At 41.5% G+C, this 72,089-nt stretch overlaps 1 protein-coding gene and 3 long non-coding RNA genes across 4 annotated transcripts; 3 read left to right on the top strand and 1 right to left on the bottom strand.

The window, feature by feature from the left end:
- Nucleotides 1–3,210: 3,210 nt before the first annotated feature.
- LOC145655082 (TOG array regulator of axonemal microtubules protein 1-like) lies at nucleotides 3,211–12,588 on the bottom strand (the record flags this gene model as incomplete). The annotated part of the gene is made up of 13 exons (XM_081708868.1): nucleotides 11,495–12,588; nucleotides 10,929–10,973; nucleotides 8,913–9,036; nucleotides 8,286–8,453; nucleotides 7,834–8,004; nucleotides 7,526–7,738; nucleotides 5,950–6,067; nucleotides 5,626–5,731; nucleotides 5,089–5,324; nucleotides 4,548–4,706; nucleotides 4,095–4,221; nucleotides 3,512–3,624; nucleotides 3,211–3,319 (listed from the first exon to the last, which is right to left on the bottom strand). Coding segments are annotated over exons 1-13 (2,724 nt in total), but the record flags the coding sequence as incomplete, so codon positions are not given.
- Nucleotides 12,589–22,149: 9,561 nt separating this feature from the next.
- LOC145655084 (uncharacterized) lies at nucleotides 22,150–24,624 on the top strand. The gene is made up of 3 exons (XR_014121265.1): nucleotides 22,150–23,923; nucleotides 24,277–24,353; nucleotides 24,501–24,624. It is a non-coding gene; the product is annotated as an uncharacterized LOC145655084 (long non-coding RNA).
- A 561-nt stretch (nucleotides 24,625–25,185) lies between these two features.
- On the top strand, nucleotides 25,186–25,909 carry LOC145655085 (uncharacterized). Its single transcript, XR_014121266.1, has 3 exons — nucleotides 25,186–25,321; nucleotides 25,428–25,503; nucleotides 25,863–25,909. It is a non-coding gene; the product is annotated as an uncharacterized LOC145655085 (long non-coding RNA).
- A 16,377-nt stretch (nucleotides 25,910–42,286) lies between these two features.
- On the top strand, nucleotides 42,287–46,391 carry LOC145655083 (uncharacterized). Its single transcript, XR_014121264.1, has 3 exons — nucleotides 42,287–42,468; nucleotides 45,555–45,811; nucleotides 46,046–46,391. It is a non-coding gene; the product is annotated as an uncharacterized LOC145655083 (long non-coding RNA).
- The last annotated feature ends 25,698 nt before the right edge of the window (nucleotides 46,392–72,089 follow it).

Genomic DNA, 72,089 nt, shown 5'->3' with positions numbered 1-72,089 from the left:
GTGGCAAATCTTGGCCTAAATGTGTCTGCTAAACATTAAGGCTATATATCCAAAATCTGGGCAAGCAGCCAGATCTCTCTACATCTCTCTCTTGCGATCTCTCTCTCATACAAAACACATGTACACATGCATTCTATCACTGGCTGTTTCATAAACCCCCAGACAGTTTCTATCCTCTTACAGGTCAATTCGGAAGCATCTCCAGCAGAATATCAAGAAAGAGGTTGAATGAGACTCCAGGTACACTCTGTCACTTCCAGCGCAATCACATATTTTTTATGACTTTGGAATGTGTGTTGCGGTCATTTTTAGACATCTTTTATTGTGCAAAAATGGAAGGGTTGGCACAATGAAATTGGAGTTCCATGTAAATGGTTGTGTGTATTATTGTGAAAATTAAGTAAATGTAACAAGAACAAGACAGACCAAAACTCAGCTCAACATTAAAATCCAATGATATTGTTTATTATAGAACAGTTAGTTCTTTGATTAGACGATAGAGATTTCATGAGTGCTGATATAGAGTATAATGGTACTCTGCTTTACAAGTGCATTTTATTAACCCTTAATTACAATTGTTATCTATCTTAGATTGTAACATTTGCTGTTATCTCATCAGAGTCACGTCATCAAATGATTTGTCAAAAGACTCATATTTTTCTGTTTGCACAATAAATGGGAACATGCAGATAAATGTACATTATAAAAGTAGCCGGCCTGTGGTAACATAAACCTCCACAAAGTAGCAACCTATGGGAAAATGTTTGTGTTGTTTGGTGACAGTTCAGTACCAGTCCATTTGCGGAGCTATTTGTGTTGACAGAACCAAATAAATTAGTAAATAAACAAACAAATCATAACATATTGTAGATTATTAGTGTTAACTAATAAATGGCACTTGTGGAACTGTTGTATAAAAGCAATATCACATGTGATATTGTTTGATTTAATCTCTGGCAGAACTGGCAGAACAATAAAGGCTAAGTAAAACAATCCACACCCACCTCTTGTAACTTCTAACAAAACTCAGCCTCTTCCCAGTGAGTGACTAAAATGACAATGCAGGGATTTCCAGGATTACAAGGCTTATCAGGGGAGCAAATCAAATACTATAGGCACAACTATATAACATAATCTACCACAGGCACCACCCCTCATCGTATGGATACTGTATAGCAGAATATGGATATGATTATAAGTGTTAATAGAAGTGCCATATGGTAGACTCAGAAGATCCTAATTATTCATCACACTCTCCAGTATATATTTCACTTTTCCCAGTCCTTTTACACAGGGATTCAACTTGACTTATAATTGTGCGTTGCACATGCTTTTCATACATGTGCCCAAAAAGGTAACACCTTGTGTTTCTGTTTGTCAGGGCTCCTTTATCACATAAAACCAGGTTGCGCTGGGTTATCTTATTTCAGCCAATGGGCTGCGTGCTGCTAAGGCTTTTTCATGAGATTAAAGGCACTAATGCTTCAGATTGCAGTCATAATTCACAGAGGCCCTTGCGGTTGTGAGTTACAGCTCAACAGAAGTCACTGTGCCACTTTTGCCAGTTACTGAGCCCTTTTGGAAGTGTATGCTGGAGGTTTCTTGCTTCTTGGGGAGGTTACTGTTTCTTTGTTCTGAGCATGATGTCAAGACAACATTATCTTATCCATTGTACAACTTTCAAGTTCTAAAATGTCAGATTGACCCCTTTTTTGTTTCAGTTCATGACAGATATCAGCTGTAAGCATTTATAAACATAGGCAATTTCCTGAGATAGTGAAAAATAAAAATAGAAAAATAGATAGACTGTTTGTAAATGAGAATGTCCTAAAATCTAATCTGAGCTCCCCAGAGTATGAGCAATAATTCTTTTCAAATAGCATTTTGTTTCAGTTCATTCCTTTTAAGAATGAAAGTCTGTGCATTCAGGTAGTGGAAATCAGGGGTAAAATCAGTGGCAGTTTGATCTGCAGTGATAGAGGTGCCTCAATGATCTACAGTGATCATCTTCACACATTTTCAAACAGAAGAATGTGTAGCTGCAGTAGTCTTGACAGTTTGCCAGTTACACTCTGATGTGAATTGACAATGTTTAGGGACAGCTGCCATCATCCACATTTTTAGAATGAATTCTCTTGTTTAGCAAGGGAATTTTGTTGAAGAAATTTTGTACCACAATGATGTGATTATTTTTTATTGAAAGGAACACAGAAATAAATGTCACACTGGAGTAGTGTGTATAAAGCAAAATAATTTATCAGTCATTGCACAGCTTATACTGTGGGTGTCAATACATATAAGGACCTAAAGGTTAAGGCTGAATCTAAGGATATTGTGCTGGGTGGCGTGTCAAAGAAAAGGGTTACACAAGGGAGTATGCCATACTAACAATGACCAATTTTCTATATGATCTAACAGGAATATATATATAAGAAGTGAAAATAAGAATCAGTAACTACAACAGATAGCACCCTTTTACAAAATATTTTTCATATCACAGAAAGGAACTACTAGATTGTATCTCATAAAATTAATACATTTTGGATATATAAATTAAATTTGTTGTATAATCATGTTGTGATTATCCTGTTCCATGTATTTAATTTTTTTAATTAATTCCAGTATTTAATTTTTTACCATACTGATGTCATGACCAAAATAGACTTCTATATCATTAATTTTTTAAACAATAAACCATAAAACATCACATGAAGCGTGTTATTCTTGAAAACATTTACATTTTTTTATTCCAGTTAAAGAAAAAATACTTGGTCAGTTCAGTGCATGGCCCAGCTGACAGCCAAATGTATACACAACATCTTAGCAAAGTCTGCACAGGCTCAACTCCATTATCCTTGTTGATAATATGGCTACAACCATATTTACTTGCTAAACTCCACCTGTCCTCCAGCACTAATGCACCTCAAATGACAGCAGCTTGTGGGCATCATAACTCTAAGCATAACTCATAACACATCAAACAGAATTGGCAAAGCACTTCTCAGCATCTCTGCAGACAGCAAGTGTTGAATATATCAGATTGGCTTCCTAGAGTGCTGCTGAGGTCATTCTGTTCTGATTCTGAGTTCAGCTTCATGCCATAAGTCAGTGACCCCTTGTGTGCTCACAGTCTGTTTAAATAGCACCTTGGCAATAAGTGTCACAGAACGCTCATCTCCCGCGAGTCATGTGGTTTGGCCCGCCACGTACAGTTGGGAGGATCCCACACCTGGACCTTGTCCTGTCTGTGTATTTAAGCTGTTTGATGTACTTGGTCTTGTCTGCAATGCTGTGGACCTGTGCTTTGCTGGCATCTTTGCTGAACACACACAACAAGAGAGAAAATGTAAGGATTGGTTTATTGTAATAAAAAGAAATTTAATGTGGTTACAATAAATTTAAAACAACAACAACAACAATAACAACAACATAATCACCATCAAAAAGTAGAAAGATTAAAGCAGTTTCAATAGGAACTCATGTTTTTTGCTTTGATTGTTTAAAAATTCACCTGCTGACAATCTGAGGTTGACGGTTTATAGAGGAGGCATACCTCATTCCACCGCAAGGGATATAGCGCCTGCCTCGAGCTGAAGGGGTATCCTGAGGCTTCTCACCCGGGACCTAAATCCACATCAGCATCACTGGGTGATGACTCTCCAGATAATGAAGACCAAATGTTCTTTCATACTTTGTTTCTAACTACTGGGTCTGGGACTGCACTGTGCAATATCTATACCTTACTGTAAATACAATATTTGAACTATTATAATGGGAGATCACAAACTATTTACTAGGAGACAACTGTATTGCCTCATCTTTTTGTACACTGACATCTTTAATATATGATTTTGGCTTAATATATTTGCTGTATATACATACTGCTGTGTACAATGTGTGGTGCCTTGCACTGCTCTGTACTTTAGTATTTGTTTAAAACATTTGTCTACCTTGTCAGCTCTGAGGTGGGTTTCACTAATACTGTGAATAAGTTTAGTGAATAAGCTTTGTTTAGTCAGTAAGCTTACAGCATAGTGGCTGAATGGAATTAAAAATCCTAATCATATATACAAATATATGTGCTGAATTGTCACCTTGGATTTCAGAGTGAGGACAGTGGCCCTGATGGTGGGCAGGTCTTTGGTAGGGATGTACTTTTCCACCATCTTATCAAAGTCGTGATGAGACGAAAGGAACAGTAGCATGCGGCGACCAAAGTACCTGAGACAAATAACAGCCCCGTTCCCATGAGAGAACCATGAGGGAGGAACTTAAGGGTGACTCACAGCACACCAACAAATTGTACCAGTCTACTACATTTACTACAATTAAGCAGAGTCCAATATTTATTAGTATATTTATTTTACCAGGACACAATTCCAGTTGCCAAGACACTCTGTGTCTAAAAAACTTCTATTACTCTACAATTTAGCTGCATTTGCTGACTTCAGAGTGTCATAGTTGGGAGACTAAAAGAATAAACCAAAAGATTACTATCTGGGCATGTGAAAAGCTTTGATAGTTTTCCATCTGATCCTGGTACCAACCTGGTTTCTTGGGAAGAGTCTTGCGCCAATTTGGAGACTGCAGGTAGAATTCGATTAGTCACACCTTTTGTCCCAGACAATAAGCGGTCAGCGCCAATCTTTTCTATCAAAGTAGCCAAATGCTGAGAAGTGCACTTTCTTACTGCAGCATTCAAATGACTTTTGAGGAGAACACAAACGAGAAAAGAGAAGGAAATATTTAAAGGCACTCAAAAAAGTATGACATAATAACAAATATGTAGTAATCTAGTCAATGTATACAGTGCAATGTTTAACTCTTTCATCTTTAAAGTAACTTAATACACTTATCTATGAACTAAAGGCATAATCAAATTATCCTATTCTATTTGATGGCTTTAAAAAAAATCTTTAAGAGGATAAATCAACAAAAATACTGTCCAATGCCAAAAAACATTTCGAAACACCAAAGGATAAGTGAAAATAATAGCAAACAGCAGCCAAAGCGCTCTCATTTGTTGGCCTCTTGACTGCTGCAGCTAGATGAAAGCTATAGCTGAAAGCTAACTGCAAGTTAACTGACCCGAGTCCTCCAGCGAGAAGAGCGTTCATGCTTCGGGTGGGGGTGCAGTTCTGCACCATGCAGTCCAGGGCTGTGTCCACATCCTGCCTAATAAAAGCATTGGACTCTCCTGCTTTGTGGAGGAGGACCTTGGCTGTAGCTTCCACCTCCTGGTCCATACTTTTCTGCAGGCCAGAGTACAACTCTCCCAAGGTCACCACCGCCACGCGTGACACTCCAGAGCGTAGGTTCTGAACCTGGGGGAAGGAAGACATTCCAGCTTGTGTTATGCCAAGAAATGGCTTCATCACTCATTATTACAGTTAAATATGGCATCTAAAATGCCCTTAGATGAAAATTATTTTTATAATAATTTCAAGCATTATACTAACTTTACTGAAAGATCTGTGTAGTTTTTGGCAGCAATGTCTCAATAACATAGGCTGATGGTGTATGACAAAAAATTTAATGGTATTATAGGTTAATTTTAGGAATCAGACAGATTCACAGGAAGTTACAAGGAGTCAGACGCAATAGTGAGCAGATATAGTCACTTACCTCTTGATTAAGAACAAGGCAGACATCATGAAGCCTACTACTAAGCACATCAGAGTGATACCGTGCTAAACTACGCATGAGTATCAGGCCATCAATCTTCTTCTCCCTGTATGAAAATATTGGACAAACACAAACTGTAAAAGTAGGTTATCATAACTGAAAAAAGATTATGAAAGAGGGGACAAAAGGAAAAAAGTGATAGTGATAAAATCACTTTACTAATTTCTAAGCATATGTATCATATATGCAGAAAATCATAAATTACTAAACTGTTTTACTTGACCCTAGCCAAATGCGTCATAATTTTACAGGTATGAGATTTACCAGTCATCAGAGCTAAGCAGTCTGAAGCTCTGAGTGACAGCAAGGTCCGGTTTAGAGAACGGCCGCAAAGCCAGCTGCTCATGGGGATTCTTCCTGGGGGTTCCTGGTGTGAGTTCATCTAAAGAGGAATACCGCACCACAAACAAACTGACTACTTATTTTAGGGCTACCAGTTCAACTTTGTTTCAAATCAACTTGACTGCAAAACATAACATTATTCAAGATGGCCAACTACATTTAATGGCCTTGCACAGTATTTTTTCTCCTTACTCAAAATGTTGTATTAGCTGGAAGTATGTGATTATCTTCATACTTCTGCTTCAGTTCAGTAGTTATTGGGCATTGTAGAGTGCATAAAACAACCTCTAATTGTTTTATTTTTTCTATACCGCCTAACTTCTATTTAGGACTTACACTTTATGTGGTGTTATCTTTGATGTCACAGATAACACTAATTGACTATAGGGAATCATAAGCTATGTAATATTGCATATACATGAACTGTGAAATCAACTGACCCTACTACACTTCAATCACTGCACATAGCTCTTTTCAAGGAACAGAGATGACATGTACATACAAATGCTCAGTTTTTGTATACAAACGGGAAAAGGGTTACTCTACATTTTATTCCAGAAAACAAGACCAAATCAAGGTTGCTCAAATTTCTTTCTGGGGTCTAAGTGACACCCAATACAAGAGTTTGTAGCAAGCATTTTACTGTGAAATAATTTGCAAACTGAGCTCAATACAGCTCTAGATTTGCCTGCCGACTATAACTGAAACACAACACCTTTCCCCACACTTACTGGAGGTAATATTGATAAGTTAGTAAGTCTTTGATATTAATTAACAGCCATTGTTTTCATTCGACACTTTATTCAATACCGTAGCAAGTAATGGAAAATATAACAAAACGTTAGTACATGCAAACGTTTGCTAATTTTGTGCAATTTGGGTCAACAAATGTATTTTTTATAACGTTATGATACACCAACACTATTTGAAATTGCCACCAGTCTCTGCCTGTCCCATGTTTAGCTCTCTCCGTGCGTAGTCAAAGCCTGTTAGCTAGACCTGATTAACCAGCCGAATATACGCTAGTTAGCTAACGTTCCTTAATAGCTTTAATGTAAACATGATCAATATGTAATAAATGCACAGATGATATTGCTATAAATGTATTCTTAAAATACGAACTGTGGTGTCCTCTAATTGATTAGTCTATTTAAACACAGCAAGGATTCTGCTGTTGACCAAAATCCCTAATAGCTTTTCACACAGAGGCTGTCAATGAATCCTCTGAGGTCCACGCCCAAACAGCAGAATGGTAAAAGGACAACACTCTTTTTAATGTCGTTTTATGGTTTAAAAAAATGATAGTAGGAAGGTGACTGGAATATTTAACATTCTTTGGAATATATATGGTTGGTTTTTTTTTTGTTTTTTTGCATTTTTAAACAAACAACTGTGCAGGGCCTTTAAAACACAATTGTGTGATACAGCGTTTAGAGCAAATCTATTTACTCAAGAGCAGTGACCATGCATGAAGCGCAGAATAACAGGTGACACTCACCAGAGCATTTTGAAAGGGGTGGACATGCTCTGTTCAGACTGGGGGCTTGTTGGCGTCGTGGCAGCATGCGTCTGGAAGGAGCCGTGGGAGGGCTGGGATGAATGAAACTTTTGACCAGGCTTCTGGGTGCGTGTGTGCTGTTGGGGCTCGAGGGCAAATCATCCAGGAGTTCAGCCTTCGTGGATGCTAGAACACTACCGTTGCGCTGCAAATCTGATGGGAAGGAGATTAACAGGCTATGGTGACTACAGAGCTTCCATGAGTCTCAGTAAGCACGAGGAGGAGCATTCATTGAGGTCAACCGTTACCTTTCAGAGATGCCGTGTCGTCTGAGCCCACGTCAAATGCCATGTGTCTAAAGTTCTGCTTCAATCGTTGCATGTTCTGCCACTCCCCCTGTATAGGCGGAACTTCTTGCTGCTCCAGACGATGTTGATGCATCTTAACCCTTGCAAACCTAAACGGCTTTACCCTCTCCAACAAATACACATACATGAATAACCACATAGCATCTCTATTCAAGACTGTCAATCAGAACCTGGAGGACCGGACTGAAATTATGCAACGTAGGAGTCAATTTGCATTAAAATCTTATCAAATCGTTATTTTATCAAAATTTTACTGTCAAACTGGCAACAAAGTCATTCCATATCAACAGCACATTCAAAAACCACTGCTGAAGTTAGGAAAGATTAAAGTAAAGGGAATCAATAAATATTAGCAGATTGTTCAATAAAACAAAATGAACATTGTCTCACCGCTGCTTTTTCTGGCTCAGTGCTTTCTTCCGAATCCATATGGCCAGCTGAAACAGCATGGCCATACACCCCAATCAGTGGCTCCCTGGGGGGTTTTCTTACCAACTCCTCCTGTTCTGGGGACAGAGTCACTCCAGGGTAGCAGGGAGCACCAGTGAAGCCAAAAACTCCTGTCATGGTGGTAAAAAAGTGTCAGTTTAAGGCAAAGCCACATCAACCTCTGTGTACTTCACATATGGAGAAACACACCAGTCAAAAGTGAAGGCAGCTGCATTACAATCACAGTAAACAGTTTACATTTTCATCCTGTAATTGGCATCCTTGTTACCAACTATCAAGTTCTTACTCAAAATGTGATTAGATATCACAAAGATATAACAAAGAATAACTGAAAGCAAGACATCCATTCCAGATTAAGTAGAGCTCATGTAAATGTGTGACCCAACAATGATTCAGTTTCTTTTTTTTTTTAAATTGAATCCTGAAATCTTACATTTCAATACAATTTGATATTTCAGTATGATTCATTTTTAATTCTGACACTGCTAAATACTGAAGAGCCAAAAATGCTTTGGCAGTTTCCCACTGAACAAAGACACATTTTCTAAGCAATGTAGCTATGCCCTCACCTGTTTTATCCCCCCATGAGCTGGGGTCCCTGTGACGAGGGATCGTATCTCGCTTGTTGGGCCATGTATTGGACATGGACAGTGAGGAGTTTGCATGGCATCTACGAGGCAGGGTGGGAGTCAGCTGCACTCCCGGAAGAGTGGCCAGAGGGTAGGAGGGCAGCAGAAAAGACCCGGGGGGGGGTGGATTGGAAGGAACTGAAAAGGTGCGCTCTACACTGGGGTTACCAGACAGCAAGCGGTTGGCTTTGGGCAAACCTGTATGGAAAAGAGCATCTATTCTCAAGAGAATCTTCCATGACTATTCATTTGGCAGCAAATAATGTTCAGTAGCTCCTTTCATTTGACACTCAGTGAGTGAAGTTTATGGTCAAGTGATGCCTTGATTCCAATTATTCTATTTAGCAATATTTTACAACAAAACAAATCTATTGCAAAAATTATGCAAATGTGCTATTTTCTACATTTTGTATATATAAATAAAGTAAAATCAACATCAACAAGTCACCTCTGTCAGAATCACTGAGATTAGCTGCTTTTAAAATATCTGGGTCCGCACCAAGGCTACCGCTTCGACAAAGTCTACCCACTGTCTCTCTTTTCCATCCTGGAGCATCGGGCTGGAAAGGCTCTACTGAATCTGGAGAATGAAACAGAAACAGGAAACTTGAGGACAATTTGAAGCATCAGCTCAGCATATGTAACTAATAGGCACACATCAGACTACAAATGCATACCAAAAAACAACTAAGCGGTAAACAAAAAGTGAGCAATAGCAATTTAGATTTTATAACTAAAGACTTTAACATAATTTTAAGAAAACTTAATCATATGGTTACATTGTTTACAGGAGACCTCTGTAGGCTCTTCTTGGATTTGAACAGTGCAGGTGGGATCTTTTATCAACAGACTGCAATAAAAGATTCAAGTCTAGTCTTGCCTGCAGTCTTATAATGTCAATGCCAACTAAAATAGGACTTGGTAAAAATCACAAATTCCTTACATCACACAGACCGCTGCAGCACACCAGAGCTCAACACTGGCCTTGTTTCACCCAGCATATTAAAGAAGCCATGTTATATAGATGATTGCGTTTGCAGCCATCTAGATGTGGTATCAGAAGCCAGCAAAGCAACATGACAATGTTTTGTTTGTTTGTTGGGGCGGGTTAAAATAATGACAAAGTGACAACTATAATCAATATACATGTATAGCCAGTATTATACTAAGCTTCTATATCAATGGTAGGAAGCATTATCATCCTAGGCTAAACAAAACTGCCCAACAAATAATGTGTTTCACCGTAAACCCACCCTGCATGTGGGTGGTCATGGTGCCCACTCTAGTGTGCTCTACTCAGTCATCTACAAACATATCACTGCTAAAATTAGTACTGGAGCATGAAATACACTCAAATTCAGACTTCCTCTAGTGTTTCTAATAAATACTACTCCCATGTTTCATAATCCACACACTGCTACATTGTGTTAATGCTTCGGTGTGGATTTTAGGATATTTTTCATGATGCCAAATTTTTTTTCCATAAAGTACAGGAATATTGAAAAGTACTGAAGAACGCCCATATTAATAGCAGCAGTCCGAATACTGATAGAAACCCACTTCAATGTATTCCATGTACTCATACACATTTAAAACTTAACAATGAGTTAACATTTTCATTTCATGTCTTGACCTACATGTTACAAGTCTGGGTGGCATGTTCAAGGACAAATGTCCAGATAAATTAACACACACACACACACGCACGCACGCGCACGCACACACACACACACACACACTAATTAGCTAGATAATTAGCTGCTAATTTAAGGTGTGAAAATGAAAGCATGAGTAAAGGCAGAAACAGTAAAAGACACAAGAGACATGGGAATACAAATCAACATGTATTTATAGGTTGTATGTTGAAAACCTAGTAAGAAAATAGGACAAATCTAAAATAGAGGACACAAAGAGAAAACAAAGAGACATTTACTTACCAGAGTTTGTGCCACAGTTTTTCTGATTCAGCCTCAAGGAGGTAGTGAGATCTTCCACACTAAACTAAAGCAGCAACAACAAAAAACAGTCCCTTATTATTGAACATTTATAAGTAAGCATGTAGCAAACCATGATATTCCTTTTTTTAAATAGACATCTGTTCTGTTGTAGCTCAGTACACAATGCTTTCTTAACAAAAATGTACAGGACATTGTGCAATTTTATGCAACTAAATTACAATGAAAATAGTACTGAAACAGTTCAACATGAAAAATAATGGGGGTCATGTTATAAAAATGAATTGACTCAAAACTTACACATTAGGCAAAACAGTTCAGGTCTGCAGAAGGGCAGTAATGTAAGAAGTAATGTTGATGGAAATTGGAATATGGAATAGAAAACAACTTGTAGCCTAACACAAATAAATAAGATTCACAGCTACATAAAGGAAAAAAAAGGTAAAGTAGCTTGTTGAGTTTGGAGCTGCATTCAAAATAGTACATTCTCTCATTTTTAACCTTATTTTTCCTTTTTTGTAATTCTGTGTGTGCATGTAAAATTAACTTCATGAGGTAATCACCCACCTTATCAGATAACTTTGCATTTGATGCACTGCAAGGCTGCTTGTTTACTAAACATGGGAGGAAAGACCTCTCCCAGGGTAGCTTGTTTTTCGCCTTCCTAGCGCTAACTACTCTCTTGTGTGACTGGAGGCCATCTGTAAGAGAACCAAAGCTGCCGTAGCCACTCAGTCGATCCGAATCTGGTTCTGTGTGGTGGCTCTGTGCACTGTTAACTTTCCCTCCATTAATAACCCAGTTCAGGTCAGCTCCAGAGCCAAACTGAGGTATTCGCCGTTGACCAGGCTTGGGGATGACCAGTGCGTATTCCACCATACCATCTGCAGACAATCGGGGGAGAATATGTCTGGCTCTTCGTGCCTGTACTGCAGCCATAAGTCCCTCCACATCTCCAGTGAAGTCCAACCTGTCAATGGCCTTCATGAGTAGCTGTTTTTTTCCTGTGTCAAGACAGCAGTCAAAAACAGCAAAGAGCTCCAGAGCAGCATGTCGGACCCTCTTTTTATTGTCTGCAAGATAAGGAGCCACTACAGAACACAGATTAGGGATATTGAAGTCTTTTCTGGGGTGTGTGAGCATAGCAGCTGTGATGATGTTGATGACATCTTCTCTGACTCTGGAATTTTTGTGCCTTAGCTGTCCTATTACAAGTTCCAAAACTTTCTGTGGACCTACAATCCTCATGAGGTGACGAAAAATATTCATGTACTCATTCCGGGGAACAGTCCGTGCGTCCCCCAAAGTTTTGAGGGCCACACATACAATCTGTTTATAATGTCTGTCCACGGCGTAGTCCAGGTTTTGAACCAGGAGGCTGATAACCTGTAAAGTGCCATACAAGACTTTGAAGTTTGTATCATCCAGAAGTCTACGTAAAAAATTGATGAATTCCACAATACTGTCAGAGGAAACGGTTTTCAAGTCCAGCTCTGAAATAATGTTCTTCAGCTCTTCTACCCCATTTGTTCGGCTCTGGTAGTTCTCGTGATCAAGGAGTTGTTCGTGTAACTCCGGCGATATTAGCGCATAAATCATCATTGATCAGACTCATTGATCCAATCACTGATTTGGAAAAGCAATATAGCCAGTTGGCTAGCTAGCGCACTTCAGCAGCGTGTTGGATAGGTGCTATATCACCAAGTCAGTTTGTCAGGAGCTCAACTTGGAAAGAATCCGTTAGCTAACTAGCTAAGCTAGTTAACCTAGGTTAGCAATCGCAATCGCAGTAACGCTACAGTTCAAGCAACACTGTCCAGTATTGTTGACAATTAGGATATTTACAAAGACTGTGTTCTCCAACAAGAATAAAAAGCACTTTCCTCTTTTGAATTCCAGTACGATCTTGAAAGTTGGGTATATGTAAACACATAGACTTGCTCGGAATTTTCTTCTCAGACCATCGTTCATCACAGTTCATCGTCTGGAATCAAAAAAACACTATGTCAAAAAACAACTGCTTCCATGGTGACGCGAGTTCTCGTAACCGCGAAGATTCGACCTCGCGCGTGAAAATATGGGAATTGTGACCAAATATGCTTGACCGTATTGGACCATAAATTATGTTCATTCAAATGGCCTATAACGATACAACAACTCTTCTTATGTGTAGCTGTTCACAATAACGTTATTCTGCGTCCATATCTCTGTTTAAGGACATTTACATGGTATAAAATCCCAATGGATGTCTGTACTCTAAAAAAAAAGCTCAGCAGGTTTTCTAAATTTCACTCGTATGTCCGTGGTTTGTGGGTAATTTCAAATCTTTTGCATCTTTTGCATCCACACTAAAACAATGTTATGTTCCAGGGTGTATGGAACCCTCCAGATTCCAAACTATGTTTGGTATTAAATAGAGTTATTTTGTAATTCTGAACTGTAGCTTTTTTGTAGACACCAGATGCATACATTAGTTCTGGGTCTACATAGGTTCAGAGAATCCCAAGTGAAGTTAAAGAAATATATATTTTAGTTTTAGAATTAAGCCTAGAGTGAGCCAATAGTGAACTTTCCCAGATATACCTAATTTAGTGTGTCTGTGTCTTAAACAACCTGGATCTCAACACCACCAAGATGTGGAAATTATAATGTACTTCAGGAAGCATCCTCTTGCACCCTCCTCATTAGTCATTAAGAAACTGGTCAATGCAGTGGAATCCTGCAAATTCATTTCAGATGCAGGATTCTACTATTACAAAGAAAGTACAGAAGCGCAGGTATGTCTTAATCAAAAGCTTAATTACATTTTAGGCTCCACTAATGCACAGTCCAGAAACCAGCTGCAGCATATCATTGAGTGCGCTCAGAAAGTCATCTTTCTCTTTCTCTCTTTTCTCTTTCTCATTCCTTGCTGAGCTTCATCAGTCTAGAAACTCCAAAAGTTCTGCAAATCCCTTCACCTGGATGTCACTTATTTCAGAAACTCCCCAATGGAAAACACTTTAAAGCATTCAAAACCAATACTAACCAGCATCTGACCTGTTTCTTTCCCAATGGCATATCTTTGCTGAACCACAATCCTCTGCAGTCCTGATGAAAACCAGTTCAATTGAATTCAAATTTATTTCTGTAGCACCTTTTACTACATTCATTGTAACAAAACAGCTTTACTGATGTCAGAGTCTGGACCCCCCACTGAGCAAGCCAAAGGTGACATTGGCAAGGTAAAACTATGGGTGTAACAAAGAATCCTCAAGAGGAATCAAGACTTGAAGGAGGTATCTGTCCTTAAATGGTCAACACCAGACAGCACAACAACAAAATAAGCAATGAGATCAAAATATCAGTAAGAAAGGAGTCATTTAGGAGCAAATAGTGATTAGGAATTAGGAAAAACTTAGAAATGTAATTACTGCTGAAGCAATTCACACAGCCTAGTGAACTGTCATGTTTACAAAACTGTACCTTACATGTCACAAATTTTAATTCATTTTGCAAATAGAATTGTATACTGTAAAATGTTTCATTTACTTCTACATATTGTATACGTCTACATCTTGATATTTATCCCCAGTGAAATGTATATACTGCCATTTATACTGTAGTGTGCATGTTGTATTTGGGTTAGCTATTTTCTAGTCTTTCATCAATACGCTTTTGATAACAGGGCTGCTTCTAGCTGGATTTTTTGGTGGCCCATTCCCAAGTAATTAGTGACAATGACGTGTAACTCATGCAACATGGCTGTGTGTTTAACTTCTGCCCTCACTAACAAATGCACACATTTCGTCACACTACAATTTATGAAACAGCATGTTGGATAGACTAATCATGCTTTCTCATTCATGCCATGCCAAACTGGAATCTAGCATAAATATGCTCCAGTCTGATGTGCGATCAGTATAGTATAAAAATTGTACCACTCAGTTAACAGAACAGTTATGTAAATATGCTAGGCGATTGAAATATATTACATTTCTAGTTTCCAGCAGCAGTTATCATATGCCAAAGACTGTATATACATGAAAAAGATCAATAACAAAAACAAATCTTGTCTCAACATCCACAAAGAAGCTCTTACAGCCTACCACAACTAATCACACCACTACCTTATTGTGTAGTGGAACAGAGATTAAAGAGAAAGAGGCGCGTGGTATAAAGCAAATTGAATTATAAACACATACTATATAGGGAAAATGACATTTGTGACATGCACATTTTGAAATGGTAATGTGATTGGGTTGTTTTTTTTTTCTGGAGTGCTATTTAGTGCACCCTTCTCCCGGAAGTTACGCAGACAGAACCTCTTTTGTGTTTGTTTTTCCTGACAAACGCTCAAGGCTTCTGTCATTAGCGTGTTGATCTCCGCTACTGCGATACATTAGACCTCGTTGGCACATCCAAAAGGTTGAATACAGGTAATTAACATCAGTTTCGTAATATTTTCACACTGCTTGATTGTAGTAGAGCGCGCTGGACTAGTTTGTTGCTAACGTTACATAGACAGTCGGCACATCCTGGCAAAGTTTATTTTTAGCAGCAACTGTAGTTAGCTAGCGAGCTTGCGAACATTAACCACAATAGCGAGCCGTTAGCATGTCATCAAGCTAATGGTACCCGTCTAGCTAGCTACCTAGCTAGCATCATCAGGATTCAGACAGGTGATTTGATCTCGGCCATGAGCAGCTACTGTGAATGACCTTCTGATTTTTAACATTTGACTTAAGTATTATTAGATAGCTTTGTGAAGGTCAATAGCTAGGTTGAGCAAAGAACTAAGAAGTAAACGTTTTTAGCAAGATACTTAGAATGTTTATGGTTTTCTTAAAGTGCTGGTAGCTTAACAATTATTTATGGTCTCCTTGCTGTATAATCGCGTTAACTTGGTTCTATCTAGCTAACCTAGCTACGGCGGTAATAAACATTACTGTTAGCTAGCTACTTAGCTATTTTAGCCAGCTCACTCAATGTGTTAACGTTTCATCAGAAGCCAATGCGTTCTAACCGAGTAGGTACGATATTTCCGCTTGTATTTAACTTTAACGTATTAGTCGTTTTTAAAGTTGTTGGCTAACTAACTGATTCAGCCTCAAGGAGGTAGTGAGATCTTCCACACTAAACTAAAGCAGCAACAACAAAAAACAGTCCCTTATTATTGAACATTTATAAGTAAGCATGTAGCTAACCATGATATTCCTTTATTTTAATTGGACATCTGTTCTGTTGTAGCTCAGTACACAATGCTTTCTTAACAAAAATGTATAGGACATTGTGCAATTTTATGCAACTAAATTACAATGAAAATAGTACTGAAACAGTTCAACATGAAAAATAATGGGGGGGGGGGGTCATGTTATAAAAATGAAGTGACTCAAAACTTACACATTAGGCAAAACAGTTCAGGTCTGCAGAAGGGCAGTAATGTAAGAAATGTAAGGCTGTAACTTTCATCTTTGGTTATATCTTAAATTTTGTCTATAAAATTTCTAGATTCCTTTGATCAGAACTTCTCAGGGGTCATTTTTTTTCACCAAGAGGTATAAAAACAAGACGGGTGTCTAATTCCACAGTGATAACATTACCCAAGACTTCATAATCTTCTCCCTTCATTAAACATTCGACACACTGTCTAACTGCCTGGTTTCCATAAGCAAAACCACACGGCCCTATTATTAGAGACATTAGAGAGATAGATTGGATAGAATTCAGTTTGAATATATTTTTCACTAAAATGCTTGTGAAACAACTCTAGAAAAGCACACACTGACCCCAGATTATTAAAAACAGTTACATATGTTTTGCACAAAACCCCACCTTTTTACTGTTTGCGTGCTTACAAAGGAGAAATAAGTCAACAGGATGCCATTGCCTCGCTGAGCTTGAAGTAAACACGCAAGGTGATTTTCAGTGGCAAGGAAGAAACAGTTCCCTAAGGTTTCAACAGCTTAATTAAGACAAACTTCACATGCAGGCACAGGGAACAGTGAGACCTTTATCACAATGTCTGCTTTGGGAATATGATAAATTATCTCTTAACGCCAAACAAGACAACCTTTCTAACAATGGAAACTAAATGTTGTAGATATGTTGCCAAGAAACATGTAGTGTTACAAACACTTTGTAGATATTTTAAAGATCATTTTAGTGTGAGTCAATGTTATAATGTTAGCTACACCATGCAAGAAAATTAATCTAAGATAGATACCTAGCTTTACCAATTCAGCTGTATGTAAAATATATTTTAAACATCTTGCACTAATGCTTGGAACATTAGGCGTTTGATTACATCTGTGTCTGCGATTTTGAAAGTGTTTTTATCTTCCCTGTTATATCTACTATAATGCCCCATGTTGTGCAGTTTACCAAAGAGTTTTGGGGTCAGCACATGTCATGAATTACTTTCAGGTGAACAAGATATGTCATACCCTTTTAACCCACTGGTCCCTTTCTGCTTCATGGGAGGTTGTAACCAGAACAGCACACTGTCTCTCTTTTCTCTGACAACCGACCCTCTCTAGTGAATCCTTTCTATTTGTTAGGTCCTACTCTCTGACCAGTCTGTTAAATCAGGGGGGAATCTGGATATGGTGAAGACTTGAGTTTGAAGATAAAACACCTGACAGTACATTAATCCTGTCTAAAAGAATACAAAGTTTAGGTTAGGTTATTTTATTCAACTGCAATTTAGTATTTCAGGTTCTTTCATTTTTAAATCCTTCCAATACAGCTATGGGAGAAGACAGTAGGCTATTCCAAGATTTATCAATTTGGTGGTTTCACACAAATACTACAATATATTGATGGAAATTGGAATATGGAATAGAAAACAACTTGTAGCCTAACACACATAAATAAGATTCACAGCTACATAAAGAAAAAAAAAGGTAAAGTAGCTTGTTGAGTTTGGAGCTGCATTCAAAATAGTACATTCTCTAATTTTTAACCTTATTTTTCCTTTTTTGTAATTCTGTGTGTGCATGTAAAATTAACTTCATGAGGCAATCATTCACATTATCAGATAACTTTGCATTTGATGCACTGCAAGGCTGCTTGTTTACTAAACATGGGAGGAAAGACCTCTCCCAGGGTAGCTTGTTTTTCGCCTTCCCAGCGCTAACTACTCTCTTGTGTGACTGTTCCATGCTATTACCGTCAAAGTAATAAAGTATTTGAAGGTATATTAGGTCTACCTATACAATTCTGAGATTACTTTTTGTTACGGAGTAGCTACAATAATAAAACCTAGACAGTCAGATCCAGTGCAACTGTAAGTAGCTAGTTAGCTAGCGTTAACCTAATGAACCAGGATAGATAGGTTAGCTAACGTTAGACGGTGTAAAGCCAAACACGCCATCAGTGCTGAGTGTATTTGCCTTAGCTAGCGAGCTAACTACACAGCGGCAAAAGTCATTTGCTGGCTGTAGTGTTTGTAAGTAACACAGTAGCATTTACAATGTAATATTTAAAATTATATCTTGGCTACAAAACACAGCCAGGATCCCCGTTTCGTTGATTTGGTTGGGCTGCCAAGACAACAAAATAGTCCGCTGATGCTTTCGTTAAAGCTACAGTACTCCATCTCATGTCAGTGTCTATTTAGCTGCTATTTTTTTATTAGTTTCTGATAGGATCTTTAGACTACGTCCGATGCTTTTCTTTTGTTTTCGATGCTTTTGAAATTATCTTAAATTACCAGTTCTCTTCTTTTCTATAAGTATGTTTTACATCAAATTCGGAAACGTACAGCCTTGGTGGAAAAAAAAACAACAACTATCGATTATATTTTTGACGAAGATGCTACCTATGAAACTACATTCACAACGGAGCTAGTTATGTAATGTAATGCAATAAATGTAGACCTGTTTTATATAGTCCATGCAACAAAGTTACACAGAATCCTACAATTAGTCTACCTTAAGCAAATCCAAACATTGCTGTGAAAAATCACTTCAGGGATATATTAAATACGTGCCACCACCTATGGTAGACATTTGACGGTTAATAACGCCTAATAAAAATAAACATGTTTTCTTCCAGTAAATTTACATTTACGGCATTTAGCAGACGCTCTTATCCAGAGCGACTTACAAAAGTGCTTTGTCATTTTCTCATAGAATACGTCCTAGTATTCCCAGTACAGTAGGTTAGAGTCCAATATACCAATGATCTAGACTACTGTAGAAATACAGGGATCACTGTAGTAGGAAATCAAGAAACGTGTGTTGGAGCCTTTCGTGAAAAAAAAAACATATAGCTAGGTAGAAGCATGATGCAAAGTTGACTTTGGTATTGACACCAAGAGTTATATATGCAACCAGGTAACTCGGGTTTACTCCTTTGTGCTCTATTGGCCTGTTGTTTCCATTAGGAATTACTTGACGTTTTTGTTGTAGGGTGCTATTCTCTGCTTATCCACTAGAGGGCAATAAAACGCATTTATTCTGAATGAGCCACACTTGACCAATTCGTCAACTAAATGAAATGTGGGTCATGCAAATTTCGCACGTCTGCCTTTCTTGACTTTACACTGGGCGTTTCTGAAATGGCTGTCAAACACAATAGACTTCCTCCGCAACTAGTATTTAATAAGTTATTAAGAGCATGCAGCAGATAGAAGATTTCAGTAAATAGAGGATATTGGTAAAATAAAACCTAAATAAGAGAAAAAAGGAATAGACCAGTGCCAAACCCCAAAAGCCTGTTTTATTTAGCAATCAGAGTAGTTAAAATTTTTTAGGTGCTTTTGTCAAATGCTTGGTTTTAGAGTTAAAGAGTTAATTAATAATTATGCCCTGTGGAAGTTTGTGAGAAGCAGTTTATTTGGGCCTTTCTGAAACTATAAAATCAAGCATTGTACAAGAACCACCTATACCTCAGTTGAATTTCTATCAGTTTACATACTCTCTCTCAGACATATCAAACATCATTTCAAACTGGACTTCCATCGCTAAGCCCAGATCTTTCTCAGGACCAAATCAGTTACATCTACCACTCAATCACTTAGAAGCATATCTTTCAGAAATTAAACTCTGGATGAAACACAACTTTCTTATGTTAAATAGCAACAAGACCGAGCTTATCATAGGCTCAAAATCAATCCTGAGTAAAACTGGTTCTTTCACTCTAACCACTGATGATATAGCTATGTCCCCTTCCCCTGGTTAGAAACCTGGGTGTTATCCTCAGTGCAATTCTTTCATTTGTACATTGTACATTGTGTATATAATCATAATATACATATATTGTACATACATTGTTAATATATTTTGTACATACATAGAAAATATATATTTATCTGTATATATATTTTTTTTCTCTATGCACCCCTGGTTCTCTTCCTCAGTTTGGACAGAGCACTCTCCACCATTTCACTGCGTGTTATACTGTGTATGACTATGTATGTGACGAATAAACCGAACTTGAACTTGAACTTGGCACCCATGTTCATGCTACTGTTAAGATGTACTTCTTTCACCTGTAATATTACTAAAATCCAAAATCCGTCTGCTAATAAATCTCTCATTCATGCTTTCATCTCTAGCCTCTCAGACTACTGAAACACTGTCCTTGCAGGCATTAGCCCTTCTCTCCTTCACAAGCTTCAGATGGGTCAGAAATCTGCTGCCTGTCTTCTCATTCAATCCCAGGTACACCAGCACATTACACCCATCCTCCAGGATTTTCACTGGCTTCCTGTTAAGTACCACATTCATTTCAAATTTTCCTTTTCAAATACAAAGCTCTCCATCGTCCAACACCTAAACTATCTGATCTTCTTGACTACAAACCCAATCGCTCTATCAGATCTTCTTCTGCCGGGCTCCTTACTGTTCTACACCCAACCTTCATAGCTTTGTTGATCAGGCATTATTATTATTATTATTATTATTATTATTATTATTATTATTATTATTATTATTATTATTATTATTATTATTATTTTAACATCATCATCATTACCATCACCATTGGAGCATTACCTTATGTCTTAGCAGTGTCTCAAGAAAGCAGAGATGCTTAAACGCATGCAGAGGAATAAGGATAAAAGGCACAAATAAAGTGAAAACCAGAAACAGACTTAGTTCATTATTTCCATTTACTCAGAAATAATGAAATAAGAAATAATGTACAATTGTACTGATTGCAATCCCACAGTTGTTTACCAACAATTATGTACATACTGTACTTTATACTGGTGTGATTCCTTCATTCACACTGTATTTGGGCAGAGAGCTAATGAAACATAATAAAGTGAGGAACACTAGCAAACACTGAGTCAAGTATAAAAAAAAAATGGTATGTTAAAAAAAATTCCTAGTTATGATTTCACTTTATTTTTTTATGGTTGATGCACCTTCATAAGTGCATTACTGACAAGCTTTAGTCAGAGAGGACATAAATATCTTGGTGACTTTGTCCAAGTCTTGGTGTGTTTCATAGAGAAAGCTTTGTTTTCAACATGGCTACATGTTGGCTACTATACTGAAAAAGCTTACAATGCCTCCAGAATACATGGCTCCAGTATTCATTTGAATGTTATAGCAAAGGGGATATTAAATTAGAGAAAATGTATAACTGAATATTACTGTTTTGGATTATATAATTATTTAACGTTTGAACCCTGAATACAACATAAATTATACAGCAGTTACAAAAAAAGTCAAATGGGCTAGTTGATGTCCTGTGGAGACAAGAGCTGAATAAACATGAATTAAGTGATCATTTCCTGAAGTCATCCAGCACTACTTACTTGCATGCATTGCTCCTCCCTTACAAACACAGAGCTGAAAGGCAAAATCTGGATGTAAAAACCTGTTTCTGGTGCCTGTATAAAATGTTTGGGAAATGTCTGTGTGCGTTTGCATGGCCTTAATTTTGCCTATTAGAAATGCTACACTATAATGGCCTATAATGCTATTAATCAATGTCAGACTATATAAATGTATTGTTCCATTAGTGCAATTCTTAAGCAATGTCATAACTATAAATACTTCATTGTATGTAGTAGGCAAATGAATAAATGAAGTACATCATTGGTGAGTAGTTATTGTGGAAACCAAATTTGTATTTTTATGTGATTAATGAGCAGCCCTTTTATTTTTATATATATATATATATATATATATATATATATATATATATAATTGTATAGTGTGCATTGTCTTTAACATTCCTAACATATCCTCATTAAAACTGCATTTTGAAGTTAGTATCAAATAAATGCTTGAAATTAACTACTATTAATGTATATTGTACACATTCAAAGTTACTCTTAAGTGTGTTCTGATAAATAAAAAATCATGATGACTATAAATAATATTTTATAATGAGATGATGCACCATCATGATTGCACACTTTGGATAGCAGAGTGGTGCAAAGAATACTGTTTTTCATATTTGTATGATACCTGTGGACTAGTTAGAAAGAACTACTTTGATCACTGAGTAAAGAATTATTTAAAAATGTCTTGTACACCACATATCTGTTTGCCACTATAAATGATTTAATTCCATATTCTAGCCTCCCCCTCTTGTCCCAGTGGAGTTATAATGTTTCATAATAAGTTACAATGGGAGCAGACTCTGACAACAGCACACTCTGAGCATGTATACATCTACAAGATCCTGATTACTGGTAAAAATCAGTTTGTCAATAAGTGAACTGAAGTGTTCACATGCACAATAATAATAATGTGATTATGTAAAAAAGGACAAAAAAGCATATGAAAAACAAACAAACAAACAAATTGCTATATGGGATCAGTGAAATCGGGGGAATTCTCTACAATGGACCTGATCTTAAAACCTTGTCCTCTTTGCCCGGCTGCAGAACAAGAGAGCCCATATTCCACTTACACTGACATAAAAAAAAAAAAATAGAAATCTGATAAAGCTGTTCATTTGCCCAGATTAATTAATTAATTAATCTGGGTTTTGCTTTGTGCGATGTAGAGCCGAACACTGATAAACGTTTACGTGACATTTTACATAGGAGTCTTATTTCCCTTTGCAGGGGTAAATGCACTCAGTGGCATTTGCAGTAAAGCACTGAATTACATTCAAAATAGACATGATTTATAGAAGCAAGCATTTCAGTTTGCTCAGAAAGTCCCCTGGATCCAGTCAAATGTTGTGCTCCAGCGGAGTACCAGGACAGAAGTGATCTTTGTCTAGTCTCTCACTCATCTGTGTGTCGATCGGAGGAGCCTCCTTACAGCAGAAGTATTGCTTCCAGAGCCGCTGGAACGCCGTGCGGAACTTCTTGATGCGGAATGCATACACGATGGGGTTGACGGCGGAGTTGCCGTGGGTGAGCAGGATGGCGATGTAGAGAAGGAACATGGGCTTCTCGCAACCAGGGCTGAAGAGTGTGATGCAGTTCAGGATGTGCAGTGGGAGCCAGCTGGCGGCAAACAACACAAGCACAAGCGCAAGCGACTTGGCTAGCTTCAGCTCCTTGTTGTAGTACTTGCTGGGGTCGCCATGGCCCACACCGACCTTCTTGTTCAGTTGCTTGTGTGATGGAAAATATTATTTGATCATGTATTATCATGTGATTCATATGTAATGATTCATATATAATCATGTTAATCCTTTCCATCATATAATCCTATATGAATGGTTTAGTCTGCAACTGACTATAAAAGACAACTCCCAGTACACAGTTAACATGTAAAATGAAAAGTTATTTACTGATCTAACTTAAGCTAAATAGCAACTAAATCTTTTGAACATACAGTATTCTATTTATTATGCACATATGGTAATTCTATCCTGACTCATGAAAATGTGGAATTCTGAATTGTGTAACGTTTGTAAGAAATTGTAGTGACTTTGCTATATCCTCTTCCTCAGAGCTGTTCACAACGGAAGCATCTCACCTGCGGACTCTCGGGGTTCTCGATCAGGTGTTCTTCCAGAAGAGGAGGAACCTTTTGACCGTCGAAGAACTTTCCGGTATCTTCCCCAACCTGCCCCAGGTCTACAGTCTTCATGGTCAGTCTCTCTGTGTGCGAGCGTATGTGTGTGCGTGCAAATCCGCTCCATTTGTCTTAGTGTGTTTTCAAACCTACATTTCTGAAGCCTACTTGGTGTCTAAATCATAATCAAGATTAAAGAAGTGTAAAACCCACCCAAACTGGGAATTTAATGACAGAACAATATCAGCTATCGGCACCATGCCATTACTGTGAGCAGGTATGGACTGGAGGCTGTACATGTTGTTTCTGCGGTGGCCTTCATGACACAAGTAGAGTTCTGTTGCCCACTGACACAACTTTCTAACAAACCACATATACACTGGCTCGCTTAAACAGATTCTGTTTTGTGGCGTTGCATTTGTGTTTCAGTGAATCTATGTGAGTCCATGAAGAGGCTGAGGGACTCTTCTATAGTTCAAGGCATCGGAGACATCATGGTGTCTAGAGTGAGCTGGCTAGTGTTACTCCCTTTCTAGTTCACATCATCTTTTGGTGCTGTCTAAAATGAAGGGGTTGTTCTGTGTAGTGTGGGATATACTTGTTGCTTTACTTGATATGTCAGTAGCTCATGTGTTTGTGTGTGTGCGTGTTAGTTTGAAGACGCTGCAGGAGAGGAGTTCCAGGAGCAGGTGTCTCACCTGTGCAGTCAGCAGAGTCAGGCACTGGAGCTCATTAAAAATAAACGCAAAGACCCACGTTTCACGCACCTTATACAGGTAACACTTTTTAGAGGTATAAAGCCTTTGGACAAACCTACAAACACTAGAGCTTCTGCCATATTTGTTAGTGGGCTGGGTTGTGAATTGGTTGACCCATATTTTGAATTGGAGACTATCCAGTCTTTTATATTTGACTTTTATTGCAGCACATAACTTCTAGTGATGCTGTTTTAGGTATAAATTGGTGTTGCAGTCAACAGAATCCACATTTGGACTTAGATGTCCTTGGCTCATTCGTGTGTGTGTGTCTGTGTGTGTGTTAGGAATGTGAAGCCAGCCCTCACTGCCGCCGACTACAATTAAAGGACCTTCTAGTGTCTGAGATGCAGAGACTCACCAAATACCCCTTGCTGCTGGATAACATCATCAGACACAGAAGGCATGTATAGAAACCCTCACATACAATGTATTGAACCATGAAAACACTTCAGTATACACACACATACCAGCTTACCAAGGAGGCAAGCACACACACCCTTTCTCCTGGATTAACACTAGTATGTGCCCCCACAACAGCTGGTTCTCCAGACCTGCAGCCATTGCTGAGGGCACAGGCGTGCTGCCGTGGGATACTACGAGCTGTCAATGAGGTCGTCAGGGAGACGGAGCACCGGCGACTGCTCAGCCGTTATCAGCGCAGGCTAGACTTGTCCCCTCTGGAGAGGCAGGCCAGTCCTGTCGCTGCTCAGTTCAAGGTACGGCCTTACTATGTATCCACCATCTGCCTTCCAAACAGCTTCTCTGGTCTTGGAGCACCTGATCCAGAGTATGAATTATTAACTATATTCTTTTTCTATGTAGAATCTGGACCTGACCACTAAGAAAATGATCCACGAAGGACCGTTGACTTGGAAAGTTAGTAAAGATAAAGCTATCGGTAAGAGATCATCACAGCTGAACAAATCACTGTTAACTCTGGGGAATGCAGCTATTGAGAGCATGGTGCTATGCTGACTTGGAGTTATTTGGTTCCCTGCTACCTCACACATGACATGGTCTGAATAACTGTGTGTGTGTGTGTGTGTGTGTGTGTGTGTGTGTGTGTACACCTGCATCTGCCTGTATGTTCATACGTGTGTATACACATGTTTCAAGGACTTTTAATGTGAATGGATGCTTTCAGTGATCTGTGTGCAAGCTTGCATACATTTTTGTTTTTCCTCTTGCAAATGATTACTTGACAGGTCCATTCTCACTCTGTGTGTGTGTGTGTGTGTGTGTGTGTGTGTGTTCCAGACATTCATGCTCTGCTTCTCTCAGACATGTTGGTGCTACTCCAAAGGGGTTCAGGTGACCGTTTGATCTTGCGATGTCCAGCGCGCTCACTGGGTGGGGTTTGGGGTAGGAACACGGACCTCAAAACCCCCTTTTGCCCCGTTGTTCGCTTGGATTCATCTCTTGTCAGATCTGTGGCTACAGGTATATTTGTAGTTATTCTTACAGCTATGAATAGCCAGAATAGATGAATGGGTCTGGAATAACTATGTCTTTATTTTATTTTTAAAAAATTAAGAAGCCAGTTAGAAATTGCATTTGGGTTAGTTTGAATACATTGTTTGACAACCTGCTCTTCTCTATCAGATAACAAGGCCTTGTATGTGATCAGTACATCAGAGAGACAGATATACGAGCTGGTGGCTGGGACTTCCTCTGAGAAAAACACGTGAGTTTGTTTTTTTGTCTCTCTCTGACCCACCATCTTCTCATCAAGGTCAACCAGTCAGCACTGCTGTGTCTGTTTTGTGATAACATTTATGGTGTCAGGCCATTTATGTTCAGATGATTTTAACAACATTGTGCTGTTGTAGAAATTGGGACCTGATGGCTTTAGCGATGTTTCCACAGATGGAAGAACCTGTTAGAAAAGACCATCTCCTCGGCCTCTGGAGGCAGTGAAGCCACCAAGCAAGGATCAACAGCTATCCCAACTGACCAATCAGAAGCCTACATGCATACTGGTGGGCAGGGTTATGTGGGAGGACGAGCTAAAATGGCTGATGCTGCTCTTCAAGATGGTAAGAATTTGTTACACTCCGTTACACAGTCATTGTTGCACTATGATAGTTAAACAGTATATTTCTGGTGGTGGTGGTGGTGTTTTTATAAATAGAATTTTAGCAGGCTCAGATATTTACCAACTTTTTTGCACCCTTTGTGTTCTGCCAGTCAGGACACTAAGACTGTTGATCCTTGGATCCTTTAGAGGCTGCCAGTCAGAAGCAGAAAGTGACATCATTGTCCTCACAGCAAGAAGGGCAGGAGATGCCTTGCCAGTCACCAAAAGGCCGTTCACACCTGGAGATGCTGAGGCATGAAACGAGGCCCTGCCAATCACGAGCAAGCATACGGCAGCGCATGATAAAAAATGTGGATGGAATCTTTCAATCAATGAAGGGGCTGATGAAAAACCTGCATCAGCTTAGGGTAAAGTGGATATATTACTCACGCTCTCTCAAACACACACACACACACACACACACACACACACACTATCATTGCAGCTAGCTAGCACTTTCATGTTATGTTTTAAAAGAATGGCTTTGTGCACTTGTGAGATCCTGGTTAACTCCTTGTTTTCATTTTCATAGGAGATTGAAGCAGACCACTGTAGACTGCTCACAATGGTGAGAAAAAAGTCACCTGTCAGTCAGTTCAGATGACACCATCCATGGGTCTTCCTCCATTATCAGGACACCATCTATTTATCTTGGGTCGAGCGATGGTAAGTGTGTCAAAGAAGCCATTTATAAATACTGGGGCTAAACCTGTTTAATGCTGTACCACAATTCTTTTTGATTGTACCAAACAAAAAGATCTAGTCTGGAATCACTAGAATAATTTGGGGTTGAGTTTAAATGGAGCACACAGTTGAATATTAAAACATCACCGCAGATCTTGGGTCTTGCTATTGCCAGACTGAAAACTGGCCTTCAAACCTGTAGCAATTCCCAATTTTAACTTTAAGAATTTTATGTATTTATTTGAATAATGTTTAGTATTGATTTTGGAGTTGATGTAATTATGTTGCTTATGGTGTACTACCCCTGCAGACTGTGGCAATTGTATGGTCATCTTTCCAACCTGTTTAGGTAACGAAGAAGGGCCAACAGAACCAGTTCAGCCCAAGATCCATTCTACAGGATTTTGATTTATTACACGAGACTGTAAAGAGTTTTACTTACACATTTGAAACATGAACACACACATACTAAGGGTGTGGCATTCCTGCCATTTCATACATCCTGTGTAGCTCTTTACTAGAATCCCAGCATGCCTTTCTCCTGGGAGAAACCTGCAAATATTGTATTGTCTGCAACTGAGAAGAGAGACAGGACAGACGAACCTTCAGCTCATGCACCGAGTTGGAATAAAAAGCATTCAAATGAAAGTCCAGATATGTGAGGTGTTTTTTTTTTTTTATTAGGTAAAGCTAAAGTTGGAACAAGGGAACTGAGGTGACAGTTTAAAAAAAAAATTAGTCAATGAAGATGAAGAAATGGAACTAAAATGAGACTGAAAATGTATGGCTGAGGAAATGAATCTGCCCATTAAAGGGACCCCCCCCCAAGCACTTTACCCAATACATGTATGTTAATACTCACTCACGTCATCAGTGACAAACTGGCAACCCAACAGGTGCCATTTTGCTCGAGGACCCATAATCAGCCCATGTCAACTTGACCCAAGATTGTGGCTCTCTTCGCCTTATGGAATGTGTGGATGGGTGACTTAAACAAATTCAGGTTCTTTTTCACTGGGACCCCTGCAAGACACATGGGCTCCAAGAGAGTATTTTGCATTAATATCATCATATGTCTATGTTGTATCCTTTATTTTATAAATTAACACTATGCGAGAGCAAAGAATAAAGAGTGTGGAAGGAGTTTATTTTATTTCTTTAAGCGTTCTACAGAATAGAAAATAAAGGTTTGGCCTCTCTTTACGCACAATGGATAAGGCAGGGCGTACTGGGATTGCCATTGTGTTGTGGCAAGACATCATCTTCACTGCTCATTACTGTATACTTATTTGTGCAGCCCTGTTCTGGACTGACTCCTGTCAACATTGCAGGGAACAAAAAGCAACATATTTGTTGTCTGATATCATGTCATTACCTATGAAGGGGCACCTTCTGTGTAGTGTAAATACTGTGAAGCTCGTCACTCACCTCTTGAAATGGCTCAGTGATGCCAGGGTTGGTTTTTGACACATATGAAAGGATTTATACTTTGATCTGTTAAGATGTTGGTAGAAGTGGCTCCTTTACACTGACTCCAGTTTGGCCTTTGTTGTATAATGGCTAATGTTATGGTTCAAAAAAGAATGAAACTGTCCAAGATCAGTGTTAAGGACCAGGTTCTACCTTAATCTAGCTGCATCTGGATGCTAATAGCCTAATGCTAGATTATGCCATCACATTTCCCTTTTATAAACTAACCTGTGAAAGGGAGAAGGAAGAATGGCCCTCTATCCTGTGTGGCTTTCCCACTCCCATGTGTTGGGACTGTTTTGAGGGTCGTTGGTGTAATTGGATTTTGGGGTGAATGTGGACCGGGCTTTGACAATTGACAAAATGTATAGAGCGGCTGGTCCATTTTTGGCTTTGTATGCAAGCATCAAGATTTCAAATCTGATGTGGTCAGTTACTTCATACTGCCAATGAAGTGAGCGCAGCAGTGGAGTGACATATGAATTTAGGAAGATTGAAGACCAGTGATGCAGCTGCATTATGGACAAGTTGTAGAGGGCTGATGGCTCTTAGAGGAAGACCAGCAAGTAGCGAGTTGCAGTAGTTTAGCTTTGAGATTACAAAAGACTGCACAATTACCTGGGCAGCTTCCTGTGAAAGAAAGGGCCGAATCCTTCGTATGCTACAAAGGAGAAATCTGCAAGACCAGGTCAGATTTGAAATATGAGTAGAGAATGACAACTGGTTGTCCAAAGTTATGCCCAGGCTACGAGCAGCTTCAGATAGTGATACCAGGGAGTTCTCGATGTACATAAGCTTGGCTTTACTGGGGTTGAGCCTCAAGTGGTGGCTGTCATCCATGACACAATGTCAGTCAAGCATGCTGAGATAAGTCTGGAGACCTGCGTATCGGAGGGTGGGAAAGAAAGAAATAATTGGGTGTCATCAGCATAGCAGTGGTAGGAAAAGCCATGAGAAGATATTACATCACCAAGAGAACAGGTATACAAAGAGAAGAGGGCCTAATACTGAGCCCTGGGGGACACCAGAGGAGAGTCTACATGGATTGGAAGTGGATCCTTTCCATGTTACCTGATAGGACTGAAAAAACTGGAATCAGATTGTGAGCTAAGAAAGGGAGAGAGAGACAAGTACTCATGCATGTGAGCACACAGCTAGACAACATGGAAAAAAGACACCCAACATGCACCCAACATGCAGCAGGAGTGGCTAAAGCCATACAGAAAACAGCGCATCTGGTAATGGGACATCCAATCACGGTACTAACCACACACAGTGTAATAGCATACGTGAACTCACAAGCCTTCGCCTTGACAGCACTAAGGCAACAGAGGATCAGCAAAATTTTGGAAGCACCACACATCACGTACACGCATGAACGAATCAACATGGCAGACATGATGGGAGGAGAAGAGCCTCATCAGTGCGAACAGGAAGTCAAAAAGCAGGAGAAGGTGAGACCAGACCTAGAAGGAGAACCAATTCCAGGAGCAGGGAACATGTTCACCGATGGATGTGGATTTAGAGGACCATACGGGGATATAAAAGCAGGGTGTGCAGTGGTGGCTGAAACACAGGGAGAAGTAGATGAATTTTGGACGGTGAAAGCAGAAAGGCTGAAAGGTTAGCAATCAGCACAGCGAGCTGAGGTAATGGCAGTAGTGGAGGCCTTGAAGTTAGCAAAGGGCAAGGAAGTGAATATTTATACTGACTCTGCTTACACGGTAGGGGCAGCACATGTGGAGCTAAGACAATGGATGAGAGCAGGGTTTAGGACAGCGGGAAACAAACCAATTAAACATGAGGCAGAAATGAGGGAGCTGGCAAAGGCCTTGCAGGGACCAGAAAGAGTAGCTATCATAAAGTGCAGGGGACATGTAGAGTATGTCAACAGTACAATCCCAAACCTACAATTAAGGTGGCACCCTGTAAGTATCCGTTGTCATTAACACCAGGGGAAGAGATAGTAAATGACTACACAGACATGGTGGACTCAGCACAGGGGTACACGTACGTATTGATGCGCGTAGACAACTACACAGGGTGGACGGAAGCGTGGCCAACAAAACGGGAAGACAGTGCTTCAGTGGTAAAGTTCCTGGTGAACCAGTACATTCCTCACCATGGGTTTCCGAGAAAGGTGAGATCAGATAATGGCACTCATTTTACAGCGCGCAATTTGCAGGAGTTAGAGAAAATGCTGGGTCTGAAACATTCATTTGGGGCAGTGTATCATCCTCAGTCTCAAGGTAAGGTGGAAAGGATGAATCTAAATGTGAAAAACAAAGTGGCCAAAATCTGTGCACAGACAAAATTAAATTGGGTTGACGCCTTCCCTTTGGCATTAATGCAAATGAGATGTTCAGTAAATGCAACAACTGGTTTTACCCCTTTTGAATTGCAGACAGGTCGAGGATTTCCAGGACCCCACGGACCCTTAACAATAAATGAGAAAACAAAAACATCTCACACACACATCATACTTTAATGAATTGCAAAGTATCGTTTCAGCTTTCTCCACGCAGGAGGGGGACCGGACGGGGAGCAGACAGAGAAAATGGAGTGAGCCGAGGTGGACAGGTCCATTCCAGGTGACAGAAAGAACCAGCCACGCCGTAGGCCTGAAGGGTAAAGGGGAAACATGGTTTCATCTGAGCCAGTGCGCCGCCACAGTGTCACGGCAGAGGAGTCTGCAAGAGACAGCAAGGGACCTTTCTGAAACATCACCTAACTCACCTGACCCGGACGGGTCAGGTGTTCACTCCCACACAGAAGGGGCAGAATAATCCCCGGGAGCAAAAGGGTGAAGGTAGTCCACCCTTAGACCCCGAAGTAAGAAGAACAGAACACCAGTGATGACTTCTGGACAATTGTGTTGTTTGATTATTTGTTGGTGTATTGTGTTGTGTGTTTCCATTTACAGTTTGGTCACGCTTGGGTTAAATAATAGCATGGCAGTAGGAAAGGATTAAAACATTAAGAACAAGACGGTGAAGCAGAATGGGGGTAGAGATTGGTGGATGTGTAGCATGTGCAGCCACAAGACCCAGACTTATAACAACCCCGGCACCCCTATTCCCACAAAAAGACCCCAAGGGTTATGTGTGCATGATTGGCCTGACTAAGGAAAGAAACCCTAAGAATTGTGACACTTTGAGCGTTATTTTCCCCCCCATCAGTAACAGAACCAGAACAGGACTATTTTCACCCAAAAAGGGGGAGGGGAACTACACTTGCTTCGTTAGAAGTTCAAGCACACCTCAAGTACGCTTGGGGCACATCCCGGCGGTGTAACCGCACAGTCACTGGGAACGAGTCTGTGGGTTCATGGGCACGAGCAGGATTGTATGATTATTGTGGAAGGATGACTTTGGTTGTTAACATGCCAGAGAACTCGGAGGGGACATGCGCCATGGTCAGGTTAGCAGCTCCTTTATTACTGATAGGCAAAAAACTACACAGGGACCCGGTAACTGATGCAGCAAGACAGAAGCGAAAGGCAAACCATTTTGATTTAACAAGGAATACCCCCACATACATAGATGCAATAGAAATACCTCGTGGAGTTCCGGACAGGTATAAGTTAGCAGACCAGATAGCAGGGGGATTTGAGAATATTCCGATACTTTCCGCATTATTCCCCATTACTCCAAATAAAAATGTGGATCGGATTAACTATGTACATTATAATGTCCTCAGGCTAGCCAACCTGACTAGGGATGCAGTGCAAGGACTTAGAGATCAGCTGGGACCAACCTCACTGATGGCGGTGCAAAATCGTATGGCATGAGATATGTTGTTGGCGGAAAAGGGGGGCGTCTGCGCTATGCTTGAGGATATGTGTTGTACATTCATTCCTAATAATACCGCTCCGGATGGGTCAGTTAGTAGAGCATTGGATGGTTTGAAGACCCTATCAGAGGAAATGCATGAGAATTCAGGCATAAACAACCAGTTGGAATCCTGGATGGTGAGCCGGTTCGGTCAGTGGAAAGACTTAATTGTGTCATTGATGGTTTCATTAGCCACATTCACGGGAATTGCTGTGACATGCGGGTGCTGCTGTATTCCATGTATTAGGGCGTTAATGGTTAGACTAATCTCAGCTATGATAGAAAGGAAAGATGTGCATGAGGGTACCACGATGATGCCACTGATACAGGGGGAAAGGGACGTAGAGGCAGGAGATGCCAGAATAAAGGAGTGTGATTGGTGATCTCTTTGTAGAGATCAAAAGGGGGAATTGTGGGGTTTCAGAAATTAAATGAATGCTAAGCTTACACTAGTAGAGAATAATGCGCAGAATGGAATAGGACTAATCCTTGAATAAATAAAATAATTACTGTATGTCCAGACATAACAGGAAATGCCCTAGACGTGCATATGTGTGATTATGCAAGAAGACACGTGTACGAGACGGTCAAACAGAGGTGACGGCTGAGATGGAAAAACACAAAAGCAGAAGTGTCACAAGGCGAGAGAAATATAAGTCTGTCTGTTGCAAAGTTATGCTTTAGGTCTCACTCGCACTGTGTTGTGAAGTGACAGCTCCAGAGCTCTGCATTAATAAAAGGTCACAGGGTAATGCACTGGTTCCTGTCTCTTCTTTCCTGCGTCAACGGACACGACATTAACTAATGATATAACAGAATCTGGCCCTTAGCTATTTTATTAGCTTTTTATCAGGGCACGCTTAGTAGAACGTCACATCACTACATCAACCTTTTAAAAAAATTAACAGGCAATCAAATTATTTTGGCTATACTAAAACCTTTCCTGGAGCAATGCCTAGCTAGCTGGATAGCTAACACTAACATGCAAGACTGAGTTTGTTTTGCAGAAGTAGCAGACGCTAAATAGCTGCCTTGTAAAAGAGGTTTGCATTGGGGACTGTTTGTATTTGATGTATGCACGTTAGGTATTATTGCATAACGCTATTTGTGATGTATTTTTGTTTTTCAATCAGTCACATTCCGAGCCAAACTTCTCTTAGCTATCTTGTATCAGTGGAGAACTACTTTTGATGGCATTGTTACTAGCTAACTGTTAGCTAGCAAGGTAACAAGGTAACTCTTTTCAAACAACAAAAAGAAAAAACACTTTACTGTGATTAACAACTATGAATTTACTAAGTTGTGATTGTTTCATAGAAGGTCTGAGTAGCTAGCCTAGCTAAAGCTATGTTTGATACGTTTTGATACGTCTAACGACACTGGCATTTTTGGACAAGAGTAGCTTTATAGTTGCTTAGCTAATGTCACAGAATTAAAAGTAGAATCAGAAGGAAATGTTGAATATTGTGTCATTGCACCAGCCATGAGCCATTAAAGTGTCTGGGCAAGAACATAGCTAGCTAGCTAACTGGCTTAGATCAGTACTGCAGCTCCCACACCTCGGTTTATTACATCATAATAGGTAATGTGGACTTTTTAAGGACCATTGTTGTGTGTGATAACCCGTTCAGAAAAGGTGTTCTTGATGAACCGATACTGAAACGAACACTAAAGAGATCATCCAACATTGAACATATTTCACTAGACACACTAGTGGAAGAGCTGCTGAGGTTCCTGAGCCATGAATGTCCGGCCTCCAGCATCTACTCTGGACAGGTATGTCACCGCCTTGCAGCAGGACGCAGAGATCCATGAGCATGACTGAGATGTAATTATAACTATATACACCTCATTAGTCTGATGCTAATGAGCACACATGCACACCTGCTGTCCAGTTCTTTAACATCCATATCCATCACCTTGATTTATCTTAGTTAGTTGCTGCTGAAGCTCTGTCTCTCTTTCTCTCTTTCCCCATGCCTCCTTCCCTTCCTGTAGGAGTGTGGATACACCACTGGCGTTGTTGGCTGATGCACCTCCTTTGGAAGAGGACACGGTCCACTGTCAGAACTGGCAGGAGACAGTGGAGCCGCACACACTCGCCTCTCTCGGCTCCCGGGAGATCGAACGGCAGGCTGTCATATATGGTAAAACAGCAAATGTGGTGCACAGCAACTGACTATAAAAGACAACTCCCAGTGCACAGTTAATATGTAAAATGAAAAAAAATTATTTACTGATCTAACTTAAACTAAATAGCTACTAAATCTTTTGAACATGCAGTATTCTATTTATTATGCACATATGGTAATTCTATCCTGACTCATGAACATGTGGAATTCTGAATTGTGTAACGTTTGTAAGAAATTGTAGTGACTTTGCTATATCCTCTTCCTCAGAGCTGTTCACAACGGAAGCGTCTCACCTGCGGACTCTCAGGGTTCTCGATCAGGTGTTCTTCCAGAAGATGAGGAACCTTTTGACCGTCGAAGAACTTTCCTGTGTCTTCCCCAACCTGCCCCAGGTCTACAGTCTTCATGGTCAGTCTCTCTGTGTGCGCGTGTGTGTGCGTGCGTGCAAATCCCCTCCATTTGTCTTAGTGTGTTTTCAAACCTAAATTTCTGAAGCCTACTTGGTGTCTAAATCATAATCAAGATTAAAGAAGTGTAAAACCCACCCAACCTGGGAATTTAATGACAGAACAATATCAGCTATTGGCACCATGCCATTACTGTGAGCAGGTATGGACTGGAGGCTGTACATGTTGTTTCTGCGGTGGCCTTCATGACACAAGTAGAGTTTTGTTGCCCACTGACACAACTTTCTAACAAACCACATACACACTGGCTCGCTTAAACAGATTCTGTTTTGTGGTGTTGCATTTGTGTTTCAGCGAATCTGTGTGAGTCCATGAAGAGGCTGAGGGACTCTCCTATAGTTCAAGGCATAGGAGACATCATGGTGTCTAGAGTGAGAGCTGGCTAGTGTTACTCCCTTTCTAGTTCACATCATCTTTTGGTGCTGTCTAAAATGAAGTGGTTGTTCTGTGTAGTGTGGGATATACTTGTTGCTTTACTTGATATGTCAGTAGCTAATGTGTTTGTGTGTGTGCGTGTTAGTTTGAAGACGCTGCAGGAGAGGAGTTCCAGGAGCAGGTGTCTCACCTGTGCAGTCAGCAGAGTCAGGCACTGGAGCTCATTAAAAATAAACGCAAAGACCCGCGTTTCGCGCACCTTATACAGGTAACACTTTTTAAAGGTATAAAGCCTTTGGACAAACCTACAAACACTAGAGCTTCTGCCATATTTGTTAGTGGGCTGGGTTGTGAATTGGTTGACCCATATTTTGAATTGGAGACTATCCAGTCTTTTAGATTTGACTTTTATTGCAGCACATAACTTCTAGTGATGCTGTTTTAGGTATAAATTGGTGTTGCAGTCAACAGAATCCACATTTGGACTTAGATGTCCTTGGCTCATTCGTGTGTGTGTGTGTGTGTGTGTTAGGAATGTGAAGCCAGCCCTCACTGCCGCCGACTACAGTTAAAGGACCTTCTAGTGTCTGAGATGCAGAGACTCACCAAATACCCCTTGCTGCTGGATAACATCATCAGACACACAGAAGGCATGTATAGAAACACTCACATACAATGTATTGAACCATGAAAACACTTCAGTATACACACACATACCAGCTTACCAAGGAGGCAAGCACACACACCCTTTCTCCTGGATTAACACTAGTATGTGCCCCCACAACAGCTGGTTCTCCAGACCTGCAGCCATTGCTGAGGGCACAGGCGTGCTGCCGTGGGATACTACGAGCTGTCAATGAGGTCGTCAGGGAGACGGAGCACCGGCGACAGCTCAGCCGTTATCAGCGCAGGCTAGACTTGTCCCCTCTGGAGAGGCAGGCCAGTCCTGTCGCTGCTCAGTTCAAGGTACGGCCTTACTATGTATCCACCATCTGCCTTCCAAACAGCTTCTCTGGTCTTGGAGCACCTGATCCAGAGTATGAATTATTAACTATATTCTTTTTCTATGTAGAATCTGGACCTGACCACTAAAAAACTGATCCACGAAGGACCGTTGACTTGGAAAGTTAACAAAGATAAAGCTATAGGTAAGAGATCATCACAGCTGAACAAATCACTGTTAACTCTGGGGAATGCAGCTATTGAGAGCATGGTGCTATGCTGACTTGGAGTTATTTGGTTCCCTGCTACCTCACACATGACATGGTCTGAATAACTGTGTGTGTGTGTGTGTGTGTGTGTGTGTACACCTGCATCTGCCTTTATGTTCATACGTGTGTATACACATGTTTCAAGGACTTTTGATGTGAATGGATGCTTTCAATGATCTGTGTGCAAGCTTGCATACATTTTTGTTTTTCCTCTTGCAAATGATTACTTGACAGGTCCATTCTCACTCTGTGTGTGTGTGTGTGTGTGTGTGTGTGTGTGTTCCAGACATTCATGCTCTGCTTCTCTCAGACATGTTGGTGCTACTCCAAAGGGGTTCAGGTGACCGTTTGATCTTGCGATGTCCAGCGCGCTCACTGGGTGGGGTTTGGGGTAGGAACACGGACCTCAAAACCCCCTTTTGCCCCGTTGTTCGCTTGGATTCATCTCTTGTCAGATCTGTGGCTACAGGTATATTTGTAGTTATTCTTACAGCTATGAATAGCCAGAATAGATGAATGGGTCTGGAATAACTATGTCTTTATTTTATTTTTAAAAAATTAAGAAGCCAGTTAGAAATTGCATGTGGGTTAGTTTGAATACATTGTTTGACAACCTGCTCTTCTCTATCAGATAACAAGGCCTTGTATGTGATCAGTACATCAGAGAGACAGATATACGAGCTGGTGGCTGGGACTTCCTCTGAGAAAAACACGTGAGTTTGTTTTTTTGTCTCTCTCTGACCCACCATCTTCTCATCAAGGTCAACCAGTCAGCACTGCTGTGTCTGTTTTGTGATAACATTTATGGTGTCAGGCCATTTATGTTCAGATGATTTTAACAACATTGTGCTGTTGTAGAAATTGGGACCTGATGGCTTTAGCGATGTTTCCACAGATGGAAGAACCTGTTAGAAAAGACCATCTCCTCGGCCTCTGGAGGCAGTGAAGCCACCAAGCAAGGATCAACAGCTATCCCAACTGACCAATCAGAAGCCTACATGCATACTGGTGGGCAGGGTTATGTGGGAGGACGAGCTAAAATGGCTGATGCTGCTCTTCAAGATGGTAAGAATTTGTTACACTCCGTTACACAGTCATTGTTGCACTATGATAGTTAAACAGTATATTTCTGGTGGTGGTGGTGGTGTTTTTATAAATAGAATTTTAGCAGGCTCAGATATTTACCAACTTTTTTGCACCCTTTGTGTTCTGCCAGTCAGGACACTAAGACTGTTGATCCTTGGATCCTTGGATCCTTTAGAGGCTGCCAGTCAGAAGCAGAAAGTGACATCATTGTCCTCACAGCAAGAAGGGCAGGAGATGCCTTGCCAGTCACCAAAAGGCCGTTCACACCTGGAGATGCTGAGGCATGAAACGAGGCCCTGCCAATCACGAGCAAGCATACGGCAGCGCATGATAAAAAATGTGGATGGAATCTTTCAATCAATGAAGGGGCTGATGAAAAACCTGCATCAGCTTAGGGTAAAGTGGATATATTACTCACGCTCTCTCAAACACACACACACACACACACACACACACACACACACACACACACACACACACACACACTATCATTGCAGCTAGCTAGCACTTTCATGTTATGTTTTAAAAGAATGGCTTTGTGCACTTGTGAGATCCTGGTTAACTCCTTGTTTTCATTTTCATAGGAGATTGAAGCAGACCACTGTAGACTGCTCACAATGGTGAGAAAAAAGTCACCTGTCAGTCAGTTCAGATGACACCATCCATGGGTCTTCCTCCATTATCAGGACACCATCTATTTATCTTGGGTCGAGCGATGGTAAGTGTGTCAAAGAAGCCATTTATAAATACTGGGGCTAAACCTGTTTAATGCTGTACCACAATTCTTTTTGATTGTACCAAACAAAAAGATCTAGTCTGGAATCACTAGAATAATTTGGGGTTGAGTTTAAATGGAGCACACAGTTGAATATTAAAACATCACCGCAGATCTTGGGTCTTGCTATTGCCAGACTGAAAACTGGCCTTCAAACCTGTAGCAATTCCCAATTTTAACTTTAAGAATTTTATGTATTTATTTGAATAATGTTTAGTATTGATTTTGGAGTTGATGTAATTATGTTGCTTATGGTGTACTACCCCTGCAGACTGTGGCAATTGTATGGTCATCTTTCCAACCTGTTTAGGTAACGAAGAAGGGCCAACAGAACCAGTTCAGCCCAAGATCCATTCTACAGGATTTTGATTTATTACACGAGACATTGTAAAGAGTTTTACTTACACATTTGAAACATGAACACACACATACTAAGGGTGTGGCATTCCTGCCATTTCATACATCCTGTGTAGCTCTTTACTAGAATCCCAGCATGCCTTTCTCCTGGGAGAAACCTGCAAATATCGTATTGTCTGCAACTGAGAAGAGAGACAGGACAGACGAACCTTCAGCTCATGCACCGAGTTGGAATAAAAAGCATTCAAATGAAAGTCCAGATATGTGAGGTGTTTTTTTTTTTTATTAGGTAAAGCTAAAGTTGGAACAAGGGAACTGAGGTGACAGTTTAAAAAAAAAATTAGTCAGTGAAGATGAAGAAATGGAACTAAAATGAGACTGAAAATGTATGGCTGAGGAAATGAATCTGCCCATTAAAGGGACCCCCCCCAAGCACTTTACCCAATACATGTATGTTAATACTCACTCACGTCATCAGTGACAAACTGGCAACCCAACAGGTACCATTTTGCTCGAGGACCCATAATCAGCCCATGTCAACTTGACCCAAGATTGTGGCTCTCTTCGCCTTATGGAATGTGTGGATGGGTGACTTAAACAAATTCAGGTTCTTTTTCACTGGGACCCCTGCAAGACACATGGGCTCCAAGAGAGTATTTTGCATTAATATCATCATATGTCTATGTTGTATCCTTTATTTTATAAATTAACACTATGCGAGAGCAAAGAATAAAGAGTGTGGAAGGAGTTTATTTTATTTCTTTAAGCGTTCTACAGAATAGAAAATAAAGGTTTGGCCTCTCTTTACGCACAATGGATAAGGCAGGGCGTACTGGGATTGCCATTGTGTTGTGGCAAGACATCATCTTCACTGCTCATTACTGTATACTTATTTGTGCAGCCCTGTTCTGGACTGACTCCTGTCAACATTGCAGGGAACAAAAAGGAACATTTGTTGTCTGATATCATGTCATTACTTATGAAGGGGCACCTTCTGTGTAGTGTAAATACTGTGAAGCTCGTCCCTCACCTCTTGAAATGGCTCAGTGATGCCAGGGTTGGTTTTTGACACATATGAAAGGATTTATACTTTGATCTGTTAAGATGTTGGTAGAAGTGGCTCCTTTACACTGACTCCAGTTTGGCCTTTGTTGTATAATGGCTAATGTTATGGTTCAAAAAAGAATGAAACTGTCCAAGATCAGTGTTAAGGACCAGGTTCTACCTTAATCTAGCTGCATCTGGATGCTAATAGCCTAATGCTAGATTATGCCATCACATTTCCCTTTTATAAACTAACCTGTGAAAGGGAGAAGGAAGAATGGCCCTCTATCCTGTGTGGCTTTCCCACTCCCATGTGTTGGGACTGTTTTGAGGGTCGTTGGTGTAATTGGATTTTGGGGTGAATGTGGACCAGGCTTTGACAATTGACAAAATGTATAGAGCGGCTGGTCCATTTTTGGCTTTGTATGCAAGCATCAAGATTTCAAATCTGATGTGGTCAGTTACTTCATACTGCCAATGAAGTGAGCGCAGCAGTGGAGTGACATATGAATTTAGGAAGATTGAAGACCAGTGATGCAGCTGCATTATGGACAAGTTGTAGAGGGCTGATGGCTCTTAGAGGAAGACCAGCAAGTAGCGAGTTGCAGTAGTTTAGCTTTGAGATTACAAAAGACTGCACAATTACCTGGGCAGCTTCCTGTGAAAGAAAGGGCCGAATCCTTCGTATGCTACAAAGGAGAAATCTGCAAGACCAGGTCAGATTTGAAATATGAGTAGAGAATGACAACTGGTTGTCCAAAGTTATGCCCAGGCTACGAGCAGCTTCAGATAGTGATACCAGGGAGTTCTCGATGTACATAAGCTTGGCTTTACTGGGGTTGAGCCTCAAGTGGTGGCTGTCATCCATGACACAATGTCAGTCAAGCATGCTGAGATAAGTCTGGAGACCTGCGTATCGGAGGGTGGGAAAGAAAGAAATAATTGGGTGTCATCAGCATAGCAGTGGTAGGAAAAGCCATGAGAAGATATTACATCACCAAGAGAACAGGTATACAAAGAGAAGAGGGCCTAATACTGAGCCCTGGGGGACACCAGAGGAGAGTCTACATGGATTGGAAGTGGATCCTTTCCATGTTACCTAAATGGACTGAAAACATTTCCATGCAGAGCCAGTCACACCAAGGCTGGAGAGAACAGAGAGGAGAATGTTGTGGTTTACTGTGTCAAAGGCTGCTGAAAGGTCCAGAAGAATCAGGACAGAAGACAGTTTGGCAGCTTTAGCAGCATAAAGATTCGCAGTCACTGCTATGAGGGCTGTTGAATGTGCTGGATTGTAGCCAGACTGATGGGGATCATGCAGCTACTTCTGTGTGAGGAAACCAGATAATGAATTGTAAACTTCTCGTTCAAGGGCTTTTGAGAGGAAAGAGAGAAGTGATACTGGTCTGTAACTGGTTATGTTGGTGCTGTTGAGTGTGGCATTCTTGAGGATTGGTACCACCCTGGTGGTTCTGAATGCAGAATGCAGATCTCTTGAGATCGTCTAGAACAGAGTGGAGGCAATGGGATCCAGCGGACATGTCGGATTGCTGGAAGTCAGGAGTTGAAGAGTTTTTCTGAGCAGAGAGGGGAAAAAGAAGCCAGAGAGTTGGATGTACAGGAATGAACACTGGCTGGAAGAATGGGAACAGAGGAAAAGGACCGGCGGATTGCTGCAACCTTCTCCTCAAAGAAGAGGATCAGACAAGGTTCAGACAAGAAGCCTTGAATTAACAGAATCTAAGGCAAAAATAATTAAACTCAGAGCCTACCATACCCAATCAGAGAATGATCCCGGAGAAAAACCCAAAGGACTACAGGCCATCTTTTGCGCCATGCAGTTTACGTTAGCTGTCCTAATTCTCTAGGATCGCTTTCTAAATACAACGCTGCTGTATTGAAGGTGGCCCGCAACCCAGATAACAGTCGGTCAACGATCAATAAAGAATCAAATCTACAAAAAAAAAAAAAAAATGAAGCTGAAGCAGGCGGTTAAATAATGACCTAAACTATGATCTGAAGTAGTATGGTAGAATAGGGTGAACAACGATTGAAAGCTGTATATTCGGTGAGTGATAACCTGTAGAATATTGAGGAAAGGGATCGGGAGTTTGGGACGGCGGGGCGACACAAGGAACATGGGGGAGGAGAAGTGTGGGCATGGGGCGTAGTCGGTGTAGTAGCCACGGTTTGAATGAAGGAGACGGAAATATGTGTTTCTGTGAATAACAGATGAGTAGCTGTTCCCGCAGGCAAAACAGGGGAAAACGGAGTGGAATTGTTTGGTTTAGGGAAGGTGCACGGCCAAAGGAACAGACAAGAAAGTGCGACGAGTACGCCTGTTGTCTAATAGTGAGTGTAAAGAAACGTGGCGTTAAAACTGCTCAAGCGTATAAGAGTGAGGATAAATTATATGCTTAGGTGAAACAATATTATGCATGCCGTAATGGAAAGTAAAGCATACGTTTTATGCTCTCTCCATGATCCTTAACGCTCTTCATTTGGATGGTTTTCCAGCCGAATAGCTCTGATTCGCAAGTGTCTGGGTGATGAATGATAGTATTCACACACGCAGCGGGGCTCAAGGCATTGAACCAACGCATAGTGGAAGAGTTGGGAACGGATCATGGATTTTACATTGCACTGATCTTAAGATGTAACGTATTGCCTTTAAGGATTACTTTCTTTATTTCCATAGAACTGGGCAGTGTTTTGCAAAATTTCACGACGTGGATGTTGAAAAGTGCATTTTATTCCAGTCTGGAAAACCCCTGCGCTTGGATTTTCTTTGTGCCGCAAGGTCCTTAGCATTCGGATGTAGCCCCTCGCAAAGAAAGGCAAGTCGCCTAATTTTTGTAGTCTTTTTTCCCCTCACAGCGAATTGAGGGAACGACGCCTGTCTTCGCTTTGTGTTTTTCACCTTTTAACTTTTGGAGCCAAGTAAAACTCATTTTAAGCGTCGCATTGTCCTGTCCGCGTCGCTGTGCTCTAAGCCTGCAGTAATTTAATAGTTCTTGGCGTATTGGTGGATAGGGTTATTGGAATACGGTGAACTCGGTGCTGACATGCAAACAAAATGGAACCGGATTGATGAACCCTGCTGGGTATTCTTTCATTTCCTTTGTGTGGAGTCTCGTCAAATTGTTTCTTAAACCCAAATACTTGATTTCAATAAAATAATTCTTAATGTTTCCACTCATTTCACTTGTTTATTGTTTTGGTGGCTTGAAGTGCATGTTTTAATGTATGCTTACAGCAGTAATCTTTGTATCAGTAGACGCAAACTGTTTCCACCATACCTTATTGCAGTCTTCATTGGAAAATGGGTTTGGCTACGATTTAATCCTTAGCTCGCCTAACTCCAGTAAACGCGAGAGAGAACCGATACTGTGTGTCAAGCAGCGACTTAAGTTGTTGCAAAAGCTGGGATGTAGATAGTCCTGGTTATGTATTTACAATCGAACACCAACTTAAACTTTTCTTAAATGTAGGTGCGGCGTAAACTGCCTTAGATTCATGGATATTTTGATTACTGTACCAAACTTGGTCCAGTCCCAGCATTCGAGCTTTTCAATGAAGGCCTCTAAGCCTCGGCCTGTCTTTGCGTGGGTGTTGGGGGCGCCCTGAGTACCTCCCCTGCAATTCTTGTCCACTGTTACTCTGAGGCATTTAGGCCTTACCCTGTGCAGACAATGATCCGCTGAGCTGGTTACGTCGCTTGGCGACAAGTAATTTGAGATCACTGTTGATGGTTTACACCTACCTACAAAATGACAATGGGTCAAAAAAAAAAATGCATTGTTTCCAAACCACAGAATAATGCAAAGAAAACACATTCATGGTACTAATGTTTTAACTTAGGATTAGTTAAGAAATCAGTATTTGGTGGAATATCTCAGATTTTGATTGCAGCTTGTTCATGCATCTTCAGGTGTTCTCCACCAGTCTTTCACACTGCTTGTTAAATAAGCTTTGATTACCTAATCAGAATCTCATTAAATACAAAGAGCTGTACATGTGGTGGAATTCAACAGACTGTGGAATTGAAATCATTGCCAAATGCAGAGATACTGATTGGGACTGATCTCTTAATTTTCTTCGAGAGTTATGTTTTTATATATGAGTTTTTATTCTAACCTTTATTATAAAATGCATGGGGTTATGGTCCCATTCTATTCTGTTCAAACGTAGGCCTACTGTTTTTACAATTCCTGTGAGAAGCGTGTGTGTGTGAGAGAATCCAAGAGCCCCTATTTGAGATTGATGCGTGGCATGTGTTGGGAGTCTGCCCTCGACAAATGGTATCCTTGACTGTATTACCAGTTTTGTAAACAATCCCTGACAAGTGGGTGAGTAAGAAGTGCATGCACACAGACACAGCAGAAAGAGGAGGTCTGTGTTTTTGGCTTCCTAATCAGGAAAGCTTGCGTTCCCTTCATATACAGCCAATCAGAGAGAAGGGGACAGACATTTAGAAATAGAAAGTGAGGAAAGTTGTGGTTCTTCATTAAAGGAATTGGATTAAGAGTCACTATTCTTAAGAATGTGTTTAGTACCTACTCAGGCACACACAGCAGCTTCTTCAATGACAGTTGCTGCTGTTATTTTAGAGCTGACCACACACACAGACCCAGGTAAACATACGAACAGCTCACTGACATATTTTTGCTCTCCCCAGAAATAGGGTTGTGTGGTTAAAGGTCATGTAACCATAGAAACCTAGCCCCCACACTGTTCACTGCTCCTGTACCCTCTTATTCATTCCTTTGGTAAGAGCCAAGCTTGGTAACCCTGGAGATGATGGGAGATGGCTGGTGTGTGTGTGTGTGTGTGTGTGTGTGTGTGTGTGTGTGTGTGTGTGTGTGTGTGTGTGTGTGTGTGAGAGTGATGAGACCTTGTGGTGAGTGTGAGAATTGTGAAAGTACCGATTCACAAAGTTGTTGAACGATGAGCCTGTTTTTATAAATTGCTTCCTTAGGGTGAAAAACATTTAATACCTTGAAGGTGAAGTGGTGTGTAATGCTATTTTCTGGTTTGTTCATTATTCTTGCACAGTTCAATTAATAGATGAAGACTACAACCTTTGTTTCAATTTTCAGTGTGTATTCAAGATGTTCATTTTCAAAATGTGACTCAATTTTATACTATCACTGTTCTGGGACATTAATGGATTCATTGAAATATATAAAAACAGATCTTTATAGATCTCTACATATTATGGTGTTGCTCTGATTTTATATGCACTTGTTCATTCTGAATGAGAACAGATTGTAGTGAAATTGTGGGCACTTGTAGCTCACCTTTAAGAGCAGATAGAGCTTTGTGCTGACACCACCAGTCTTTGGTTTGATTAACAGGGAGCGTGTTCACTCTGAGATGTGTTGCTCTGGATTATGGTATTTGCTTTAAAGGTATACTTATTACTCTTCCTCCCTCAGGTTAGTCCTCCTCCTCCTCTTCAGCCTTCAAAATAGATTCTCTCAGGAGTAAGGTTGAACTGCTGCAGCTGCCGCTGGCTCTATCCTCTAAATCTATCTCAGAGCGCAAAACTCAACTGGGCATAGCAACAAAATGTTCCAGGAGGCGGAGCTGGGGTCCACAAACCCCGCCCACTGGCCCCAGACATGGACAACGAGTCACAGTACTCGGGCTACTCCTACAAGTCCTCCCATTCCCGTAGCTCTCGCAAGCACAGGTGCGTATGCCATTTCCCGACATTCTTCCCTTTTGCCTAAATGTGGGTGGGCATTGATGTTTTGTCTAGAACATACAAATGTGAATGTACACTACTGCAAACACTGAGGGTACCACCGTATCGTTATTTAACGATTATCCATTTTATGTTGCTTTATGTACCAACTTGGAGTATACTGTGTATATAAATGTTTATATACATCTGTGTGCGCATGCGTGTGTGGTGGTGTTTCAGGGATCGGAGAGACAGGCACCGCTCTAAGAGCAGGGACAGCAGAGGGGACAAATCGGTCACTATCCAGGCTCCTGGAGAGGCCCTGCTGGACACAGAGTCCACACGTGGAGATGATCGAGTCCATGTTTTCACTTCATACCTCCTCCAGCCTGGAAAACCATTCCACTATAGCTTCAGACCATAAAAAGTCTATAGTGCTTCAAAATATGAATGATTGACTTTTTTTTTTTTTTTTACTGAAATGTTGGACTGGGCATCTCATGTCTCCTCATGCAGTGTCAGAAATTTTGCTCTAAAATCTCGCAGTACACATATACGCAACACGCGTATAAAAACAACCAATAGGGAACAGCCTGCCATAGCTCACATGCCAACTACAAATAACAGTGGTATAGCAAAATGAGCATGAAGTATGTGGGACACAAAAATATTTTGTGCAGTTGTGGCAGCAGATAGAATGCCTTTTTGATGTCACATTTTTGTGACAAAAGCACAATATCTTAATGATCTAGCATGATAGTTTCCAGAAAATCTGTATCATGTAGTCCGATATTGAGAACAACTATCGATGGAGCACTGTGCCATGGAGTTTGGTCAAGGTTTCAGATGCATCGTCTTGTACAGTTTGAAATGCAAAACAATGTTTAAGACTGCTGGAATTGCACAGTGCAAAGGCAGGTTGGGGTGAGTACCAATGTTAGCTGGCATGCTTTTGTTGTAGACTTGATGGCCGATTCATTGTCTTTTTTCCAAGTCAAGCTTCCACACATTCACACTTGACACTGTAACCTCATCAGCATGGTATGTTACTCTACAAGTCAAGTTTTCAGAACCAACTGATGGTGAATGACATCTCAAAACTATTCTTGAACGTACTTTTTCAGATTTGAATTCCTTACTGAGAAGTTTGAAAGAACTTAGGAGTCGTTGTTGAGTTAAAAAAAAATGTGTCTGGAGTGTGAATGGCCATCATAACTTGCATTTTTCATCGGAGCCTTGCTCACTAAAGCTGTTATTTTAACTAAGCCTACTCGCTGGTTGAGTTAGCTAGACAGGCAAGCTTGTTAAGGTTTAATTCCCGAAGTTTGGGCCCTGCTGTCGGCTTGAATGTCAACACGTAGCCCCCAGGAGAGAGAGTTTCGCCTGTGAGCTAAGAAAGGGGGAGAGAGACAAGTACTCATGCATGTGAGCACACAGCTAGACAACATGGAAAAAAGACACCCAACATGCAGCAGGAGTGGCTAAAGCCATACAGAAAACATGAGTACATGAGAAAGTGTTTTTCATGAATATAGTGGAGTGTTCTGATAACAATTTGGTTTGTTTATTTCATAGAGCTTCAAATATTGCATTGATGGAACCAAATAGACATTTAGGAGGAATTTGCCATACTTGCCATACGTCCTTCGCCATATGCATTCTTGCATTTTTCTCTTTGCTGTTTTCTGTTATAGTCATAAATTCTACATATATTTATTGAGAAAATCCTTTAAAGAGGCGCATGTCCATCATCACGTTTTATTTGTTTGGCTTTTTTTTTGGTGTTAGATTCACTATTGTAAACAAAATTACTTTTTTTGCATTTGATGTTGATATCATTATGGCAGGATTTAGTGGAGGTACTGGTGTCTATATTAGATGATTAAATACACCGCACCAGCAGTTCTGAATCTTTGTGTTAAATAATCTATGCTGATTGTCACGATCAGTCCCTTCCATGTTCCGTGTTTTCCATGTCTTGTGTTTTGTTCCGTTCCACGGTTTCATTTTGTCCTCACACTGATTGCGTACACCTGTCCCTCGTTTCTAGTTCATGTATTTAAACCCTGCTGTGTGCCTTGGTCGTGGCTGCCTGTACACGGGCATCTCGTCGTTCCCGGAAGAAGCAGGGTCACGTTTATTTTGATAACGACGAGATCCCAGGTAAGCGTCTACCCGTCTTGACCAACGCTGCAGGGGGGAGCAGCCTGCAGCGCAAGACGTGAAACCACGGAAACAGGGAGTCCAGGAGGGTGGCCAATCGTGACATTATTACACTCAGGAATTAAAAAAAATATATTGTAGCATCCCATGAAATGTGATCTTTCACACATAATGAGAGCAGTTGGCAATGAACTAAAACTCAATTAAATATATCAACTTCCCCTTAAGCCTCTCATATACTCCACATTTAGGAACAAGCCTACTCCTACACAATAAGCAGTGCGGTATATGAAAAGAGCAGGCGTATCAAATAAACAGAGCAACATGGTTAAGGTCCAGCCAGATATGTAAATGTCTGCCAGAACATCCAGTGTGTGTCTGCCGTTCGGTCAAAACTGGATCAGTCCAGAGGCCGCCCCGTCAGATCTCTCTTGAACAAAACAGTGGTCGAAATGCTGTTGAGAACAGTTTTACAGTTACAACAACAGAAAAAAGACTCAAATATATGCTGGATGGTTTATTCATTAAGGGAGAAAGCTGTCTCTCTTGTGAAGGATTTGCCACAGAGACCTGGGCATGTGGTATGGTCTCTGCACGGTGCCGTCGTTACGCTCCAGACCCTCCACTAGAGGAGACAGAAACATCACAGTGGAAATAAAAACAATATAATCCTGATGATTGGCATATGTGTAGTAGCTTGAGAGTGAAATGTGTGTGTGAGTGTGTGTGAAGGATTACTCCATAGATCCCTTTATGTGCTCGACTGTTTCATAAACGGAAGCGAATCCAGGGAGAGAGAAGTCTGGAGGAACGTCCTGCCAGTCAAAGCTAGGCAGACATCTCCCTAGTTCTGGGTGGAGGGAGAGACAGAAAATAATATGACTAACAATTAAACCTGCTGACTTATCACTGCAGGTATAAGTACTTTCCTGGTGGTTTGGTTATGTTTTGGTACATAGCATAGTCAAACTGTTACAAAACAGAATGGACAAATAGACAGGTAGTTGTGTAATCCTGCTGTCTGTACCTGGTTTACTTGGGGTGTAGAAATATGGACAAAGCTCTTGATTGAGGATGTCTTGGACACTCTGTAGTGGAAATGCATGTGAAAATCTCATTAACATGCAGAATGCTATGTATGCACAAATGCTATGTATGCGTGAGTGGCTAAGCCAATGCATGAATTACATGTACAAAGAGTTGCATATTGCAAAGACTTTTGATACGACAAATTCTGTTCTGTCAAGAGTGAGGTGAAGGTTTATTTCTCAGAGATGAAGCTGGTTACATTGCTTATTTGCAGTGTGAGGTTTTACCAATGTGGTTTGGGCGAGGTCAAGTCTAGGGTCACAATACTGCTGCTGAAAGAAGTCTTTAGGCAGGGCATTTGGGGCATACGCCTCTGGGGGCAACTTCCAGAACTCTGAAGGGCATTTTTTAACACAGACCTGCAAACCAACGCACAAACACACAGAGTGAAGGAGATCTTATTTGAGTAGCTAAACACAGTGTTGCTTTTTTTAATTTCTATCTACACTATTTACACATTGTTCATTGCATGATACAGCAAAAGGCTCCCAAACCAAGCAGCGAAAAGAGACCCAAGCCCCCAGAATTACAAACTGGCATTCACATATTACATGCTAAACTGTTTTGTAATAAATGAGTCTCATGTGCATATTTCTAAAAGGCTACTGACATACGTGTTTGGTTTCTGTACAATGTCAACAGGACATTTGTATGGAAATCTCACTTGAGTGGTTGGACACTGGAGACCCTCTAGAGTGGCGTCCATTTCTGTCGTTGCTCTGGCACACTTCAGAAGGTCAAAGTAGAGGACGTTTGGTTTGTCACTGAAACACGAGAGGATGCAGGAAACAAATGCAGCTTGACACATGAATATTAGCCAATTAAATAAACAATTTTTATTCAATTTTTTGAGTATGTGTATCAGGATTCAGTGCTGAAGAGTCACAACACTACCCAGCTAAGTGTTCTTTCTTCGAGGGTGAATTTGACAGGGGTAACCAATAAACTCTGCAGTGTTGTGACACTCCTAGACATGAGTTTGGACCCCTTGGTTTAGAGACAATCATTAAACACAAGTGATTTGATTGGTTCCACTTGTTGCTGTGCAGTGCCAATCATGAAAATCTTAAAGCTAAAGTCTAACCCATCTTGTCTTGTTGATGTTTCATGTTTCCACATGATTTGCACCTACACAGCTCCATTGTAACCCTAGTCCGACTCACTAAAGTCCATTCGAAAGAATACTGACGGTGTTCCTTACATACTGGGTGTGCTGTTTTGGTATTCCTGTGAAGATATAAATACCAATCCAGTATGTGAGGGACTTACACATTGACTCCAGCTCCACAAAACATCCCAGTGGAGTTCTGGGGCAACACGACATGACGAGAGTCTCCAAGCAGCCACGCTGTGTTAGAACCTCCGTTAGAAGGATATCTCACAAGCCATACATGGGTAAAACACCTTCCGCTTGAGCCCACAATAATAATGATTTTTTTCCCCAATGAAAGTGTAGTTGGAAATGTTTCTTACCCAGGGAGCGAATAAGAATATAGGTGACAATGGCAGCCACAAAAATAATACAGCAGATAATGTCTGCACATCTCCTGAACAAAAACAAGAAATATTATTACACATTGGGCAGCTTCCTGTGAAAGAAAGGGCCGAATCCTTCGTATGCTACAAAGGAGAAATCTGCAAGACCAGGTCAGATTTGAAATATGAGTAGAGAATGACAACTGGTTGTCCAAAGTTATGCCCAGGCTACGAGCAGCTTCAGATAGTGATACCAGGGAGTTCTCGATGTACATAAGCTCGGCTTTACTGGGGTTGAGCCTCAAGTGGTGGCTGTCATCCATGACACAATGTCAGTCAAGCATGCTGAGATAAGTCTGGAGACCTGCGTATCGGAGGGTGGGAAAGAAAGAAATAATTGGGTGTCATCAGCATAGCAGTGGTAGGAAAAGCCATGAGAAGATATTACATCACCAAGAGAACAGGTATACAAAGAGAAGAGGGCCTAATACTGAGCCCTGGGGGACACCAGAGGAGAGTCTACATGGATTGGAAGTGGATCCTTTCCATGTTACCTGATAGGACTGAAAAAACTGGAATCAGATTGTGAGCTAAGAAAGGGGGAGAGAGACAAGTACTCATGCATGTGAGCACACAGCTAGACAACATGGAAAAAAGACACCCAACATGCACCCAACATGCAGCAGGAGTGGCTAAAGCCATACAGAAAACAGCGCATCTGGTAATGGGACATCCAATCACGGTACTAACCACACACAGTGTAATAGCATACGTGAACTCACAAGCCTTCGCCTTGACAGCACTAAGGCAACAGAGGATCAGCAAAATTTTGGAAGCACCACACATCACGTACACGCATGAACGAATCAACATGGCAGACATGATGGGAGGAGAAGAGCCTCATCAGTGCGAACAGGAAGTCAAAAAGCAGGAGAAGGTGAGACCAGACCTAGAAGGAGAACCAATTCCAGGAGCAGGGAACATGTTCACCGATGGATGTGGATTTAGAGGACCATACGGGGATATAAAAGCAGGGTGTGCAGTGGTGGCAGAAACACAGGGAGAAGTAGATGAATTTTGGACGGTGAAAGCAGAAAGGCTGAAAGGTTAGCAATCAGCACAGCGAGCTGAGGTAATGGCAGTAGTGGAGGCCTTGAAGTTAGCAAAGGGCAAGGAAGTGAATATTTATACTGACTCTGCTTACACGGTAGGGGCAGCACATGTGGAGCTAAGACAATGGATGAGAGCAGGGTTTAGGACAGCGGGAAACAAACCAATTAAACATGAGGCAGAAATGAGGGAGCTGGCAAAGGCCTTGCAGGGACCAGAAAGAGTAGCTATCATAAAGTGCAGGGGACATGTAGAGTATGTCAACAGTACAATCCCAAACCTACAATTAAGGTGGCACCCGGTAAGTATCCGTTGTCATTAACACCAGGGGAAGAGATAGTAAATGACTACACAGACATGGTGGACTCAGCACAGGGGTACACGTACGTATTGATGCGCGTAGACAACTACACAGGGTGGACGGAAGCGTGGCCAACAAAACGGGAAGACAGTGCTTCAGTGGTAAAGTTCCTGGTGAACCAGTACATTCCTCACCATGGGTTTCCGAGAAAGGTGAGATCAGATAATGGCACTCATTTTACAGCGCGCAATTTGCAGGAGTTAGAGAAAATGCTGGGTCTGAAACATTCATTTGGGGCAGTGTATCATCCTCAGTCTCAAGGTAAGGTGGAAAGGATGAATCTAAATGTGAAAAACAAAGTGGCCAAAATCTGTGCACAGACAAAATTAAATTGGGTTGACGCCTTCCCTTTGGCATTAATGCAAATGAGATGTTCAGTAAATGCAACAACTGGTTTTACCCCTTTTGAATTGCAGACAGGTCGAGGATTTCCAGGACCCCACGGACCCTTAACAATAAATGAGAAAACAAAAACATCTCACACACACATCATACTTTAATGAATTGCAAAGTATCGTTTCAGCTTTCTCCACGCAGGAGGGGGACCGGACGGGGAGCAGACAGAGAAAATGGAGTGAGCCGAGGTGGACAGGTCCATTCCAGGTGACAGAAAGAACCAGCCACGCCGTAGGCCTGAAGGGTAAAGGGGAAACATGGTTTCATCTGAGCCAGTGCGCCGCCACAGTGTCACGGCAGAGGAGTCTGCAAGAGACAGCAAGGGACCTTTCTGAAACATCACCTAACTCACCTGACCCGGACGGGTCAGGTGTTCACTCCCACACAGAAGGGGCAGAATAATCCCCGGGAGCAAAAGGGTGAAGGTAGTCCACCCTTAGACCCCGAAGTAAGAAGAACAGAACACCAGTGATGACTTCTGGACAATTGTGTTGTTTGATTATTTGTTGGTGTATTGTGTTGTGTGTTTCCATTTACAGTTTGGTCACGCTTGGGTTAAATAATAGCATGGCAGTAGGAAAGGATTAAAACATTAAGAACAAGACGGTGAAGCAGAATGGGGGTAGAGATTGGTGGATGTGTAGCATGTGCAGCCACAAGACCCAGACTTATAACAACCCCGGCACCCCTATTCCCACAAAAAGACCCCAAGGGTTATGTGTGCATGATTGGCCTGACTAAGGAAAGAAACCCTAAGAATTGTGACACTTTGAGCGTTATTTTCCCCCCCATCAGTAACAGAACCAGAACAGGACTATTTTCACCCAAAAAGGGGGAGGGGAACTACACTTGCTTCGTTAGAAGTTCAAGCACACCTCAAGTACGCTTGGGGCACATCCCGGCGGTGTAACCGCACAGTCACTGGGAACGAGTCTGTGGGTTCATGGGCACGAGCAGGATTGTATGATTATTGTGGAAGGATGACTTTGGTTGTTAACATGCCAGAGAACTCGGAGGGGACATGCGCCATGGTCAGGTTAGCAGCTCCTTTATTACTGATAGGCAAAAAACTACACAGGGACCCGGTAACTGATGCAGCAAGACAGAAGCGAAAGGCAAACCATTTTGATTTAACAAGGAATACCCCCACATACATAGATGCAATAGAAATACCTCGTGGAGTTCCGGACAGGTATAAGTTAGCAGACCAGATAGCAGGGGGATTTGAGAATATTCCGATACTTTCCGCATTATTCCCCATTACTCCAAATAAAAATGTGGATCGGATTAACTATGTACATTATAATGTCCTCAGGCTAGCCAACCTGACTAGGGATGCAGTGCAAGGACTTAGAGATCAGCTGGGACCAACCTCACTGATAGCGGTGCAAAATTGTATGGCATTAGATATGTTGTTGGCGGAAAAGGGGGGCGTCTGCGCTATGCTTGAGGATATGTGTTGTACATTCATTCCTAATAATACCGCTCCGGATGGGTCAGTTAGTAGAGCATTGGATGGTTTGAAGACCCTATCAGAGGAAATGCATGAGAATTCAGGCATAAACAACCAGTTGGAATCCTGGATGGTGAGCCGGTTCGGTCAGTGGAAAGACTTAATTGTGTCATTGATGGTTTCATTAGCCACATTCACGGGAATTGCTGTGACATGCGGGTGCTGCTGTATTCCATGTATTAGGGCGTTAATGGTTAGACTAATCTCAGCTATGATAGAAAGGAAAGATGTGCATGAGGGTACCACGATGATGCCACTGATACAGGGGGAAAGGGACGTAGAGACAGGAGATGCCAGAATAAAGGAGTGTGATTGGTGATCTCTTTGTAGAGATCAAAAGGGGGAATTGTGAGGTTTCAGAAATTAAATGAATGCTAAGCTTACACTAGTAGAGAATAATGCGCAGAATGGAATAGGACTAATCCTTGAATAAATAAAATAATTACTGTATGTCCAGACATAACAGGAAATGCCCTAGACGTGCATATGTGTGATTATGCAAGAAGACACGTGTACGAGACGGTCAAACAGAGGTGACGGCTGAGATGGAAAAACACAAAAGCAGAAGTGTCACAAGGCGAGAGAAATATAAGTCTGTCTGTTGCAAAGTTATGCTTTAGATCTCACTCGCACTGTGTTGTGAAGTGACATCTCCAGAGCTCTGCATTAATAAAAGGCCACAGGGTAACGCATTGGTTCCTGTCTCTTCTTTCCTGCATCAACGGACACGACATTAACTAATGATATAACAGAATCTGGCCCTTAGCTATTTTATTAGCTTTTTATCAGGGCACGCTTAGTAAAACGTCACATCACTACATCAACCTTTTAAAAAAATTAACAGGCAATCAAATTATTTTGGCTATACTAAAACCTGTCCTGGAGCAATGCCTAGCTAGCTGGATAGCTAACACTAACATGCAAGACTGAGTTTGTTTTGCAGAAGTAGCAGACGCTAAATAGCTGCCTTGTAAAAGAGGTTTGCATTGGGGACTGTTTGTATTTGATGTATGCACGTTAGGTATTATTGCATAACGCTATTTGTGATGTATTTTTGTTTTTCAATCAGTCACATTCCGAGCCAAACTTCTCTTAGCTATCTTGTATCAGTGAAGAACTACTTTTGATGGCATTGTTACTAGCTAACTGTTAGCTAGCAAGGTAACAAGGTAACTCTTTTCAAACAACAAAAAGAAAAAACACTTTACTGTGATTAACAACTATGAATTTACTAAGTTGTGATTGTTTCATAGAAGGTCTGAGTAGCTAGCCTAGCTAAAGCTATGTTTGATACGTTTTGATACGTCTAACGACACTGGCATTTTTGGACAAGAGTAGCTTTATAGTTGCTTAGCTAATGTCACAGAATTAAAAGTAGAATCAGAAGGAAATGTTGAATATTGTGTCATTGCACCAGCCATGAGGCATTAAAGTGTCTGGACAAGAACATAGCTAGCTAGCTAACTGGCTTAGATCACTACTGCAGCTCTCACACCTCCGTTTATTACATCATAATAGGTAATGTGGACTTTTTAAGGACCATTGTTGCGTCTGATAACCCGTTCAGAAAAGGTGTTCTTCAGCTGAATGAACAGATACTGAAACGAACACTAAGGAGATCATCCAACATTGAACATATTTCACTAGACACACTAGTGGAAGAGCTGCTGAGGTTCCTGAGCCATGAATTTCCGGCCTACAGCATCTACTCTGGACAGGTATGTCACCGCCTTGCACCAGGATGCAGAGATCCATGAGCATGACTGAGATGTAATTATAACTATATACACCTCATTAGTCTGATGCTAATGAGCACACATGCACACCTGCTGTCCAGTTCTTTAACATCCATATCCATCACCTTGATTTATCTTAGTTAGTTGCTGCTGAAGCTCTGTCTCTCTTTCTCTCTTTCCCCATGCCTCCTTCTCTTCCTGTAGGAGTGTGGATACACCACTGGCGTTGTTGCCTGATGCACCTCCTTTGGAAGAGGACACGGTCCACTGTCAGAACTGGCAGGAGACAGTGGAGCCGCACACACTCGCCTCTCTCGGCTCCCGGGAGATCGAACGGCAGGCTGTCATATATGGTAAAACAGCAAATGTGGTGCACAGCAACTGACTATAAAAGACAACTCCCAGTACACAGTTAACATGTAAAATGAAAAAAAATTATTTACTGATCTAACTTAAACTAAATAGCTACTAAATCTTTTGAACATACAGTATTCTATTTATTATGCACATATGGTAATTCTATCCTGACTCATGAACATGTGGAATTCTGAATTGTGTAACGTTTGTAAGAAATTGTAGTGACTTTGCTATATCCTCTTCCTCAGAGCTGTTCACAACGGAAGCGTCTCACCTGCGGACTCTCAGGGTTCTCGATCAGGTGTTCTTCCAGAAGATGAGGAACCTTTTGACCGTCGAAGAACTTTCCTGTATCTTCCCCAACCTGCCCCAGGTCTACAGTCTTCATGGTCAGTCTCTCTGTGTGCGCGTGTGTGTGCGTGCGTGCAAATCCGCTCCATTTGTCTTAGTGTGTTTTCAAACCTAAATTTCTGAAGCCTACTTGGTGTCTAAATCATAATCAAGATTAAAGAAGTGTAAAAGCCACCCAAACTGGGAATTTAATGACAGAACAATATCAGCTATTGGCACCATGCCATTACTGTGAGCAGGTATGGACTGGAGGCTGTACATGTTGTTTCTGCGGTGGCCTTCATGACACAAGTAGAGTTTTGTTGCCCACTGACACAACTTTCTAACAAACCACATACACACTGGCTCGCTTAAACAGATTCTGTTTTGTGGTGTTGCATTTGTGTTTCAGCGAATCTGTGTGAGTCCATGAAGAGGCTGAGGGACTCTCCTATAGTTCAAGGCATAGGAGACATCATGGTGTCTAGAGTGAGAGCTGGCTAGTGTTACTCCCTTTCTAGTTCACATCATCTTTTGGTGCTGTCTAAAATGAAGTGGTTGTTCTGTGTAGTGTGGGATATACTTGTTGCTTTACTTGATATGTCAGTAGCTAATGTGTTTGTGTGTGTGCGTGTTAGTTTGAAGACGCTGCAGGAGAGGAGTTCCAGGAGCAGGTGTCTCACCTGTGCAGTCAGCAGAGTCAGGCACTGGAGCTCATTAAAAATAAACGCAAAGACCCGCGTTTCGCGCACCTTATACAGGCAACACTTTTTAGAGGTATAAAGCCTTTGGACAAACCTACAAACACTAGAGCTTCTGCCATATTTGTTAGTGGGCTGGGTTGTGAATTGGTTGACCCATATTTTGAATTGGAGACTATCCAGTCTTTTAGATTTGACTTTTATTGCAGCACATAACTTCTAGTGATGCTGTTTTAGGTATAAATTGGTGTTGCAGTCAACAGAATCCACATTTGGACTTAGATGTCCTTGGCTCATTCGTGTGTGTGTGTGTGTGTTAGGAATGTGAAGCCAGCCCTCACTGCCGCCGACTACAGTTAAAGGACCTTCTAGTGTCTGAGATGCAGAGACTCACCAAATACCCCTTGCTGCTGGATAACATCATCAGACACACAGAAGGCATGTATAGAAACACTCACATACAATGTATTGAACCATGAAAACACTTCAGTATACACACACATACCAGCTTACCAAGGAGGCAAGCACACACACCCTTTCTCCTGGATTAACACTAGTATGTGCCCCCACAACAGCTGGTTCTCCAGACCTGCAGCCATTGCTGAGGGCACAGGCGTGCTGCCGTGGGATACTACGAGCTGTCAATGAGGTCGTCAGGGAGACGGAGCACCGGCGACAGCTCAGCCGTTATCAGCGCAGGCTAGACTTGTCCCCTCTGGAGAGGCAGGCCAGTCCTGTCGCTGCTCAGTTCAAGGTACGGCCTTACTATGTATCCACCATCTGCCTTCCAAACAGCTTCTCTGGTCTTGGAGCACCTGATCCAGAGTATGAATTATTAACTATATTCTTTTTCTATGTAGAATCTGGACCTGACCACTAAAAAACTGATCCACGAAGGACCGTTGACTTGGAAAGTTAACAAAGATAAAGCTATAGGTAAGAGATCATCACAGCTGAACAAATCACTGTTAACTCTGGGGAATGCAGCTATTGAGAGCATGGTGCTATGCTGACTTGGAGTTATTTGGTTCCCTGCTACCTCACACATGACATGGTCTGAATAACTGTGTGTGTGTGTGTGTGTGTGTGTGTGTGTACACCTGCATCTGCCTGTATGTTCATACGTGTGTATACACATGTTTCAAGGACTTTTAATGTGAATGGATGCTTTCAATGATCTGTGTGCAAGCTTGCATACATTTTTGTTTTTCCTCTTGCAAATGATTACTTGACAGGTCCATTCTCACTCTGTGTGTGTGTGTGTGTGTGTGTGTGTGTGTGTGTGTGTGTGTGTGTGTGTGTTCCAGACATTCATGCTCTGCTTCTCTCAGACATGTTGGTGCTACTCCAAAGGGGTTCAGGTGACCGTTTGATCTTGCGATGTCCAGCGCGCTCACTGGGTGGGGTTTGGGGTAGGAACACGGACCTCAAAACCCCCTTTTGCCCCGTTGTTCGCTTGGATTCATCTCTTGTCAGATCTGTGGCTACAGGTATATTTGTAGTTATTCTTACAGCTATGAATAGCCAGAATAGATGAATGGGTCTGGAATAACTATGTCTTTATTTTATTTTTAAAAAATTAAGAAGCCAGTTAGAAATTGCATGTGGGTTAGTTTGAATACATTGTTTGACAACCTGCTCTTCTCTATCAGATAACAAGGCCTTGTATGTGATCAGTACATCAGAGAGACAGATATACGAGCTGGTGGCTGGGACTTCCTCTGAGAAAAACACGTGAGTTTGTTTTTTTGTCTCTCTCTGACCCACCATCTTCTCATCAAGGTCAACCAGTCAGCACTGCTGTGTCTGTTTTGTGATAACATTTATGGTGTCAGGCCATTTATGTTCAGATGATTTTAACAACATTGTGCTGTTGTAGAAATTGGGACCTGATGGCTTTAGCGATGTTTCCACAGATGGAAGAACCTGTTAGAAAAGACCATCTCCTCGGCCTCTGGAGGCAGTGAAGCCACCAAGCAAGGATCAACAGCTATCCCAACTGACCAATCAGAAGCCTACATGCATACTGGTGGGCAGGGTTATGTGGGAGGACGAGCTAAAATGGCTGATGCTGCTCTTCAAGATGGTAAGAATTTGTTACACTCCGTTACACAGTCATTGTTGCACTATGATAGTTAAACAGTATATTTCTGGTGGTGGTGGTGGTGGTGTTTTTATAAATAGAATTTTAGCAGGCTCAGATATTTACCAACTTTTTTGCACCCTTTGTGTTCTGCCAGTCAGGACACTAAGACTGTTGATCCTTGGATCCTTGGATCCTTTAGAGGCTGCCAGTCAGAAGCAGAAAGTGACATCATTGTCCTCACAGCAAGAAGGGCAGGAGATGCCTTGCCAGTCACCAAAAGGCCGTTCACACCTGGAGATGCTGAGGCATGAAACGAGGCCCTGCCAATCACGAGCAAGCATACGGCAGCGCATGATAAAAAATGTGGATGGAATCTTTCAATCAATGAAGGGGCTGATGAAAAACCTGCATCAGCTTAGGGTAAAGTGGATATATTACTCACGCTCTCTCAAACACACACACACACACACACACACACACACTATCATTGCAGCTAGCTAGCACTTTCATGTTATGTTTTAAAAGAATGGCTTTGTGCACTTGTGAGATCCTGGTTAACTCCTTGTTTTCATTTTCATAGGAGATTGAAGCACTGTAGACTGCTCACAATGGTGAGAAAAAAGTCACCTGTCAGTCAGTTCAGATGACACCATCCATGGGTCTTCCTCCATTATCAGGACACCATCTATTTATCTTGGGTCGAGCGATGGTAAGTGTGTCAAAGAAGCCATTTATAAATACTGGGGCTAAACCTGTTTAATGCTGTACCACAATTCTTTTTGATTGTACCAAACAAAAAGATCTAGTCTGGAATCACTAGAATAATTTGGGGTTGAGTTTAAATGGAGCACACAGTTGAATATTAAAACATCACCGCAGATCTTGGGTCTTGCTATTGCCAGACTGAAAACTGGCCTTCAAACCTGTAGCAATTCCCAATTTTAACTTTAAGAATTTTATGTATTTATTTGAATAATGTTTAGTATTGATTTTGGAGTTGATGTAATTATGTTGCTTATGGTGTACTACCCCTGCAGACTGTGGCAATTGTATGGTCATCTTTCCAACCTGTTTAGGTAACGAAGAAGGGCCAACAGAACCAGTTCAGCCCAAGATCCATTCTACAGGATTTTGATTTATTACACGAGACATTGTAAAGAGTTTTACTTACACATTTGAAACATGAACACACACATACTAAGGGTGTGGCATTCCTGCCATTTCATACATCCTGTGTAGCTCTTTACTAGAATCCCAGCATGCCTTTCTCCTGGGAGAAACCTGCAAATATTGTATTGTCTGCAACTGAGAAGAGAGACAGGACAGACGAACCTTCAGCTCATGCACCGAGTTGGAATAAAAAGCATTCAAATGAAAGTCCAGATATGTGAGGTGTTTTTTTTTTATTAGGTAAAGCTAAAGTTGGAACAAGGGAACTGAGGTGACAGTTTAAAAAAAAAATTAGTCAATGAAGATGAAGAAATGGAACTAAAATGAGACTGAAAATGTATGGCTGAGGAAATGAATCTGCCCATTAAAGGGACCCCCCCCCAAGCACTTTACCCAATACATGTATGTTAATACTCACTCACGTCATCAGTGACAAACTGGCAACCCAACAGGTGCCATTTTGCTCGAGGACCCATAATCAGCCCATGTCAACTTGACCCAAGATTGTGGCTCTCTTCGCCTTATGGAATGTGTGGATGGGTGACTTAAACAAATTCAGGTTCTTTTTCACTGGGACCCCTGCAAGACACATGGGCTCCAAGAGAGTATTTTGCATTAATATCATCATACGTCTATGTTGTATCCTTTATTTTATAAATTAACACTATGCGAGAGCAAAGAATAAAGAGTGTGGAAGGAGTTTATTTTATTTCTTTAAGCGTTCTACAGAATAGAAAATAAAGGTTTGGCCTCTCTTTACGCACAATGGATAAGGCAGGGCGTACTGGGATTGCCATTGTGTTGTGGCAAGACATCATCTTCACTGCTCATTACTGTATACTTATTTGTGCAGCCCTGTTCTGGACTGACTCCTGTCAACATTGCAGGGAACAAAAAGGAACATATTTGTTGTCTGATATCATGTCATTACCTATGAAGGGGCACCTTCTGTGTAGTGTAAATACTGTGAAGCTCGTCCCTCACCTCTTGAAATGGCTCAGTGATGCCAGGGTTGGTTTTTGACACATATGAAAGGATTTATACTTTGATCTGTTAAGATGTTGGTAGAAGTGGCTCCTTTACACTGACTCCAGTTTGGCCTTTGTTGTATAATGGCTAATGTTATGGTTCAAAAAAGAATGAAATTGTCCAAGATCAGTGTTAAGGACCAGGTTCTACCTTAATCTAGCTGCATCTGGATGCTAATAGCCTAATGCTAGATTATGCCATCACATTTCCCTTTTATAAACTAACCTGTGAAAGGGAGAAGGAAGAATGGCCCTCTATCCTGTGTGGCTTTCCCACTCCCATGTGTTGGGACTGTTTTGAGGGTCGTTGGTGTAATTGGATTTTGGGGTGAATGTGGACCGGGCTTTGACAATTGACAAAATGTATAGAGCGGCTGGTCCATTTTTGGCTTTGTATGCAAGCATCAAGATTTCAAATCTGATGTGGTCAGTTACTTCATACTGCCAATGAAGTGAGCGCAGCAGTGGAGTGACATATGAATTTAGGAAGATTGAAGACCAGTGATGCAGCTGCATTATGGACAAGCTGTAGAGGGCTGATGGCTCTTAGAGGAAGACCAGCAAGTAGCGAGTTGCAGTAGCTTAGCTTTGAGATTACAAAAGACTGCACAATTACCTGGGCAGCTTCCTGTGAAAGAAAGGGCCGAATCCTTCGTATGCTACAAAGGAGAAATCTGCAAGACCAGGTCAGATTTGAAATATGAGTAGAGAATGACAACTGGTTGTCCAAAGTTATGCCCAGGCTACGAGCAGCTTCAGATAGTGATACCAGGGAGTTCTCGATGTACATAAGCTCGGCTTTACTGGGGTTGAGCCTCAAGTGGTGGCTGTCATCCATGACACAATGTCAGTCAAGCATGCTGAGATAAGTCTGGAGACCTGCGTATCGGAGGGTGGGAAAGAAAGAAATAATTGGGTGTCATCAGCATAGCAGTGGTAGGAAAAGCCATGAGAAGATATTACATCACCAAGAGAACAGGTATACAAAGAGAAGAGGGCCTAATACTGAGCCCTGGGGGACACCAGAGGAGAGTCTACATGGATTGGAAGTGGATCCTTTCCATGTTACCTGATAGGACTGAAAAAACTGGAATCAGATTGTGAGCTAAGAAAGGGAGAGAGAGACAAGTACTCATGCATGTGAGCACACAGCTAGACAACATGGAAAAAAGACACCCAACATGCACCCAACATGCAGCAGGAGTGGCTAAAGCCATACAGAAAACAGTGCATCTGGTAATGGGACATCCAATCACGGTACTAACCACACACAGTGTAATAGCATACGTGAACTCACAAGCCTTCGCCTTGACAGCACTAAGGCAACAGAGGATCAGCAAAATTTTGGAAGCACCACACATCACGTACACGCATGAACGAATCAACATGGCAGACATGATGGGAGGAGAAGAGCCTCATCAGTGCGAACAGGAAGTCAAAAAGCAGGAGAAGGTGAGACCAGACCTAGAAGGAGAACCAATTCCAGGAGCAGGGAACATGTTCACCGATGGATGTGGATTTAGAGGACCATACGGGGATATAAAAGCAGGGTGTGCAGTGGTGGCAGAAACACAGGGAGAAGTAGATGAATTTTGGACGGTGAAAGCAGAAAGGCTGAAAGGTTAGCAATCAGCACAGCGAGCTGAGGTAATGGCAGTAGTGGAGGCCTTGAAGTTAGCAAAGGGCAAGGAAGTGAATATTTATACTGACTCTGCTTACACGGTAGGGGCAGCACATGTGGAGCTAAGACAATGGATGAGAGCAGGGTTTAGGACAGCGGGAAACAAACCAATTAAACATGAGGCAGAAATGAGGGAGCTGGCAAAGGCCTTGCAGGGACCAGAAAGAGTAGCTATCATAAAGTGCAGGGGACATGTAGAGTATGTCAACAGTACAATCCCAAACCTACAATTAAGGTGGCACCCTGTAAGTATCCGTTGTCATTAACACCAGGGGAAGAGATAGTAAATGACTACACAGACATGGTGGACTCAGCACAGGGGTACACGTACGTATTGATGCGCGTAGACAACTACACAGGGTGGACGGAAGCGTGGCCAACAAAACGGGAAGACAGTGCTTCAGTGGTAAAGTTCCTGGTGAACCAGTACATTCCTCACCATGGGTTTCCGAGAAAGGTGAGATCAGATAATGGCACTCATTTTACAGCGCGCAATTTGCAGGAGTTAGAGAAAATGCTGGGTCTGAAACATTCATTTGGGGCAGTGTATCATCCTCAGTCTCAAGGTAAGGTGGAAAGGATGAATCTAAATGTGAAAAACAAAGTGGCCAAAATCTGTGCACAGACAAAATTAAATTGGGTTGACGCCTTCCCTTTGGCATTAATGCAAATGAGATGTTCAGTAAATGCAACAACTGGTTTTACCCCTTTTGAATTGCAGACAGGTCGAGGATTTCCAGGACCCCACGGACCCTTAACAATAAATGAGAAAACAAAAACATCTCACACACACATCATACTTTAATGAATTGCAAAGTATCGTTTCAGCTTTCTCCACGCAGGAGGGGGACCGGACGGGGAGCAGACAGAGAAAATGGAGTGAGCCGAGGTGGACAGGTCCATTCCAGGTGACAGAAAGAACCAGCCACGCCGTAGGCCTGAAGGGTAAAGGGGAAACATGGTTTCATCTGAGCCAGTGCGCCGCCACAGTGTCACGGCAGAGGAGTCTGCAAGAGACAGCAAGGGACCTTTCTGAAACATCACCTAACTCACCTGACCCGGACGGGTCAGGTGTTCACTCCCACACAGAAGGGGCAGAATAATCCCCGGGAGCAAAAGGGTGAAGGTAGTCCACCCTTAGAACCCGAAGTAAGAAGAACAGAACACCAGTGATGACTTCTGGACAATTGTGTTGTTTGATTATTTGTTGGTGTATTGTGTTGTGTGTTTCCATTTACAGTTTGGTCACGCTTGGGTTAAATAATAGCATGGCAGTAGGAAAGGATTAAAACATTAAGAACAAGACGGTGAAGCAGAATGGGGGTAGAGATTGGTGGATGTGTAGCATGTGCAGCCACAAGACCCAGACTTATAACAACCCCGGCACCCCTATTCCCACAAAAAAGACCCCAAGGGTTATGTGTGCATGATTGGCCTGACTAAGGAAAGAAACCCTAAGAATTGTGACACTTTGAGCGTTATTTTCCCCCCCATCAGTAACAGAACCAGAACAGGACTATTTTCACCCAAAAAGGGGGAGGGAAACTACACTTGCTTCGTTAGAAGTTCAAGCACACCTCAAGTACGCTTGGGGCACATCCCGGCGGTGTAACCGCACAGTCACTGGGAACGAGTCTGTGGGTTCATGGGCACGAGCAGGATTGTATGATTATTGTGGAAGGATGACTTTGGTTGTTAACATGCCAGAGAACTCGGAGGGGACATGCGCCATGGTCAGGTTAGCAGCTCCTTTATTACTGATAGGCAAAAAACTACACAGGGATCCGGTAACTGATGCAGCAAGACAGAAGCGAAAGGCAAACCATTTTGATTTAACAAGGAATACCCCCACATACATAGATGCAATAGAAATACCTCGTGGAGTTCCGGACAGGTATAAGTTAGCAGACCAGATAGCAGGGGGATTTGAGAATATTCCGATACTTTCCGCATTATTCCCCATTACTCCAAATAAAAATGTGGATCGGATTAACTATGTACATTATAATGTCCTCAGGCTAGCCAACCTGACTAGGGATGCAGTGCAAGGACTTAGAGATCAGCTGGGACCAACCTCACTGATGGCGGTGCAAAATCGTATGGCATGAGATATGTTGTTGGCGGAAAAGGGGGGCGTCTGCGCTATGCTTGAGGATATGTGTTGTACATTCATTCCTAATAATACCGCTCCGGATGGGTCAGTTAGTAGAGCATTGGATGGTTTGAAGACCCTATCAGAGGAAATGCATGAGAATTCAGGCATAAACAACCAGTTGGAATCCTGGATGGTGAGCCGGTTCGGTCAGTGGAAAGACTTAATTGTGTCATTGATGGTTTCATTAGCCACATTCACGGGAATTGCTGTGACATGCGGGTGCTGCTGTATTCCATGTATTAGGGCGTTAATGGTTAGACTAATCTCAGCTATGATAGAAAGGAAAGATGTGCATGAGGGTACCACGATGATGCCACTGATACAGGGGGAAAGGGACGTAGAGACAGGAGATTCCAGAATAAAGGAGTGTGATTGGTGATCTCTTTGTAGAGATCAAAAGGGGGAATTGTGGGGTTTCAGAAATTAAATGAATGCTAAGCTTACACTAGTAGAGAATAATGCGCAGAATGGAATAGGACTAATCCTTGAATAAATAAAATAATTACTGTATGTCCAGACATAACAGGAAATGCCCTAGACGTGCATATGTGTGATTATGCAAGAAGACACGTGTACGAGACGGTCAAACAGAGGTGACGGCTGAGATGGAAAAACACAAAAGCAGAAGTGTCACAAGGCGAGAGAAATATAAGTCTGTCTGTTGCAAAGTTATGCTTTAGGTCTCACTCGCACTGTGTTGTGAAGTGACATCTCCAGAGCTCTGCATTAATAAAAGGTCACAGGGTAACGCACTGGTTCCTGTCTCTTCTTTCCTGCGTCAACGGACACGACATTAACTAATGATATAACAGAATCTGGCCCTTAGCTATTTTATTAGCTTTTTATCAGGGCACGCTTAGTAGAACGTCACATCACTACATCAACCTTTTAAAAAAATTAACAGGCAATCAAATTATTTTGGCTATACTAAAACCTGTCCTGGAGCAATGCCTAGCTAGCTGGATAGCTAACACTAACATGCAAGACTGAGTTTGTTTTGCAGAAGTAGCAGACGCTAAATAGCTGCCTTGTAAAAGAGGTTTGCATTGGGGACTGTTTGTATTTGATGTATGCACGTTAGGTATTATTGCATAACGCTATTTGTGATGTACTTTTGTTTTTCAATCAGTCACATTCCGAGCCAAACTTCTCTTAGCTATCTTGTATCAGTGGAGAACTACTTTTGATGGCATTGTTACTAGCTAACTGTTAGCTAGCAAGGTAACAAGGTAACTCTTTTCAAACAACAAAAAGAAAAAACACTTTACTGTGATTAACAACTATGAATTTACTAAGTTGTGATTGTTTCATAGAAGGTCTGATTAGCTAGCCTAGCTAAAGCTATGTTTGATACGTTTTGATACGTCTAACGACACTGGCATTTTTGGACGAGTAGCTTTATAGTTGCTTAGCTAATGTCACAGAATTAAAAGTAGAATCAGAAGGAAATGTTGAATATTGTGTCATTGCACCAGCCATGAGGCATTAAAGTGTCTGGACAAGAACATAGCTAGCTAGCTAACTGGCTTAGATCACTACTGCAGCTCTCACACCTCCGTTTATTACATCATAATAGGTAATGTGGACTTTTTAAGGACCATTGTTGCGTCTGATAACCCGTTCAGAAAAGGTGTTCTTCAGCTGAATGAACAGATACTGAAACGAACACTAAGGAGATCATCCAACATTGAACATATTTCACTAGACACACTAGTGGAAGAGCTGCTGAGGTTCCTGAGCCATGAATTTCCGGCCTACAGCATCTACTCTGGACAGGTATGTCACCGCCTTGCACCAGGATGCAGAGATCCATGAGCATGACTGAGATGTAATTATAACTATATACACCTCATTAGTCTGATGCTAATGAGCACACATGCACACCTGCTGTCCAGTTCTTTAACATCCATATCCATCACCTTGATTTATCTTAGTTAGTTGCTGCTGAAGCTCTGTCTCTCTTTCTCTCTTTCCCCATGCCTCCTTCTCTTCCTGTAGGAGTGTGGATACACCACTGGCGTTGTTGCCTGATGCACCTCCTTTGGAAGAGGACACGGTCCACTGTCAGAACTGGCAGGAGACAGTGGAGCCGCACACACTCGCCTCTCTCGGCTCCCGGGAGATCGAACGGCAGGCTGTCATATATGGTAAAACAGCAAATGTGGTGCACAGCAACTGACTATAAAAGACAACTCCCAGTACACAGTTAACATGCAAAATGAAAAAAAATTATTTACTGATCTAACTTAAACTAAATAGCTACTAAATCTTTTGAACATACAGTATTCTATTTATTATGCACATATGGTAATTCTATCCTGACTCATGAACATGTGGAATTCTGAATTGTGTAACGTTTGTAAGAAATTGTAGTGACTTTGCTATATCCTCTTCCTCAGAGCTGTTCACAACGGAAGCGTCTCACCTGCGGACTCTCAGGGTTCTCGATCAGGTGTTCTTCCAGAAGATGAGGAACCTTTTGACCGTCGAAGAACTTTCCTGTATCTTCCCCAACCCGCCCCAGGTCTACAGTCTTCATGGTCAGTCTCTCTGTGTGCGCGTGTGTGTGCGTGCGTGCAAATCCGCTCCATTTGTCTTAGTGTGTTTTCAAACCTAAATTTCTGAAGCCTACTTGGTGTCTAAATCATAATCAAGATTAAAGAAGTGTAAAAGCCACCCAAACTGGGAATTTAATGACAGAACAATATCAGCTATTGGCACCATGCCATTACTGTGAGCAGGTATGGACTGGAGGCTGTACATGTTGTTTCTGCGGTGGCCTTCATGACACAAGTAGAGTTTTGTTGCCCACTGACACAACTTTCTAACAAACCACATACACACTGGCTCGCTTAAACAGATTCTGTTTTGTGGTGTTGCATTTGTGTTTCAGCGAATCTGTGTGAGTCCATGAAGAGGCTGAGGGACTCTCCTATAGTTCAAGGCATAGGAGACATCATGGTGTCTAGAGTGAGAGCTGGCTAGTGTTACTCCCTTTCTAGTTCACATCATCTTTTGGTGCTGTCTAAAATGAAGTGGTTGTTCTGTGTAGTGTGGGATATACTTGTTGCTTTACTTGATATGTCAGTAGCTAATGTGTTTGTGTGTGTGCGTGTTAGTTTGAAGACGCTGCAGGAGAGGAGTTCCAGGAGCAGGTGTCTCACCTGTGCAGTCAGCAGAGTCAGGCACTGGAGCTCATTAAAAATAAACGCAAAGACCCGCGTTTCGCGCACCTTATACAGGTAACACTTTTTAGAGGTATAAAGCCTTTGGACAAACCTAAAACACTAGAGCTTCTGCCATATTTGTTAGTGGGCTGGGTTGTGAATTGGTTGACCCATATTTTGAATTGGAGACTATCCAGTCTTTTAGATTTGACTTTTATTGCAGCACATAACTTCTAGTGATGCTGTTTTAGGTATAAATTGGTGTTGCAGTCAACAGAATCCACATTTGGACTTAGATGTCCTTGGCTCATTCGTGTGTGTGTGTGTGTGTGTGTTAGGAATGTGAAGCCAGCCCTCACTGCCGCCGACTACAGTTAAAGGACCTTCTAGTGTCTGAGATGCAGAGACTCACCAAATACCCCTTGCTGCTGGATAACATCATCAGACACACAGAAGGCATGTATAGAAACACTCACATACAATGTATTGAACCATGAAAACACTTCAGTATACACACACATACCAGCTTACCAAGGAGGCAAGCACACACACCCTTTCTCCTGGATTAACACTAGTATGTGCCCCCACAACAGCTGGTTCTCCAGACCTGCAGCCATTGCTGAGGGCACAGGCGTGCTGCCGTGGGATACTACGAGCTGTCAATGAGGTCGTCAGGGAGACGGAGCACCGGCGACAGCTCAGCCGTTATCAGCGCAGGCTAGACTTGTCCCCTCTGGAGAGGCAGGCCAGTCCTGTCGCTGCTCAGTTCAAGGTACGGCCTTACTATGTATCCACCATCTGCCTTCCAAACAGCTTCTCTGGTCTTGGAGCACCTGATCCAGAGTATGAATTATTAACTATATTCTTTTTCTATGTAGAATCTGGACCTGACCACTAAAAAACTGATCCACGAAGGACCGTTGACTTGGAAAGTTAACAAAGATAAAGCTATAGGTAAGAGATCATCACAGCTGAACAAATCACTGTTAACTCTGGGGAATGCAGCTATTGAGAGCATGGTGCTATGCTGACTTGGAGTTATTTGGTTCCCTGCTACCTCACACATGACATGGTCTGAATAACTGTGTGTGTGTGTGTGTGTGTGTGTGTGTACACCTGCATCTGCCTGTATGTTCATACGTGTGTATACACATGTTTCAAGGACTTTTAATGTGAATGGATGCTTTCAGTGATCTGTGTGCAAGCTTGCATACATTTTTGTTTTTCCTCTTGCAAATGATTACTTGACAGGTCCATTCTCACTCTGTGTGTGTGTGTGTGTGTGTGTGTGTGTGTGTGTGTGTGTGTGTGTGTGTTCCAGACATTCATGCTCTGCTTCTCTCAGACATGTTGGTGCTACTCCAAAGGGGTTCAGGTGACCGTTTGATCTTGCGATGTCCAGCGCGCTCACTGGGTGGGGTTTGGGGTAGGAACACGGACCTCAAAACCCCCTTTTGCCCCGTTGTTCGCTTGGATTCATCTCTTGTCAGATCTGTGGCTACAGGTATATTTGTAGTTATTCTTACAGCTATGAATAGCCAGAATAGATGAATGGGTCTGGAATAACTATGTCTTTATTTTATTTTTAAAAAATTAAGAAGCCAGTTAGAAATTGCATGTGGGTTAGTTTGAATACATTGTTTGACAACCTGCTCTTCTCTATCAGATAACAAGGCCTTGTATGTGATCAGTACATCAGAGAGACAGATATACGAGCTGGTGGCTGGGACTTCCTCTGAGAAAAACACGTGAGTTTGTTTTTTTGTCTCTCTCTGACCCACCATCTTCTCATCAAGGTCAACCAGTCAGCACTGCTGTGTCTGTTTTGTGATAACATTTATGGTGTCAGGCCATTTATGTTCAGATGATTTTAACAACATTGTGCTGTTGTAGAAATTGGGACCTGATGGCTTTAGCGATGTTTCCACAGATGGAAGAACCTGTTAGAAAAGACCATCTCCTCGGCCTCTGGAGGCAGTGAAGCCACCAAGCAAGGATCAACAGCTATCCCAACTGACCAATCAGAAGCCTACATGCATACTGGTGGGCAGGGTTATGTGGGAGGACGAGCTAAAATGGCTGATGCTGCTCTTCAAGATGGTAAGAATTTGTTACACTCCGTTACACAGTCATTGTTGCACTATGATAGTTAAACAGTATATTTCTGGTGGTGGTGGTGGTGGTGTTTTTATAAATAGAATTTTAGCAGGCTCAGATATTTACCAACTTTTTTGCACCCTTTGTGTTCTGCCAGTCAGGACACTAAGACTGTTGATCCTTGGATCCTTGGATCCTTTAGAGGCTGCCAGTCAGAAGCAGAAAGTGACATCATTGTCCTCACAGCAAGAAGGGCAGGAGATGCCTTGCCAGTCACCAAAAGGCCGTTCACACCTGGAGATGCTGAGGCATGAAACGAGGCCCTGCCAATCACGAGCAAGCATACGGCAGCGCATGATAAAAAATGTGGATGGAATCTTTCAATCAATGAAGGGGCTGATGAAAAACCTGCATCAGCTTAGGGTAAAGTGGATATATTACTCACGCTCTCTCAAACACACACACACACACTATCATTGCAGCTAGCTAGCACTTTCATGTTATGTTTTAAAAGAATGGCTTTGTGCACTTGTGAGATCCTGGTTAACTCCTTGTTTTCATTTTCATAGGAGATTGAAGCACTGTAGACTGCTCACAATGGTGAGAAAAAAGTCACCTGTCAGTCAGTTCAGATGACACCATCCATGGGTCTTCCTCCATTATCAGGACACCATCTATTTATCTTGGGTCGAGCGATGGTAAGTGTGTCAAAGAAGCCATTTATAAATACTGGGGCTAAACCTGTTTAATGCTGTACCACAATTCTTTTTGATTGTACCAAACAAAAAGATCTAGTCTGGAATCACTAGAATAATTTGGGGTTGAGTTTAAATGGAGCACACAGTTGAATATTAAAACATCACCGCAGATCTTGGGTCTTGCTATTGCCAGACTGAAAACTGGCCTTCAAACCTGTAGCAATTCCCAATTTTAACTTTAAGAATTTTATGTATTTATTTGAATAATGTTTAGTATTGATTTTGGAGTTGATGTAATTATGTTGCTTATGGTGTACTACCCCTGCAGACTGTGGCAATTGTATGGTCATCTTTCCAACCTGTTTAGGTAACGAAGAAGGGCCAACAGAACCAGTTCAGCCCAAGATCCATTCTACAGGATTTTGATTTATTACACGAGACATTGTAAAGAGTTTTACTTACACATTTGAAACATGAACACACACATACTAAAGGTGTGGCATTCCTGCCATTTCATACATCCTGTGTAGCTCTTTACTAGAATCCCAGCATGCCTTTCTCCTGGGAGAAACCTGCAAATATTGTATTGTCTGCAACTGAGAAGAGAGACAGGACAGACGAACCTTCAGCTCATGCACCGAGTTGGAATAAAAAGCATTCAAATGAAAGTCCAGATATGTGAGGTGTTTTTTTTTTTATTAGGTAAAGCTAAAGTTGGAACAAGGGAACTGAGGTGACAGTTTAAAAAAAAAATTAGTCAATGAAGATGAAGAAATGGAACTAAAATGAGACTGAAAATGTATGGCTGAGGAAATGAATCTGCCCATTAAAGGGACCCCCCCCCAAGCACTTTACCCAATACATGTATGTTAATACTCACTCACGTCATCAGTGACAAACTGGCAACCCAACAGGTGCCATTTTGCTCGAGGACCCATAATCAGCCCATGTCAACTTGACCCAAGATTGT

Source organism: Electrophorus electricus, unplaced genomic scaffold (assembly GCF_041902795.1).
Source record: "Electrophorus electricus isolate QZ-2024a unplaced genomic scaffold, ASM4190279v1 Scaffold168, whole genome shotgun sequence".
Classification (NCBI taxonomy): Eukaryota; Metazoa; Chordata; class Actinopteri; order Gymnotiformes; family Gymnotidae; genus Electrophorus; species Electrophorus electricus.
This window is presented reverse-complemented; position numbering and strand designations above follow the sequence as displayed.